The 72,089-nt window shown below is 44.3% G+C and overlaps 3 protein-coding genes across 5 annotated transcripts; 1 reads left to right on the forward strand and 2 right to left on the reverse strand.

Annotated features, from left to right (window-relative positions):
* Nucleotides 1-23,312: 23,312 nt before the first annotated feature.
* On the reverse strand, nt 23,313-32,211 carry LOC120976677 (uncharacterized). Of its 2 annotated transcripts, none has more exons than XM_073496433.1 (4): nt 29,946-32,211; nt 29,696-29,861; nt 24,482-25,396; nt 23,313-23,614 (listed from the first exon to the last, which is right to left on the reverse strand). In XM_073496433.1, exon 1 carries the CDS (start codon nt 32,018-32,020, stop codon nt 30,143-30,145), a length of 1,878 nt encoding a protein of 625 aa, XP_073352534.1. In that variant the 5' UTR covers nt 32,021-32,211; the 3' UTR covers nt 23,313-23,614; nt 24,482-25,396; nt 29,696-29,861; nt 29,946-30,142. The 2 variants fall into 2 exon arrangements, with proteins under 2 accessions (XP_073352534.1, XP_073352533.1); XM_073496432.1 differs by having other exon boundaries at nt 29,696-29,867; nt 29,946-32,205.
* On the forward strand, nt 24,464-29,292 carry LOC109784657 (cellulose synthase-like protein D1). The gene is made up of 4 exons (XM_020343255.4): nt 24,464-25,354; nt 26,269-27,085; nt 27,164-28,216; nt 28,301-29,292. The coding sequence occupies exons 1-4, from the start codon at nt 24,492-24,494 to the stop codon at nt 29,006-29,008; spliced, it is 3,441 nt and encodes a 1,146-aa protein (XP_020198844.1). The 5' UTR covers nt 24,464-24,491; the 3' UTR covers nt 29,009-29,292.
* A 601-nt stretch (nt 32,212-32,812) lies between the features above and the next one.
* On the reverse strand, nt 32,813-36,768 carry LOC109784656 (26S proteasome non-ATPase regulatory subunit 13 homolog B). Of its 2 annotated transcripts, none has more exons than XM_020343253.4 (7): nt 36,594-36,768; nt 36,232-36,405; nt 35,584-36,030; nt 35,367-35,447; nt 34,510-34,706; nt 34,321-34,420; nt 32,813-33,319 (listed from the first exon to the last, which is right to left on the reverse strand). In XM_020343253.4, exons 2-7 carry the CDS (start codon nt 36,376-36,378, stop codon nt 33,134-33,136), a joined length of 1,158 nt encoding a protein of 385 aa, XP_020198842.1. In that variant the 5' UTR covers nt 36,379-36,405; nt 36,594-36,768; the 3' UTR covers nt 32,813-33,133. The 2 variants fall into 2 exon arrangements, with proteins under 2 accessions (XP_020198842.1, XP_073352537.1); XM_073496436.1 differs by having other exon boundaries at nt 36,612-36,692.
* Between the last annotated feature and the right edge of the window lie 35,321 nt (nt 36,769-72,089).

Below are 72,089 nucleotides of genomic sequence, written 5' to 3' on the forward strand. Positions count from 1 at the left end.
TTTTAGCAATTAGCACAAATCAAGTAATCAACCTACACGTGCAATTCTAAGAGTATATCAGTGAAATGTAAAACATTGCATATGAAGTTAAAGGGAAGGGTTTGGAGAAGGCAAACACAATGGAGACATGAAGATTTTTGGCATGGTTCCGATAGGTGGTGCTACCGTACGTCCACGTTGATGGAGACTTCAACCCACGAATGGTAATGGTTGCGCGAATCCACGGAGGGCTCCGCCCACAAAGGGTCCAGGAAGAAGCAACCTTGTCTATCCCACCATGGCCATCGCCCACGAATGACTTGCCTCACTCGGGTAGATCTTCACGAAGTAGGTGATCTCCTTGCCCTTACAAACTTCTTGGTTCAACTCCACATCACGACGGAGGCTCCCAAGCAACACCTAATCAATCTAGGAGACACCACTCTCCAAAAGGTAATAGATGGTGTGTAGATGATGAACTCCTTGCTCTTGTGCTTAAAACGATAGTCTCCCCAACACTCAACTCTCTCTCACAGATTTGGCTATGGTGGAAGAAGGATTTGAGTGTAAAGCAACTTGGGGAAGGCTAGAAATCAAGGTTCAAAAGGTTGGAATGGAATCTCTTGGTCTCAACACATGAGTAGGTGGTTCTATCTCAGAAAATGAATGGTGGAAGTGTAGACACGTTCTGTTGGATCTTCTCAATGAGGAAGAAGGGGTGGAGGGGTATATATAACCTCCACACAAAATCCAACCGTTACACACTTTTGACTCATCTCGGTGGCACCGATTAGGAAACTCGGTGGCACCGATCTGTTCAAAAATATGAACGTTTTGAATCTCGGTGGGACTGACTGGAACAACTCAGTGGGACCAAGGTGCTAGGGCTTAGGGCAAACATCATCTCGGTGGCGCTGATTGCATCAACTCGGTGGGACCGAAGTGAAGCAATAAGCAACAGAGAGTCTGCCAAGCCAACTCAGTGAGACTAATTGCACAAACTCGGTGGGACCGAAGTGAATGCAATAGATCACAGAGCGCTGGCAAGGCCATCTTGGTGGGACCGAGATCCATACCGGTGTGACCGAATCATTAGGGTTTCTGACAGTGGCTATGTCAAATGAACTCGGTGGCTCCGGGTAGAAAGAATCGGTGGGGCCGAGTTTGTAATTAGGGTTTGGACATATTTAGATGGAGAAAGTGGCTGAGGGTTTTGGAGCAATATCACTAAGCACTTTGAGCAAGTAGACCATTAAGCAACACCTCATCCCCTTTTAATAATATTGGCTTTCCTATGGAGTCAATGTGACCTTGGATCACTTAAATAGAAATGAAGAGTCTTGAGCTTTTGCCAATCTTTGTCCTTAGAATTTTGAGGGGTCCACATCTCTATTCCATGCCATGCCAATAAATGAACATCCTGAAATATTTATCTTGAATGGATATTAGTTCAATGAGCTATATGTTGTTATGAATTACCAAAACCACCTGGGGATTAGTTGCACTTTCACCTTGGTCTCAGAACTAAGTTACTCATTGCTCTGCATACTTCGCCTAATGGGTGTCACTCTGGCATGAGAGCTACTTATCAGATAGTTAAAAGCGCCTTCTATTGGCCTAGTTTGAAAAGTGTTGTAGAAACTTTCATTGTTGCATGTCCTATATGCCAAAGGATAAAGCATGAAAATTGTTCACAACCTGTTCTTTGGGAACCAGTTGTAGATATGGCTTGGCAGCATATGTCAGTGAAATTTATTGAGTGCCTACCCAATTCTCATGGAAATGACGTGACATTATAAGTGGTGGATAGGTTTACTAAATATGCTTATTTCATACCACTCTCACACTCTTATACAGTACAACCTATAGCTCATGACTTTGCTGACAACATCATTAAATTACATTGGCCACCTAAGATGATTGTCTCTGGCAGAAACAAAATTTTCACTAGTAAGGTTTGAAGAGAGATATTCTGTACTTTGGATATTGAGCTCGGGTACAGTTCATCTTATCATCCTGAAACTTATGGGCAAACAAAGAGGGTTAACCAATTGGGACCCTTTAGGTGTATGACAACTACTGAGCCTAAGAAGTGGCTATCCTGGTTACCTTTGGTTGAATACTAGTACAATACCATTTTCACACTGCTTTGAAAATGCCTCCTTTTAAATTAATATATGGCTTTCCACCACCATTGATAAATGAGCTAGTTATACCATACCCTAATGATACAGAAACTCGGGAGTTCTTGTCATCTAACCCAACAATGCTTGATCAGTTGAAGGAAATTTTACTTCAAGCACAAAACAATATGAAGAGATATGCACATCTCAAATGAGTGAAAAGAACTTTTCAAGTGGGAGACTTGATGTATCCTAAAATGGCTCCTTTTAGATTGGCAGCCTTTGGATTTCGTAGAGCTCTTAATTGTAGAACAAAATACTATCGTCCTTTCTTGATAATTCAGAAAGTGGGTAACACTGCTTACAAGCTCGAGTTCGCAGAACATGTCAAAATTCATCATGTTTTTCATGTTAGTCAGCTTAAAAGCTCACTCGCAACAAGGCTATTCATAGACGTAATCTACATATGGCGAATGACGATGGTACCCTCAAGACTGAACCAGCGACAGTTTTTCTGGTACGACGCCTTCATACATGAGAAGGTGTGGACTTCATCAAGTATACATTCCCAATTTTCTTTCTTTCGATAATTCAAGCATGGAGGGCAGCAAATACAACACCATGAGGACTCGTTGTATCTCAAGAAGGAGGGCAATGCCAAATCATGAACATGTAGTTGTTTGTTTTCCTCATTTAGGTGTAGCATTTCTGGCAATACGGCATCAATCTGATCCAGCGGCTCACAAGTCTCATCTCCTGGTCTTGTTAAGACATCAAATCCCTTTTACCATTATAAGGTAGTTATGCATGTTTTTACCTTCACCGTTGTAGTGGATAAGAGCATCTAAAGCAGTGAGCAGTTATCCAGACGCTTAAACAGAAAAAAATAAAATACCAAAAATATTAAGCGTCATGTATTCCAACGCTAGGCGTTAACGAGCAACACCAAACATGCTTAGAAATAGATGTTCTAATCTCAGCTGGGGGGGCTGGCGCTCGCTGCCTTGTTTTCTGTCGATGAGGCACTGGACGTCAGGAATCTACGATGCAACCGCCGATTGGCTTGGAAAATTTTTTGAACACCCTCCCCTGGCGCTCAGCATTGGGGATATCTTGATGAGCAACTTATTTAAGCCTGGTTGTGGCTGGTGTGTCGTATGTTTTATTGTCGATTGCCCAATGTATTATTTTTTTTGAAAAGGATGATAAGCCCCGGCCTCTGCATTGAGCGATGCACACAACTATATATTTCCTAATGGATGAAAGTCGATGCCTTATAGCTACAGTAATATAGAATAGCCCTCTTGAAAGGACCAACATGGCGACTAGAGGGGATTAATAGGCGTTTTGAAACTTCTACAGATTTGTCTTTATCCTAATGCGGAACTAAACTAAACAGATACTTTTCAAGCACAAATCCTAAATATGGTAGGCTCAACTAAGTGCACCAACAACCTATGCTAAACAAGATTGGCACTTAAGGAAACTAGCAAGCACAAACTATATCACAAGATAGGGGTTTGGGGTAAGTGGTTTGTGGCTCTAAATGATGGTTAGAATGTGTATCAACAACACCCAAACCGGTGAGGAAGAAGATCTCTTTTATAGCCAACCACCAAAACTAGTCGTTGGGGTTCCAACAGACACTTCCTCGACACCCTGTGCCCACGGGGTCCCATGCCCACAGTACAAGCTTGTGTGCACGGGGGGGCGTGCCCACGGCCTGAAAACCCCGTGCCCAGAAACAACCCAAAGCAGGAAAATGAAATCATGCATAACTTTGGCATACGAAATCTGAATTTGATGATCTTGGGATCGTTTTAAAGCTATGGAAAAGCCCAAGGTCCTTATGTAGAGAACCACCCAAGATCAATAAGAAATAATGAAGCGCAAAGGTTTGAGTGTTGGGGAATGCAGTTATTTCAAAAAAAATCCTACGCACACGCAAGATCCATCTAGGTGATGCATAGCAATGAGAGGGGAGAGTGTTGTCCATGTACCCTCGTAGACCGTAAGCGGAAGCGTTATGACAACGTGGTTGATGTAGTCGTACGTCTTCACGATCTGACCGATCCTAGCACCGAAGGTACGCCACCTCCGCGATCTGCACACGTTCAGCTCGGTGACGCCCCATGAACTCTAGATCCAGCTGAGGTCGAGGGAGAGTTTCATCAGCACGACAGCGTGATGACGGTGACGATGAAACTACTGGCGCAGGGCTTCGCCTAAGCACTGCAACGATATGACCGAGGTGGAAATCTGTGGAGGGGGGCACCGCACATGGCTAAACAATTAACTTGGGTGTCTATGGGGTGCCCCCTCCCCCGTATATAAAGGAGTGGAGGAGGGGGAGGGCCGTCCCTCTCATGGCGCGCCCAAGGGGGGAGTCCTACTCCCGGTGGGAGTAGGATTCCCCCTTCCCTAGTTGGAGGAGAGGAAGGAAGGAGGAGAGAGGGAGAAGGAAAGGGGGGCCGGCCCCCCACCCCAATTCGGATTGGGCTTGGGGGGCACGCCCCCACCTTGGCCGCCTCCTCCTCTCTCCCACTAAGGCCCAATAAGGACCATACACTCCCCAGGGGGTTCAGGTAACCCCCCGGTACTCCGGTAAATGCCCAAACTCACCCGGAACCATTCTGATGTCCAAACATAGCCTTCCAATATATCGATCTTTATGTCTCGACCATTTAGAGACTCCTCATCATGTCCGTGATCACATCCGGGACTCCGAACAACCTTCGGTTCATCAAAACACATAAACTCATAATACCAATCATCATCGAACGTTAAGCGTGCGGACCCTACGGGTTCGAGAACTATGTAGACATGACCGACACTCATCTCCGGTCAATAACCAATAGCGGAACCTGAATGCTCATATTGGTTCCTACATATTCTACGAAGATCTTTATCGGTCAAACCGCATAACAACATACGTTGTTCCCTTTGTCATCGGTATGTTACTTGCCCGAGATTCGATCGTCGGTATCTCAATACCTAGTTCAATGTCGTTACCGGCAAGTCTCTTTACTCGTTCTGTAATGCATCATCCCGTAACTAACTCATTAGTCACATTGCTTGCAAGGCTTATAGTGATGTGCATTACCGAGAGGGCCCAGAGATACCTCTCCGACAATCAGAGTGACAAATCCTAATCTCGATCTATGCCAACTCAACAAACACCATCGGAGACACCTGTAGAGCATCTTTATAATCACCCAGTTATGTTGTGACGTTTGATAGCACACTAAGTGTTCCTCCGGTATTCGGGAGTTGCATAATCTCATAGTCATAGGAACATGTATAAGTTATGAAGAAAGCAATAGCAACAAACTAAACGATCATCGTGCTAAGCTAACGGATGGGTCAAGTCAATCACATCATTCTCTAATGATGTGATCCCGTTAATCAAATGACAACTGATGTCCATGGCTAGGAAACTTAACCATCTTTAATTAACGAGCTAGTCAAGTAGAGGCATACTAGTGACACTCATTTTGTCTATGTATTCACACATGTACTAAGTTTCTGGTTAATACAATTCTAGCATGAATAATAAACATTTATCATGATATAAGGAAATATAAATAACAACTTTATTATTGCCTCTAGGGCGTATCTCCCTCGGTCTCCCACTTGCACTAGAGTCAATAATCTAGATTACATAGTAAATATTCTAACACCCATGGAGTCTTGGTGCTGATCATGTTTTGCTCGTGAGAGAGACTTAGTCAACAGGTCTGCAACATTCAGATCCGTATGTATCTTGCAAATCTCTATGTCTCCCTCCTTGACTTGATCGCGGATGGAATTGAAGCTTCTCCTGATGTGCTTGGTTCTCTTGTGAAATATGGATTCCTTTGGCAAGGGAATTGCACCAGTATTGTCACAAAAGATTTTCATCGGACCCGATGCACTAGGTATGACACCTAGATCGGATATGAACTCCTTCATCCAGACTCCTTCATTTGCTACTTCCGAAGTAGCTATGTACTCTGCTTCACATGTAGATCCCGTCACGACGCTCTGCTTGGAACTGCACCAACTGACAGCTCCACCATTCAATAAAAATACGTATCCAGTTTGTGACTTAGAGTCATCCGGATCAGTGTCAAAGCTTGCATCGACGTAACCGTTTACGACGAGCTCTTTGTCACCTCCATAAACGAGAAACATATCCTTAGTCCTTTTCAGGTATTTCAGGATGTTCTTGACTGTTGTCCAGTGATCCACTCCTGGATTACTTTGGTACCTCCCTGCTAAACTAATAGCAAGGCACACATCAGGTCTGGTACACATCATTGCATACATGATAGAACCTATGGCTGAAGCATAGGGAATGACTTTCATTTTCTCTCTATCTTCTGCAGTGGTCGGGCATTGAGTCTGACTCAACTTCACACCTTGTAACACAGGCAAGAACCCTTCCTTTGCTTGATCCATTTTGAACTTCTTCATAACTTTATCAAGGTATGTGCTTTGTGAAAGTCCAATTAAGCATCTTGATCTATCTCTATAGATCTTGATGCCTAATATATAAGCAGCTTCACCGAGGTCTTTCATTGAAAAATTCTTATTCAAGTATCCTTTTATGCTATTCAGAAATTCAGTATCATTTCCGATCAACAATATGTCATCCACATATAATATCAGAAATGATACAGAGCTCCCACTCACTTTCTTGTAAATACAGGCTTCTCCAAAAGTCTGTATAAAACCACATGCTTTGATCACACTATCAAAGTGTATATTCCAACTCCGAGATGCTTGCACCAGTCCATAAATGGATCGCTGGAGCTTACACACTTTGTTAGCACCTTTTGGATCGACAAAAACTTCTAGTTGCATCATATACAACTCTTCTTCAAGATATCCATTAAGGAATGCAGTTTTGACATCCATTGGCCAAATTTCATAATCATAAAATGCAGCAATTGCTAACATGATTCGGACGGACTTAAGCATCGCTACGGGTGAGAAGGTCTCATCGTAGTCAACTCCTTGAACTTGTCGAAAACCTTTCGCAACAAGTCGATCTTTGTAGACACTAGACAGTAACATTACCGTCAGCGGCAGTCTTCTTCTTGAAGATCCATTTATTGTCTATGGCTTGTCGATCATCGGGCAAGTCAACCAAAGTCCACACTTTGTTCTCATACATGGATCCCATCTCAGATTTCATGGCCTCAAGCCATTTTGCGGAATCTGGGCTCATCATCGCTTCCTCATAGTTCATAGGTTCGTCATTGTCAAGTAACATGACCTCCAGAACAGGATTATCGTACCACTCTTGTGCGGATCTTACTCTGGTTGACCTACGAGGTTCGGTAGTAACTTGATCAGAAGTTTCATGATCATCATCATTAGCTTCCTCACTTACTGGTGTAGGAATCACTAGAACTGATTTCTGTGATGAACTACATTCCAATAAGGGAGCAGGTACAGTTACCTCATCAAGTTCTACTTTCCTCCCACTCACTTCTTTCGAGAGAAACTCCTTCTCTAGAAAGGATCCATTCTTAGCAACAAATATCTTGCCTTCGGATCTGTGATAGAAGGTGTACCCAATAGTCTCCTTTGGGTATCCTATGAAGACACATTTCTCCGATTTGGGTTCGAGCTTATTAGGTTGAAGCTTTTTCACATAAGAATCGCAGCCCCAAACTTTAAGAAACGACAACTTGGGTTTCTTGCCAAACCACAGTTCATAAGGTGTCATCTCAACGGATTTAGATGGTGCCCTATTTAACGTGAATGCAGCCGTCTCTAAAGCATAACCCCAAAACGATAGCGGTAAATCAGTAAGAGACATCATAGATCGCACCATATCTAATAAAGTACGATTACGACGTTCGGACACACCATTACGTTGTGGTGTTCCAGGTGGCGTGAGTTGCGAAACTATTCCTCATTGTTTCAAATGAAGACCAAACTCGTAACTCAAATATTCTCCTCCACGATCAGATCATGGAAACTTTATTTTCTTGTTACTATGATTTTCCACTTCACTCTGAAATTCTTTGAACTTTTAAAATGTTTCAGACTTATGTTTCATTAGGTAGATATACCCATATCTGCTCAAATCATCTGTGAAGGTAAGAAAATAACCATACCCACCGCGAGCATCAATACTCATCGGACCGCATACATCAGTATGTATTATTTCCAACAAGTCTGTTGCTCGCTCCATTGTTCCGGAGAACGGAGTCTTAGTCATCTTGCCCATGAGGCATGGTTCGCAAGAATCAAGTGATTCCAAAAGCCCATCAGCATGGAGTTTCTTCATGCGCTTTACACCAATATGACCTAAACGCAGTGCCACAAATAAGTTGCACTATCATTATTAAACTTATATCTTTTGGCTTCAATACTATGAACATGTGTATCACTACTATCAAGATTTAGTAAAAATAGACCACTCATCAAGGGTGCATGACCATAAAAGATATTACTCATATAAATAAAACAACCATTATTCTCTGATTTAAATGAATAACCGTCTCGCATCAAACAAGATCCAGATATAATGTTCATGCTCAACGCTGGCACCAAATAACAATTATTTAGGTCTAAAACTAATCCCCAAGGTAGATGTAGAGGTGGCGTGCCGACGGCGATCACATCGACTTTGGAACCATTTCCCACGCGCATCGTCACCTCGTCCTTAGCCAATCTGCACTTAATCCGTAGCCCCTGTTTCGAGTTGCAAATATTAGCAACAAAACCAGTATCAAATACCCAGGCGCTACTGCGAGCATTAGTAACGTACACATCAATAACATGTATATAAAATATACCTTTCACTTTGCCATCCTTCTTCTCCGCCAAATACTTGGGGAAGTTCCGCTTCCAGTGACCAGTCCCTTTGCAGTAGAAGCACTCAGTCTCAGGCTTAGGTCCAGACTTGGGCTTCTTCACTTGAGCAGCAACTTGCTTGCTTTTCTTCTTGAAGTTCCCCTTCTTCCCTTTACCCTTTTTCTTAAAACTGGTGGTCTTGTTGACCATCAACACTTGATGCTCTTTCTTGATTTCTACCTCCGCAGCCTTTACCATTGCGAAGAGCTCGGGAATTGTCTTATCCATCCCATGCATATTATAGTTCATCACGAAGCTCTTGTAGCTTGGTGGCAGTGATTGAAGAACTATGTCAATGACACTATCATTAGGAAGATTAACTCCCAGTTGAGTCAAGTGGTTGTGGTACCCAGACATTCTGAGTATATGCTCACTGACAGAACCATTCTCCTCCATTTTGCAGCTGTAGAACTTATTGGAGACTTCATATCTCTCAATCCGGGCATTTGCTTGAAATATTAACTTCAACTCCTGGAACATCTCATATGCTCCATGACATTCAAAACGTCGTTGAAGTCCTGGTTCTAAGCCGTAAAGCATGGCACACTGAACTATCGAGTAGTCATCAGCTTTGATCTGCCAGACATTCATAACATCTAGCGTTGCTCCTGCAGCGGGTTTGGCACCTACCAGTCCTTCCAGGACGTAATTCTTCTGTGCAGCAATGAGGATAATCCTCAAGTTACGGACCCAGTCCGTGTAATTGCTACCATCATCTTTCAACTTAGCTTTCTCTAGGAACGCAGTAAAATTCAATGGAACAACAGCACGGGCCATTTATCTACAACAACATACACATGCAAAATACTATCAGGTACTAAGTCCATGATAAATTAAAGTTCAATTAATCATATTACTTAAGAACTCCCACTTAGATAGACATCCCTCTAATCATCTAAGTGATCACGTGATCCATATCAACTAAGCCATGTCGGATCATCACGTGAGATGTGAAGGAAATATGCCCTAGAGGCAATAATAAAGTTATTATTTATTTCCTTATATCATGATAAATGTTTATTATTCATGCTAGAATTGTATCAACCGGAAACTTGATACATGTGTGAATACATAGACAAACAGAGTGTCACTAGTATGCCTCTACTTGACTAGCTCGTTGATCAAAGATGGTTATGTTTCCTAGCCATAGACATGAGTTGTCATTTGATTAACGGGATCACATCATTAGGAGAATGATGTGATTGACTTGACCCATTCCATTAGCTTAGCACTCGATCGTTTAGTATGTTGCTACTGCTTTCTTCATGACTTATACATGTTCCTATGACTATGAGATTATGCAACTCCCGTTTACCGGAGGAACACTTTGTGTGCTACCAAACGTCACAACGTAACTGGGTGATTATAAAGGTGCTCTACAGGTGTCTCCGAAGGTACTTGTTGGGTTGGCGTATTTCGAGATTAGGATTTGTCACTCCGATTGTCGGAGAGGTATCTCTGGGCCCTCTCGGTAATGCAAATCACTATAAGCCTTGCAAGCATTGTAACTAATGAGTTAGTTGCGGGATGATGTATTACGGAACGAGTAAAGAGACTTGCCGGTAACGAGATTGAACTAGGTATTGAGATACTGACGATCGAATCTCGGGCAAGTAACATATCGATGACAAAGGGAACAACGTATGTTGTTATGCGGTCTGACCGATAAAGATCTTCGTAGAATATGTGGGAGCCAATATGAGCATCCAGGTTCCGCTATTGGTTATTGACCGGAGACGTGTCTCGGTCATGTCTACATAGTTCTCGAACCCGTAGGGTCCGCACGTGTGACGCCCCCGATTTGACCGTACACTAATCAGGCACGCAAATGTGTACGATCAAGATCAGGGACTCACGGGAAGATATCACAACACAACTCTAAAACATAAATAAGTCATACAAGCATCATAATACAAGCCAGGGGCCCCGAGGGCTCGAATGCAAGTGCTCGATCATAGACGAGTCAGCGGAAGCAACAATATCTGAGTACAGACATAAGTTAAACAAGTTTGCCTTAAGAAGGCTAGCACAAAAGTAAAACGATCGAAAAGGCAAGGCCTCCTGCCTGGGACCTCCTAACTACTCCTCGAAGCCGAACTCCATGTAGAATCATCCTCGGGATCTCTAGCTCCTGGACTCCAGCATCTGGTTGCGAAAATCAGGTATAGAAAGGGGAAAAGAGGGAGAAAAGCAACCGTGAGTACTCATCCAAAGTACTCGCAAGCAAGGAGCTACACTACATATGCATGTGTATATGTGTAAAGGGGCCATATCAGTGGACTGAACTGCAGAATGCCAGAATAAGTGGGGGATAGCTAGTCCAGTCGAAGACTACGCTTCTGGCCATCTCCATCTTGCAACATGTAGAAGAGAGTAGATTGAAGTCCTCCAAGTAGCATCGCATAGCATAATCCTACCCGGCGATCCCCTCCTCGTCGCCCTGTTAGAGAGCGATCACCGGGTTGTATCTGGCACTTGGAAGGGTGTATTTTATACAGTATCCGGTTCTAGTTGTCATAAGGTCAAGGTACAACTCCGGGTCGTCCTTTTACCGAGGGACACGGTTATTCAAATAGATAAACTTCCCTGCAGGGGTGCACCACATAACCCAACACGCTCGATCCCATTTGGCCGGACACACTTTTCTGGGTCATGCCCGGCCTCGGAAGATCAACACGTCGCAGCCCTACCTAAGCACAACAGAGCGGTCAGCACGCCGGTCTAATCCTAAGCGCACAGGGGTCTGGGCCCATCGCCCATAGCACACCTGCACGTTGCGAACGCGGCAGCGAGCAGACCTAGCAACCCACACGATCACGGCGGTTACGTCAAAGTGGTCCAACACGGCGCGCGCCACTCAGTCGCTGACGTCACGAAGGCTTCGGCTGATACCACGACGCCGGGATACCCATAACTACTCCCGCGTAGATGGTTAGTGCGTATAGACCAAATGGCCAGACTCAGATCAAATACCAAGATCTCGTTAAGCGTGTTAAGTATCCGCGAACGCCGACCAGGGCCAGGCCACCCCTCTCCTAGGTGGTCTCAACCTGCCCTGTCGCTCCGCCATAAAGTAACAGTCGGGGGCCGTCAGGAACCCAGGCCCACCTCTACCGGGATGGAGCCACCTGTCCTTTCAGCCCCCTCATCAGAATCACTTGCGGGTACTCCTCGAGCCGACCCGACTTTAGTTACCACATGTGTCATGTATAAAATGTATATAGTATATACCCGTGATCACCTCCCGAAGTGATCACGGCCCAGTAGTATAGCATGGCAGACGGACAAGAGTGTAGGGCCACTGATGGAACACTAGCATCCTATTCTAAGCAGTAGGATAGCAGGTAAGGGTAACAACTGTAGCAACAATGATAGGCTATGCATCAGGATAGGATTAACGGGAAGCAGTAACATGCTACACTACTCTAATGCAAGCAGTATAGAGAAGAATAGGCGATATCTGGTGATCAAGGGGGGGCTTGCCTGGTTGCTCTGGCAAGTAGGAGGGGTCGTCAACTCCGTAGTCGAACTGGGCAGCAGCAGCGTCGGTCTCGTAGTCTACCGGAGAGAAGGGGGGAAGAAACAGTAAATACAATGCAAACATAAGCATGACGATGCGTGACATGACAACGAGCGGTGCTAGGTGTGCCCTAACGCGGCAGTAGGTGGTACCGGCGAAGGGGGGACATCCGGGAAAGTATTCCCGGTGTTTCGCATTTTCGGACAGATGAACCGGAGGTGAAATGTTATAGGTTCACTATGCTAGGGACGCGTGGCGGACGAACGGGCTGCGTATCTGGATTCGTCTCGTCGTTCTGAGCAACTTTCATGTACAAAGTATTTTCATCCGAGCTACGGTTTATTTTATATGAATTTTAAAAGATTTAAATTAATATCTGGAATTTATTTAATTATTTAATATATACATTATCCGAAACAGTGTTGTGATGACATCAGCATGACATCATGCTGACGTCAGCAGTCATCTGACACGTGGGTCCCACATGTCATAGACTGATTAGGGTAATTAGGGTTAACTAATTAATTAACTATTAATTAAACTAATTAATTAAATTAGATTAATCTAAACAGGGTTAGTTAACTAATTAATTAACTAATTAATTAATTATTCTTATTTTTATTTTTATTTTCTTTATTTATTTATTTATTAATTTATTAATTTTTATTAATTAATTTATTATTATTATTATTTTTAAATCATTTTTTTTCAATCGTTCTGGGGTGCGGGACCCCTTTGTCATAGGCCCCTGGGGGCCTAGCGGGCGAAACGGGCAGCGGGCACCCGGGCGTTTGCACCCGAAGGGCAAACCCGGGGCGCCGCGGGGTGCCGGAACTGGCCGCCGGCGTGGCGGTGGCCTGCGGGGCCAGAGGCGGAGGCGGGGCACGGGACGACAGCGCCAACACCAGTGACGGCGACGAGCGCGACGTGGTAGGGGCAAGGCAGCGGTGGGCGACGAAGTGCGGGTGTGCGTGCGCACGGCGGTTGCGGTGGCGCAACGACAGCGAGGGCTCGCGCCGGGGCCGGTGGGGAGGCTCGGCGTCCACAGGAGCAGGGGAGGCGGGCCATGCGGGATCGGTCGCGGCTGGAGGCGGAGCAGAGCAGGGGAAAACAGGGGCAGGGATCGCGGCGTGCGGGGTGAGCGAGGGAGACGGGTAGCAGGGGGCGACCGTGGGCGCGTTCAGGGCCGCCGGGGCGCGCGCGGTGGAGCGAGGGAGTGCACGCAGCGGTGGGGGTTACGAGCTCCAGCGAGCTCGGGCGACAGGGGGAGGAGGAGAGGTCGGGCCTCACTTGCGGTGTAGGGGAACGGCAGTGTGCTCGAGGAGGAGGACGAGGTAGACGACGACGGTGATGATGGGCGGCTCCGGCGAGGGAGAGGACGGGGCGGACGACGGCGAGCTCCGCGCGGCGGTGGCGTCAAGGCCGAGCCCGAGTTCCAGATCGGGGGCGGAGGGGATGGGGCGGTGCGGACGGGCGGCGTAGGGGCGGGAGGGCGTCGCGGCGACGGCGGGCTCCGGCGTAGTGGCCGCAGGCTCGGCGGCGGCGTGGCGAAGGGGTCGGGGCCCTCTGCCCCGATCCAGGCGGGGAAAGGGGAGAGAGAGGCGTGCGGGGAGCGAGTGAGGGGAGTGGGGGGTGTCGGTTAGGGTTTGTGGAAGTGGGGGGGAAGTAGCTGGCGTGGTTGGGCCGGCCTGGTGGGGGGTGGCCGACTGGGTTGGGATGGGCCGAGGCCCATGGGAGCTGGGGATATATCCTTTTGATTTTTTTGTTTTTCTTTTATCTTTTAATTTTTTCTGTTTTAATTCATTTTAAGTATTTAGGTCTTTTATAAAAGCATGGATCCCACACCATAAATTCCTAGGCATTTATTTGCACACCCCGAACATTTTTGTTTTAAATTTAGAAAAACTTTTATTGTTTGCCTATATTTTAGATTTTAATTTGAATCGTTTTTGAACTAACTCCAGTTATCAACAGTAACCGAGTTGACGTGGCACTTTTAGCAGAGGTTTACTGTAGCTTGATTATCCGGACGTCACAGCACGCTTAACGTTTCGATGACAGTTATATTATGAATTTATATGTTTTGATGTACCGAAGGTTGTTCGGAGTCCCGGATGTGATCACGGACATGACGAGGAGTCTCGAAATGGTCGAGACATAAAGATTGATATATTGGAAGCCTATGTTTGGATATCGGAAGTGTTCCGGGTGAAATCGGGATTTTACCGGAGTACCGGGAGGTTACCGGAACCCCCCGGCAACATAATGGGCCTTAGTGGGCCTAGGTGGAAGAGAGGAGAGGCGGCTAGGGCTGGGCCGCGCGCCCCTCCCCCTAGTCCGAATAGGACAAGGAGAAGGGGGCGGCGCCCCCCTTCCTTCTTCTCCCTCTTCTCTTTCCCCCCTCCCAAGTCCTAATCCAACTAGGAAAAGGGGGGAGTCCTACTCCCGGTGGGAGTAGGACTCCTCCTGGCGCGCCCCAAGGCTGGCCGCACCTCCCCCCTTTGCTCCTTTATATATGGGGGCAGCGGGGCACCCCATAGACACAACAATTGATCTATTGATCTCTTAGCCGTGTGCGGTGCCCCCCTCCACCATATTACACCTCGATAATATCGTAGCGGTGCTTAGGCGAAGCCCTACGTCGGTAGAACATCATCATCGTCACCACGCCGTCGTGCTGACAAAACTCTCCCTCAACACTGGGCTGGATCGGAGTTCGAGGGACGTCATCGAGCTGAACGTGTGCTGAACTCGGAGGTGTCGTGCGTTCGGTACTTTATCGGTCGGATCGTGAAGACGTACGACTACATCAACCGCGTTGTGTTAACGCTTCCGCTTTCGGTCTACGAGGGTACGTGGACAACACTCTCCCCTCTCGTTGCTATGCATCACCATGATCTTGCGTCTGCGTAGGATTTTTTTTGAAATTACTACGTTCCCCAACAAGATGGAGTAGTTTTCAATGGTGAACATCACTATGTTGATCATATCTACTATGTGATTCATGCTCGACCTTTCGGTCTCAGTGTTCCGAGGCCATATCTGCATATGCTAGGCTCGTCAAGTTTAACCCGAGTATTTTGCATGTGCAAAACTGGCTTGCACCCGTTGTATGTGACCGTAGAGCTTATCACACCCGATCATCACGTGGTGTCTCGGCACGACGAACTGTAGCAATGGTGCATACTCAGGGAGAACACTTATACCTTGAAATTTAGTGAGAGATTATCTTATAATGCTACCGCCGAACTAAGCAAAATAAGATGCATAAAGGGTAAACATCACATGCAATCAATATAAGTGATATGACATGGCCATCATCATCTTGTGCCTTTGATCACCATCTCCAAAGCACCGTCACGATCACCATCATCACCGGCTTGACACCTTGATCTCCATCGAAGCATCGTTGTCGTCTCGCCAACTATTGCTTCTACGACTATCGCTACTGCTTAGTGATAAAGTAAAGCAATCACATGGCGATTGCATTTCATACAATAAAGCGACAACCATATGGCTCCTACCATTTGTCGATAACTCTGTTAAAAAACATGACCATCTCATACAATAAAATTTAGCATCATGTCTTGACCATATCATATCACAACATGCCCTGCAAAAACAAGTTAGACGTCATCTACTTTGTTGTTGCAAGTTTTACGTGGCTGCTATGGGCTGAGCAAGAACCGTTCTTACCTACGCATCAAAACCACAACGATTTTTCGTCAAGTGTGCTGTTTTAACCTTCAATACGGACCGGGCGTAGTCACACTTGATTCAACTAAAGTTGGAGAAACTGACACCCGCCAGCCACCTGTGTGCAAGGCACGTCGGTAGAACCAGTCTCGCGTAAGCGTACGCGTAATGTCGCTCTGAGCCGCTTCATCCAACAATACCGCCGAATCAAAGTATGACATGCTGGTAAGCAGTATGACTATTATCGCCCAAAACTCTTTGTGTTCTACTCGTGCATATAACATCTACGCATAGACCTGGCTCGGATGCCACTTTTGGGGAACGCAGTAATTTCAAAAAAATCCTATGCACACGCAAGATCCATCTAGGTGATGCATAGCAACGAGAGGGGAGAGTGTTGTCCACGTAACCTCGTAGACCGTAAGCGGAAGCGTTATGACAACACGGTTGATGTAGTTGTACGTCTTCACGATCCGACCGATCCTAGCACCAAAGGTACGGCACCTCCGCGATCTGCACAGGTTCGGCTCGGTGACATCCCACGAACTCTAGATCCAGCTGAGGTCGAGGGAGAGTTTCGTCAGTACGATGGCGTGATGATGGTGATGATGAAACTGCCGGCGCAGGGCTTCGCCTTAGTACTGCAACGATATGACCGAGGTGGAAATCTGTGGAGGGGAGCACCGCACACGGCTAAACAATCAACTTGTGTGTCTATGGGGTCCCCCCTCCCCCATATATAAAGGAGTGAAGGAGGGGGAGGGCCGGCCCTCTCATGGCGCGCCCAAGGGGGAGTCCTACTCCCAGTGGGAGTAGGATTCCCCCTTCCCTAGTTGGAGTAGGAGAGGAAGGAAGGAGGAGAGAGGGAGAAGGGAAGGGGGGCCGGCCCCCCACCCCAATTCGGATTGGGCTTGGGGGGCATGCCCCCACCTTGGCCGCCTCCCCCTCTCTCCCACTAAGGCCCAATAAGGCCCATACACTCCCCGGGGGGTTCCGGTAACCCCCCGGTACTCCGGTAAATGCCCGAACTCACCCGGAACCATTTTGATGTCCAAACATAGCCTTCCAATATATATATCTTTATGTCTCGACCATTTTGAGACTCCTCGTCATGTTCGTGATCACATCCGGGACTCCGAACAACCTTCGTTTCATCAAAACACATAAACTCATAATACCAATCATCATCGAACGTTTAGCGTGCGGACCCTACGGGTTCGAGAACTATGTAGACATGACCGAGACTCATCTCCGGTCAATAACCAATAGCGGAACCTAGATGCTCATATTGGTTCCTACATATTCTACGAAGATCTTTATCGGTCAAACCGCATAACAACATACGTTGTTCCCTTTGTCATCGGTATGTTACTTGCCCGAGATTCGGTCGTCGGCATCTCAATACCTAGTTCAATCTCGTTACCGGCAAGTCTCTTTACTCGTTCCGTAATGCATCATCCGGTAACTAACTCATTAGTCACATTGCTTGCAAGGCTTATAGTGATGTGCATTACCGAGAGGGCTCAAAGATACCTCTCCGACAATCGGAGTGACAAATCCTAATCTCGATCTATGCCCAACTCAACAAACACCATCGGAGACACCTGTAGAGCATCTTTACAATCACCCAGTTACGTTGTGGCATTTGATAGCACACTAAGTGTTCCTCCGGTATTCGGGAGTTGCATAATCTCATAGTCATAGGAACATGTATAAGTTATGAAGAAAGCAATAGCAACAAACTAAACGATCATTGTGCTAAGCTAACGGATGGGTCAAGTCAATCACATCATTCTCTAATGATGTGATCCCGTTAATCAAATGACAACTCATGTCCATGGCTAGGAAACTTAACCATCTTTGATTAACGAGCTAGGCAAGTAGAGGCATACTAGTGACACTCATTTTGTCTATGTATTCACACATGTACTAAGTTTCCGGTTAATACAATTCTAGCATGAATAATAAAAATTTATCATGATATAAGGAAATATAAATAACAACTTTATTATTGCCTCTAGGGCATATTTCCTTCATTGAGCTCTCTACATGCGATGTGATCAAGCTACTTGCCCGATAGTCCCTCTTGATAGTACAGTTGCCAAACCTATAATCTGGTGTCCCACCAAGTCCCACCTTGCACATTTCATTTGATCTTGTTGATGACATTAATTCTTGCCTCAAGTTGGAATCTTTTTCTTGACAACAATCGCTTGGTGAAGATATTCGAATTTCTTCCCATATTGCAATGAGGGAATCCTTCTCTTAAGCACATATTCACATGTGCATGACCCCAATGTGGACCGCTGATAACCCACAAGTATAGGGATCAATTGTAGCCTCTTTCGATAAGTAAGAGTGTCGAACGCAACGAGGAGCTAAAGGTAGAACAAATATTCCCTCAAGTTCTATCGACCACCGATACAACTCTACGCACGCTTAACATTCGCTTTACCTACAATAAGTATGAAACTAGAAGTACTTTGTAGGTGTTTTTGGATAGGTTTGCAAGATAATAAAGAGCACGTAAATAAAAAGTAGGGGCTGTTTAGGTAAAGAAGCAATAAAGTTAGTATAGCGAGTGTGGAAAAGTGGTGGTAGGAGTTGCGAAATTGTCCCTAGGCAATTGACTACTTTACTAGACCGATAGCAAGTTTTATGTGGGAGAGGCCACTGCTAGCATGTCATCCCTGACTTGGAATTCTATGCACTTATGATTGGAACTATTAGCAAGCATCTGCAACTACTAACGTTCATTAAGGTAAAACCCAACCATAGCATTAAGATATATTGGTCCCCCTTCAATCCTGTATGCATCAATTTCTATGCTAGGTTGAAGCTTCTGTCACTCTTGCCCTCCAATACATAGTCCTATCAACATACAACTAACCCTATGGTGTGATCCACGCGCGCGCTCATATGATGGACACCAAAGGACAGCAACATAACCACAAGCAAATTAAACCAATCATAGCAATTCACCAATTACCGATAGGACAACGAAAATCTACTCAGACATCATAGGATGGCAACACATCATTGGATAATAATATGAAGCATAAAGCACCATGTTCAAGTAGAGGGTACAGCGGGTTGCGGGAGTGTGGACCGTTGTAGATAGATGGGGAAGGTGATGGATATGTTGGTGAAGATGGCGGAGGTGTTGGTGTAGATTGCGGTGATGATGATGGCCCCGGCGGCGTTCCGGCACCACCGGGAGAGAGGGGGAGATAGCCCCCTTTCTTCTTCTTCTTCCTTGACCTTCTCCCTAGATGGGAGAAGGGTTTCCCCTCTGGTCCATGGCCTCCATGGTGGCGGAGGGGCGAGAGCCCCTCCGAGATTGGATCTGTCTCTCTGTCTCTCTCTGTTTCTGCGTTCTTGATTCTGCCCTTTCACCGTTTCTTTTATAACCGGAGATCCGTAACTCCGATTGGGCTGAATTTTGGACACGATCTCTATCCGGATATTAGCTTTCTTGCGGCGAAAGAAGGGATCCAACCGCCTTACGGGGTGGCCACGAGGGCCCAGGGCGCGCCTGACCCCCTGGGGGCGCCCCCTGCCTCGTGGCCCCCTCGGGCATCGTCTCGCGTTGATTCTTCTTCCCAAAAATCACATATATTCCAAAAAAAATCTCCATCAGTTTTTATCCCGTTTGGACTCCGTTTGATATGGATTTTCTGCGAAACAAAAAACATGCAACAAACAGGAACTGGCACTGGGCACTGGATAAATATGTTAGTCCCAAAAATAGTATAAAAAGTTGCCAAAAGTATATGAAAGTTGTATAATATTGGCATGGAACAATCAAAAATTATAGATACGACGAAGACGTATCAACCGTAAGCTTCAAAGCATATTACCTCTGGCTTCTCATCTTGCACTTGGACTCCCCAAACTTGATGACCATCACCACTTGATGGCATCCTTACATAGGCTACTCAAAATCTTTCTTTTGATGCAAGCCCATGAGAAACACCTAACCCGCATAGACATAGAAAACACATAGCATGGGTTAGTGCACAAAACGCAATTCACAATTACTTACCATACCACTAGATCACTTGATCCCACATGGTACATTGTTTGTGCTTGTGTGTTGACCATCTAGACACTGGCGGAGCTACATGTGACAAAAATGGGCCATCGTCCACCCAGTCCAAAGCAAATATAGAGTAGGACTGAAGTAAATTGGGCCATGAGGCCAAGAAATAATGGTCGTCCTTCGTACCGACCCGCCCAGCTTTGGCTACGTAGCTCCGCCACTGCATCTAGATACAATCTTCAAGCTTCATCTTGGTCAACCAACATCTTTACTTCAAGCTCTATATTGGTTTCTTGAAAGCCATAATGAACTCTTCATTTTACTTCATTGCTTCAAGACTAGATCACCAATTACTCTTTCATGACCATATCAAGTTTCACCAAAATGCCCCATCACAAACTCTTGAGAGGGATAATGAACTCTTCGCTCTGGTTGCTTGCTTCAAGACATGATCAACCAAAATCAAATACATGAGCTCATCATGATCTTCTCTTGATACCATAGCTTGAATTCTTCTCTTTAATTATACTGTCAAGACCTTGATCCTTATAAGCCTAAATGTGTCAACCTTTGAGATCCTCCAATGGATTCCACCTTGAACATATTTGTTTAGACATTGATATCAATCTTGATAGCTTCATTAGATACATCCAAAGGCCAACTAGTATCCTCAGTAGGCATGAGACCCCGAGAGTCAGACCCTAGGCCTCATGGGCACGAGGGTTAGTGACCCCGTGCTCATGGGGTATCCATAGAATTTAACACTCGACCCCATGTGCACGGGGTCAAGAAGCCCGTGCGCACGGGGTGTCCAGAGAGATTTCCCTGGACCCCGTTTGCATGGGGTAAGTAGAGAGGATACCATGAGGACTTCTTCGAGAGGCTTTTGATGGAACTCTTCCCAAATAAATCCAACATGCTTCATGCATCACTATGAAATATTTCTTCATATGGGATACAATGCCATTGATGCTCCATAGGAATTGTCATTCAATACCAAAGCTAAGAGCAAATCTTCATCTTTATGGCAATCATCCTTAAGGCTCCGCCTATGTAGTATCCCTTCAAATATATCTCAGTGAAAGCATTGGTCCATAGAGATAGTTATTAATTACCAAAACCACACTTAGTGGCTACATGCCCTTTCACCTCTGGTTCTGGCCTTAAACCCTACCTCGTTCCCTTGATTACTCGATTTCTTGTCCCAAATTCCCCTTGATCCTACCTAACTCCCGGCGGGGGTCGGGGGTGGGGGGTAGAGGGGAGACATCTCGTATTTCTGTTGGCACACCTAGGGCGTGTTTGGTTGCCCGCATTAGGCCCAGCCTGGCCCGCGCGGGAAGAAAGTGGCCCGTTTGGTTGCCTGCGTTCACTGTGCGGCCTGCATCGCACGAACCTTAAAGCACGTCGAGGCCAGGCCCAGGAGAAATGCCCGAATCGGCAGTAGCTCGCGAGCCTAGCTGAGGCGAGCGCACAAGGTGGGCCACTTGCACGAGGGGAGATGGGAGGGATACGAGCTGGTATGCAGCCTGTGCGTGCTTATCTTCTTCTACCTCCAGTAACCTTCCCTCTAATTCTGTTCTTCCTATCCCCTTCCGATCTACACAACGGTGCTTCGATTCGAGGTAAGCTCTATACGAAAAAGATGCACCTTGATGCTACGGTTCCATTCAGGCGATCGGTTCGTAGTTTCGTCGGTCGTTTCTTAATTTCGTCTTCCCGTTTGAAGCTGTTCTTGACGAATTTTGTCAGATTCATTGCGCATGATCGATCATTTGAATTTTCCTTTGACCAGCAGCCTAATCTCGCAGTTCCTCACAACATTCGTGTTGTAAGTTTTTGGTTTCGACGATCGTAGCTTCATCTCTCCTTGAACAGCAGCTTACTGCACTCACGCCGCCATGTCGAGCTCCTTTGTCCTCGTCCTCATCCTCGCCTTCTTCTACTGCAACGCCACAGCGGTTGCCGCGTCGCTCGTCGTCATCGTCCTCATCCTCGTCCTCGCCATCCGCCATGACAAGAAGGGGAAGGACAGCCGTTGGGTCGTCGTGCCCCTGCGGCTGGTCATGGTGTTGGACCTGCTCAGCCTCATGGGCGCGTACAGCGCCGGCACCTGCCGGGACAAGATCTCAACCATCTACTCTGCGGTGCTGGTGGCCATCATCTTCCTCTACATCCTCGTTCTCAAGACGATGGACTGCTGGGACAAGAACTCCGGCACCTACACCGGCTCCTCCTCTGTCGACTGTCTTTGCGCGAGCACCGCAACTAGTTCGCCGACGGTGTCGCTCGCCCTGCCGCCGACGGGGTCGCTCGTCCACGACTCCATGCTCGTCATGTCGGCCACGGCCACTATCCACCGCAGTCGCCATTGTCCAGCGCACAATGCATTTCTTCTCCCCCTCCCTCTGCTAGCTCTTAACCCTGTGTGCTAAGTGCAAGTGCTAGCTCTTAATCATACCCCATGCGGGCAACCAAACACCATGTTCATGTGCCGCTTGGGCCAATGCAGGCAACCAAACAAGGTGCACTTGTGTATTACCTAATGCAGGGAGCTAGATGCAGGCAACCAAACAACCTGCAGACGTCGCATATGAGGCTGCATTTCAAGAACCTGGCTGGAGATGGGCATGCAACGCGGCTACTGTTTCAAGCGGCAACCAAGCACGCCCCTAGTGCTGGCTCAAGCATATGCATCACAATTTGACCCGAAAAATCAATGAAGAGCTATATCACTTTCCCAGACTCAGAAACCCACCACATTCTGTGGAAGACGAGGGTCTGCCCATATATTACGATTTGGGAAATTAAATTTGCATAGATTTGATCATGTTATAAAACGTGAGACGGAAACAAGATTGGTCGTGTGCGCAACTCGCAGGATGCATGTGAAGTAATGCCATGCATGTTGTTGATACTTGAAAAATTCGACAGAGTTGACCTCTGGAACGTGTTATCTTTTCTCAGAGTATCCGTGCGTTGGTTGCTGAAGTGGCCTCGCGCATGCATATTGTCAAAATTTATGGAACCCAAACCCGTGTGCAGGTGTATGGGCATGGGAGAAGCAAAACAGAGCGTACGTACGACAAATGCTCAAGTCTGGCACAGGAAAAATAATGTAGACACCAGAAAAAAGAATCATGACAGGCATGAAATTGCATGATTTGCATGTAGAGCGTATAAAAATGAATCTATTTATACATATCTTCTTTTCTACGTATTTGTCCATGAGTGGAATTTGGCGGTTGGATTGCAGGGTGTATGATGTCAGTGAGGAGTCGGAGTAGCGAGCACGATGCATTTGGTTGATGCTTTGACCACGAGCCTGGACGTTTGTTGCGCGAAGCTACCCACCGTGTGTTGGGGGGGTTGACTAGGTTTTCACTGCACGACTTGGGCCCTCTGGTGCAAAGCAAAAAAGACAAAAACAAATTACACGGTCAGTGTCTAGGTGAGAAAGACATCATTGACTGATTGACAAGGTAAAACCAAGTTGCAGTAATAAGGATGGTAGTGGCAGATGTATAAAAGAATTAGTAAAAGCAGGTATCAGGTGTGGATGATTAAGTTATACTGTAATTAAGTAAGCAGGCATCCATCGGTATGAACGGGACTGATGATTGCATCGCATGTATGGTATGAATGTATGCATCATGCATGAGCACCGAGTAGTCGTGCGCCCCTCTCCTTGGCGCCTCCCCAGTCTCGACGCACCTCTTCGATTCCACTCCAGTTGGCTGATTGGATGGAACCATTCAAATACAGCCATGGGCGTGGACGCGCTTCCTCATTACTACCTTTCTTCCATTCCATCGCCATTGCCGCACCACAACAGATGAGGGGGGAAAGGTAACCTTCCTTTGCTCTTGCTCTACATTCCCAATTCGCCTTCCTGATTGCATGCACCCTCTATGTAATCTACTGATTCATCGTTTTCCTTTCCTTACAAAGCAAAATACTCTTGCCATTTATTCTCCCCCTTTTCCTGGAGGAAAAAAAAAAAGAGAAACAACCTGCATGCATCCATTTGAATTTCGTTTTTGCGTCACCCAGGCTGCGTTTATTGGTTGTTATGATCTGCCGATTACGATTTGATTTCCTGTATGCTGTGCTTTCCAAATATGTCTTGGCAAAAATAAACCTACAGCGAGACTAATATCAATGTTTTCCTTTGTTTCGTCATATTATTCGTCCTGCAGATCAGCCACAAGATAACAACATAGCAACAACATCACGAGGAAAAAGAGAGTCAAAGTAAAGAGCACGTACGGAGGAGGCCATGGGGTCCAAGGGAATCCTCAAGAACAGCGGCTCCAGCCGCGTGCCGCCGCACGGCCCCAGCAAGCCACCGACAGCGCCAACATCGGCGCCGCAGGTGGTCTTCGGGCGGCGAACAGAGTCTGGGCGCTTCATCAGCTACTCGCGCGACGACCTTGACTCAGAGATCAGCAGCGTCGACTTCCAGGACTACCATGTCCACATCCCCATGACGCCCGACAACCAGCCCATGGAGGAGGACGGCACCAAGGCCGACGAGCAGTACGTCTCCAGCTCGCTCTTCACCGGCGGCTTCAACAGCGTCACCCGTGCCCATGTCATGGACAAGCAGGGCCCTGACTCCGACATGGGTCGATCTGGCCCCAAGGGCTCCATCTGCATGGTCGAGGGATGCAACAGCAAGATCATGCGCAATGGCCGTGGGGAGGACATCCTCCCCTGTGAGTGTGACTTCAAAATCTGCGTCGACTGCTTCACCGACGCCGTCAAGGGTGGCGGAGGTGTCTGCCCCGGGTGCAAAGAGCTTTACAAGCACACCGAGTGGGAAGAAGTCCTCTCCAACTCCAGCAATGAGCTGACACGGGCTCTGTCGCTGCCACATGGGCCAGGGGGCAAGATGGAGAGGCGTCTTTCGTTGGTGAAGCAGGGCACTATGAACAACCAGTCCGGTGAGTTTGACCATAACCGCTGGCTCTTTGAGACCAAGGGGACATATGGCTATGGTAATGCCATTTGGCCAGACGACAATGTGGACGATGATGGCAGAAATGGAGTACCAGGGCACCCCAAGGAGCTCATGTCTAAACCATGGCGGCCGCTCACCCGCAAGCTCCAGATTCCAGCTGCTGTCATCAGTCCTTACAGGTGCCATCTTTTTTCCTTAAAAACATGTGCCATTACTGTTACCTGCCAATCAAAAGTTATATGTACGGGTTAATGCCTAAACAAGAAGTATGCTGGCTTACCCACTAACACAAGAATAACGAATCGATTGATTTTACATTAAACTAAAGGAACTGCAGTTTTGCATTACCCTCTCATTAGGCCAACCCCTAATAAAATTGATGGTGTTAAAAAGTGATTAAAGCCAGATGCTGTTAACCTTCACACTGTAGTCTAGCAAAGAGAAATGCTACAAGGAAGCCAAGTAAATAGCCCTACTATACCAATTGGTTTCAATACCAATCAAATGCATATATAGAGTGACTGAGTTGTCAATTTCAGCCAAAGATCATAGTATGTGTACAGACTAGTTAAAAAGTGTGCCTATACAGTAAGCTTGCAATTTTCTTCCAAATACCATAGCATGTGCACACAGACTAGTTAAATGTGTTCTCTGTCACAAAACTTTACAAAAATCCACATATAACAGTTGAAAAGAAAATGCAAAGATCCCACACTTGCATAGTATTCTACTACTTGTTGGTTCAAATTTCAGTTACACAGAAAATATACCGATATTTATTAATACTCCCTCCATTCCAGAATATAAGGTGCACGCATTTTTCGAGATTTAGCTTTGACCATCAATTAAACCAACAATACATAAATCATGTTACTAAAAAATTATACCATTGAAAATTTCTTTTGAATATGAATTTAATGGTATATTTTTATGACACATAACTCACATTGCATTGGTTAAATTTATGGTCAAACTTAAATCTCAAAAAGCGTGCGGACCTTATATTCTGGAATGGAGGGAGTACATGACAACATCTAGGTGCATTGCTATTTTGTGATACCATCCTCTTGTCTGAACTGTCTCTTGCATGCAGGCTCCTTGTCCTCATCCGCTTGGTTGCACTGGCCTTCTTCCTCATGTGGCGTATCAAGCATCAAAATGATGACGCCATCTGGCTCTGGGGAATGTCAATTGTTTGTGAGCTCTGGTTCGCATTGTCATGGGTGTTGGACCAGCTTCCAAAGCTTTGCCCTATCAACCGTGCTACTGATCTCTCTGTGCTTAAAGAAAAGTTTGAGACACCAACGCCGAGCAATCCAACAGGCAAATCTGATCTCCCTGGAATTGATATCTTTGTGTCAACTGCTGATCCAGAAAAGGAGCCGGTCCTGGTCACAGCAAACACAATTCTCTCAATCCTTGCAGTTGACTACCCTGTCGATAAGCTTGCATGTTATGTGTCAGATGATGGAGGGGCACTGCTGACCTTCGAGGCGATGGCTGAGGCAGCAAGCTTTGCTAATTTCTGGGTGCCATTCTGCAGGAAGCATGACATTGAACCCAGGAACCCAGACAGCTACTTCAACCTGAAGAGAGATCCTTTCAAGAATAAGGTGAAGGCCGACTTTGTAAAGGACAGGAGAAGGATCAAGCGTGAGTATGACGAGTTCAAGGTCCGCGTTAACGGCTTGCCAGATTCCATCAGGCGCCGCTCTGATGCATACCATGCCCGTGAGGAAATCCAGGCAATGAATCTTCAAAGGGAAAAGATCAAGGCTGGAGGCGATGAGCAATTTGAGCCAGTGAAGATTCCCAAGGCAACATGGATGGCTGATAGCACTCACTGGCCTGGTACATGGATTCATTCGTCACAAGATCATGCACGTGGTGATCATGCAGGAATCATACAGGTACTGATTCGATGATGATCGCGTAAACACAATTTCTGGTCTAGACCTAGTTATTTACATGTTTCTTCTATATCACAGGTTATGCTGAAACCACCAAGTGACATGCCAATGTATGGGAACATTGAAAAGTCACCTCTTGACTTTTCAGAAGTGGATACAAGACTTCCAATGCTGGTGTACATGTCACGTGAGAAACGTCCGGGATATGATCACAACAAGAAAGCAGGTGCCATGAATGCATTGGTCCGTGCATCAGCCATCATGTCCAATGGCCCCTTCATTCTTAATCTGGACTGTGATCACTACGTTTACAACTCAAAGGCCTTCAGGGAGGGCATGTGCTTCATGATGGACCGTGGTGGTGACCGACTCTGCTATGTGCAGTTTCCTCAGAGGTTTGAAGGCATTGATCCTTCTGACCGGTATGCTAACCACAATACTGTTTTCTTTGATATAAACATGCGTGCTCTTGATGGTCTGCAAGGACCAGTGTATGTCGGCACTGGGTGCCTCTTCCGGCGAATCGCCCTATATGGCTTTGACCCACCTCGTTCCAAGGATCACAGCCCAGGCTTTTGTGGTTGCTGCCTCCCACGAGGACGCAAGGCATCTGCTTCCAATGCTAATCCCGAGGAGACAATGGCTCTCCGTATGGGTGATTTTGACGGGGACAGCATGAACCTCGCCACATTCCCGAAGAAGTTTGGAAATTCCAGCTTTCTGATTGACTCCATCCCAGTAGCAGAGTTCCAGGGAAGGCCCTTGGCTGACCATCCATCTGTCAAGAATGGGCGTCCACCTGGTGCTCTAACAATTCCACGTGAAATACTGGATGCATCCATTGTGGCAGAAGCAATCAGTGTAGTTTCATGTTGGTATGAGGAGAAGACAGAGTGGGGCACTCGTGTGGGGTGGATCTATGGATCTGTCACTGAGGATGTCGTGACAGGGTACCGCATGCATAATCGTGGATGGAAGTCAGTGTACTGTGTCACACAGCGTGATGCCTTCCGCGGCACTGCCCCTATCAATCTCACAGATCGTCTTCACCAGGTGCTTCGGTGGGCTACTGGTTCTGTCGAGATCTTTTTCTCTCGGAACAATGCATTGTTTGCCAGCTCCAAAATGAAGGTATATGCCCCTCTAGACTTTCTATTTCTATCCCTTACTAAAGTAGACTCACCAAAAATATGACAAACCATTTTTTCTTCACAGGTACTACAAAGGATTGCATACCTCAATGTTGGCATATATCCCTTCACATCCATCTTCCTCATTGTCTACTGCTTCCTTCCAGCACTCTCCCTTTTCTCAGGGCAGTTCATTGTGCAAACACTCAATGTCACCTTCCTGACATACCTACTTATCATCACCGTCACGCTTTGTCTCCTGGCCATGCTGGAGATCAAGTGGTCTGGAATTGCACTGGAAGAGTGGTGGCGAAATGAACAATTCTGGCTTATTGGTGGAACTAGTGCTCACCTAGCTGCTGTGATGCAAGGTCTACTGAAAGTTGTTGCAGGGATTGAGATCTCATTCACACTCACATCAAAGCAGGTGGGTGACGATATCGATGATGAATTTGCAGAACTCTACGAAGTAAAGTGGACTTCATTGATGATACCACCTCTCACCATCATCATGGTGAACCTTGTTGCCATTGCTGTTGGCTTCAGCCGCACAATTTACAGCACAATCCCGCAATGGAGCAAGCTTCTTGGTGGAGTGTTTTTCAGCTTCTGGGTGCTTGCCCATTTATATCCATTTGCAAAGGGGCTCATGGGCAGGAGAGGCAGGACACCCACCATTGTGTATGTCTGGGCTGGATTAGTTTCCATCACTATTTCATTGCTCTGGATTGCAATCAATCCTCCATCATCAGCTGCCAATCAACAGTTAGGCGGGTCATTCTCTTTCCCTTGACCCAATTCATGCTGAAGCTTCATAGCTCTTGTTGGATTCACATACTGATTGCTGAAGACAACAGTACAATATTGGGTTCCCTAGCAGGCCAAAAGGGCACTCTATGAACCACATTCTCATAACATGATGGGTTAATCTGCAGCTGAATCCAGATCAAGTTACAACAATTGGCATAGGATATCTCTAGTATATTATCATTATTTTTGGTTGTAATGTTTTGTCAGTATGTCAATAATTTACATTACACAATCTCTCGCATTTGAGCTTAATGTCATTCTTTGGTCACAACTCTTACTATCTTTCTTGACAAAATATGATTGTCATAGCTTACAAGTACCTGACCTTTCGGGATACAACTTCCTACAATTCAGAGTTGGAGCTCACCACTCCTATTCAGACCAATAGCGATATCATAGAAATGTTTGTGCACATTCCATATAATATATAGACATGATAGTGCTAAAACGGATACAGAAATACCATTTTCTTTGTAAAAATAATACATCAACGCAAATTACTAAAAAATGGACTGGGAAATTCCTAAACTGCAAATAGTCAAAAAAAAAAGAAATTGTGCATTGCATAGTTCAAACTTATGTAACGATGATACACTTTTAAACTATATTCTGAAGAGAATGCATAAGGGTACAATTTGAAAACTGCTGTGAAGAAACAACTAAAGTATACCTGCAATTTCTTTCAAATCTAGCCCATGGGCGGCATTGCAAAATCATTTAGGTGTAAGCCTCTTCAAATATAGTACATCAGCATTGTGTCATGGAAAGATCCAATATTGACAAAAACAGACTGCCTCATTCTCGGTGTCAAATCAAACTGCACATGTCTCACCAACCTGCATCTGAGTAGAACCCAAAGTTATGGATACATTTTAAAATTTATCAACATAATGGTGGGATGATATTCAAAAGGTATGTACCTACGAGGTAAACATCTCTTCAATAATTATGGTAATTTTTGTTGGGCGCTTCAAGGGAAAATTGTTATAGCAAGGATCTCTGTGTGGTAGAAATTCATTTAGAATTTCTCCAGCCTTCAGTATTTTATATTTTGTATCAATTACATCACAAAAGTGCAGATACCATAAACAGCAAGCTTGTTCCATCGAAAAGTAGACTATGAAGCTGAGCATACAAGCAGATCGCATGTTGAGTCAGATACATCACTTTCAGCACTGATAGAATCCTCCAAAACGAATCTATGACCAATTGATTGAGAAAGTAACCAGCAAGTTTTGGTGTTAAGTTTCATGCCTAGATTGAGCATTTCTCTTATCAAAGCTGTTGCCGAACTGATGCGCTGCAATTTCACTAAGAGCACAACTACCACGTTGAATGAGGTACTATCCATATGAACATTGGCGCCTTCCATTTCTGTTAGTAACTGCGTGACTGCAAACATATCCCTGGCTCTACACAGTCCACGAAGCATTACATTGTATGTACAAGTGTTGGAAGCAACTCCTGAATCCTTCATCTTGTCAAACAAATCGCGAGCCTCTTGAACAAAATGACCTCGGAATAGACCATGCAGAACAATGGTGTAGCACACGTTATCAAGTGCATAATTTTGACGCACAGCCTCCCTGAGAATCCTAAATGCCATTATGTTCTGGCCCCTTCTAACAAGGCCACGGAGGATGGCTGCATGGACGTAGGCGTCTGAATCAAGATTGCTTGTGACAACACTGCGGTAAAGGTTGACTGCATGATCTATCCTTCCCAAGTGACACAAACTATCCAACAATCCAACATAACTGTAGCTGTCTGGCCTGATGCCCAAACCAATCATATCAATGTAGAACTGAAGGGCTTCAGATGGAAACCCTGACTTGCACAGAGCACTCAGCATAGAATTGCAAGCCACAAGATCATAAGAGATATCCGAGCCCAGGATTAACCTAGGGAGAAGATCTATGTTCCGTGACAACTGCAATACCTGAACCAAAGTAGACAAAGTGTATGCATCCGGCTTTATCTGGCTCCCATGAAGATGTAGGTAGATGTCTATGGCCTCATCGTACCTCCTCTCCCTCATCATGCAGTCCATCAGAACATTATACATAACAAGGTCAGGGATGCAACCGTTGGATGCCATGGATCCCAAGAGCTCACTGGCAATGTCATGCCTCCCAGCTCGGAAGAGACCTCTGACAAGCGGTGTGTAAGTCACCACCGTGGGAGAAGAGCCAGAACGCACCATATTTCCCAGGGTTTGACAGGCCTCGCTTAGCCTTCCCTCACTGCACATACGAGCGATGAGACACGTCCACATGGCTGAAGTGAGCTGCTGGCCCGAGACAAGCGCATACGACAGCAGCTGCATTAGCTCGGCCATGGTCCCGGCCTTACTGCAACAGGCAAACACCGAGGCGAGAGAAGTGGCGCTGGGGAGAAAACCTTGGCTCAGCATAGCTGTGAAACAGACGCGCATCCCTGACCAATCCCCGGCTCTGGAGAGATGAGTCAGGACAATGGCATAGGTGAGGTAGTTGGGCGACGGGTTACCCTGCACGAAGCGCAGCGCGTCGTCGGCGCAGCCGGTCCTGAGCAGGACGTCGAGGACGACATTGCGCGCGAAGGCGTTGTGGTGGAAGCCCCAGTGGGGCATTTCGTCGAACAGGTGGAGCACGAGCGGGTACAGGCCCCCGCGCCAGTAGAGCCTGAGCAGGAGCAGGAAGGTGTGGGGCCTGATGGGGCAGCCCAGGCTCTGGAGCTCGCGGAGGAGCGCGGGGGCGGTGCCGAGGCGGGACGCGAGGCGCGTGGCGGCGGGGAGGACGCGGTCGAAGGACGAGGGCGGGTGGAAGTAGGCGGGGCGGCGAGCGCACCAGAGGAAGAAGGAGAGCGCGAGGGCGTCGGAGGGGCAGCGGGAGACGGCGGCCTCGACGATCTGCGGCGAGAGGGCGGGCGGCTGGGGCTGGGGCTTGGCGGCGAAGAAGGCGGCGGCGAGCCTGGCAGGGAGCGGCGGTGTCCGCCTCCGTGCGGCGTGGAGCATAGAAGCAGCGAGTGGGCGGGGATGGCGAGGCTGGCATTGCAGGCGCGAACACGGGCGGGGAGGAGCTCAGTGATATATGCCTAATTGCATGGAGAGGAGAGCAAGCAAGCGCCGCCGGCACGGGCACGGCGGCGGCGCTGCGTTACGTGGGGAGGAAGGAGGCTGAAACGGCAGGCAAACCTCCCAAATACGAGTACTGGACACAGTAACAATTTCTTTTGACTGTCTGGACATAGTAACATTGATGGATCATTTCACATGGTATTTGATGTATGTTAAATCTGTAAAGAAGCTTATCCAACATCGTTGAGATGCTTTCGGCATATTCAATGTGCATAGCGGACGGTTAAAGCGTGCAGATAATATCAAAAAAGTTCGGGATAGACCAAATTTAACATGAAAGAGTCCGTAAAAAAGATATAAAGGACTGAAATATCACCAAAAAGACTAGGCATATACAGGGGTGCGTGAAGATCTTATGGGCACCTCTAACCAAGTTGAAACTAAAGGCTTTGTTGTTGTTGTTACTATATGTCGAAGTTGCATGGTTTCGTCTCGAGGTTTTACAAGTAGATAGAGTATGATACTGCATTTTGGGTTTATTTATCATGCGATCGAAATTGATGCATGCTTAGCAATGATGCATTACAAGCAATAGCCAAGGGTGCAGCTTTCAGAGTGAGAAACAACAATCTGAAGCTCTTTGATGCAATTAAAAATGAGGCCCACGCGTTGCATCGTTAGAAACCGTACGCAGCCAGAATTCAAAAGGCTCATTGTCTGGCACAAACATAAGAAAATGAGCAAGATTTTCCTGCGTGTCCATGTCCATAGCACAATGGAAGAAGAAAAAATGCCAAACCGCTGGATTACAGATTATAAAGTTCAACAGGAAAAAGCTAGTGACGCCCTCTGCCGGTATGATTTCTCTGTTTCGATCCGTGATGATAGAAGCAAGTTACAAGTCCAGACCAATAGGACACCCAAGGCAACAAGTTTTCGTTATCAAGAAAAGAGCAGCTAGCACGCGCAGCACAGCCAGATGGTCTCTCGTTTTACACCGCCGCCTTGCTGACAACCAAAGCCTATTCAGAATCATTTTCGGCCAAGAAGCTAAGCCGCCACGAGATCGGGGGTCTCTGCCTCGATGGACAACAGCGTGGTATGCACTTTGCCTACCCACGAGTCCAGGCGCTCACGCAACGCCTTCACCTGTGGGATGCCAAGTACTCTAGGCTGGACCCACGAAACATGAACCGTGCTGTCAACTTCATCGATGATTCCTTCTATGAGATGAACCTGCAATGGACAGGAAATATGTGAGTGTTTCAAATAGATATGCAATTCAGGGAACTCCACTGCTGCTTCAACTAGAGAGGAAGCACGATTTTGGCTCCCAAGAACATTCGGGGACGGCATTACTACTACTGGAACTGATGCACAAAATCTGGAAAGAAACTGAAACAGATCTTAAGTACTACCTCCGTCCGGGCTTATAAGTACCCTCTTTTGGGCTAAAGTTTGACCATAAATTTATAACTATAAAATGTAAACGACATGTCGTAAAAATTATATTATGGGAAATCTCTCTCAAATACAAATCCAACAATATATATTTTTTGTTTCATATAATTTATATTTTGTCAGGTTTACAGATGGCCAAAGTTTGACCCAAAATATGAGGGGGGCCCAATAAACCAGACAGAGGGAGTAGCACCCAGCATTCTGAAACAGATGGGAAGTAATGCCACGATGGACAGACAATACAAACAGTAGACGTAAAAAAAAAACAAGGTACGGGCATTTGTATATACCTCACACAACAACAGTTGGATTTGCAATCAAAACCCAACAGTTTTTAATAGCCCCTAAACAGTACGTCACAAGTGAACAGAAAGGAACTGAATATCAATACAGTAACACATCACGAATTATTAAAAATTGTTGTTCCATAACAACCCACTGTCTAAATATGTGTTGGGTTTTGATTCCCAAGCCATAACATAAAATACTGCAAGCATAAAACAAGAGGCATACAACAAAATACCATAGTTAAAAAAGGCGCGCCTAAGCGAGCGCTTAAGCGCGCCTACGCTCTAGGCGTTGGCAAAACGGATTGCGCATAACTATGCTTAATCTGTGCATAACTGCGCATAAGCATGCGCTTTGGTCAGTAAAGCGCAAGGCGGTGGCAAAACGCACAATTAACGCCTAAAGCTTTTTTGAACTATGCAAAATACACAAGCTTCTATGAACATAACGGAAATCTTATGGCGGAAGAATGTAGGAAATGGAGTTACCGAGAGGCTCTTCATAAGAAGACATTCCACTTTGCTGGTTGAAAGCTTAGTCTGCTTGGCAATAACACTTAATGGGATAGTTCTATCTTCTGATGGCCGGCTAAAGAATGCAACACAACAAAAAATATTAGGAAAAAACACGACAGGAAATGGAGGTGATATTGGAAAGTAATAGCCCAAAAATGGTACCTGAAGATTATCTCCATCAGACACAGAATATTGATCTTCTCAAGCAGTTTCTGTTCATTCTGCACCAATGCAGGCTGTGCACTAAGAGCAGCATTGTGAACCCCACAAAGCTCTTGGTAGAGAGCTAGGTTGCCGGTGTTGAACGCTTGTAACATGTGATAGACCCACTCCACCTTGGTCCCAATAAGACTATTGATCTATAAGGTACAAACAAGAGTAATTTCACTACTTCAGGAATGAGAAGTTTCAAATAGGTTTAACTCAAATCCAGAAGGAACGACGTTCATGTGCTACTAGTCAGCTTGTCTTAAACAGATATTAGTAGTAATATTAGTAGTAGTACACCCAAATTACTTGTCCAAATAAAAGGTAGTTTGCTATATTTATGTTAACCAACAGAATCATCTGTGCTGACAACCATGGTCAATGAGTAAATATAGTGCATGCCTTTGTATACAAAAGGCTTCATAACTGTTCTGTCAAACTTTTGCATAGCTCAAATTTGATCACTCGCCTATAACTGCATACACCAACTAACATAGTTGCCAATGATAATTCAACAATTAATACTGCTATATTTGTGTTTGATACTGTGAAAGGCACCCAGTTTCAGTGGGTACTTCAAAATCCATCCTTTGATACTTGCAGTGTAGAATTCAAGAGAAATTGTCATTTAGTAATCAGGACGATCAAGTATGTGGAAAGATACATGTAACAGCATCCAGAAGCAAGTGGAATAGATGACATACGCACTATGCAAAAAACAAACTACAAATGCGTCAATTCAGGGCTGGGAACAATAAAGTCGTGCACGAACAAGCAACACTTAATTCAACAAAAGGACAAGCAATACTTACAATAGGGTGAGCTAACAATTCCCCGAAGTTGTAGATGTTGTCCCCCAGCAAGGCTGCAAGGGAAAGGTCAAATGCCAAGTCCTGTTTCAAGACAATAGGTATCAAATATACATAGAAATAACATCCATGGCACATTTCAGGCTATATAAAAGAAAGGACTGAATAAAACACATTCTTCTGCTGTACAATCAATGATATTGTTAACTGCAAAACTTACCAGCTTGAATGACTCTGAGAGGGACCCTACGGTTGTGTAGGCCAGATAGAGAAGTGCGTTCTTATAGAACTCAGCAAACTCTTGGAGCGACTTATGGTACTGAGACGATATCCAGTAGAAGCTAGCGTGGACTGTTGGATCCACATCAGTCATGCCATCCAGGGTGGTCTTCCCTTCCTCCAGCAGGTTCTTGCACTCCTTGTGGTTCCCTTTGTCGAGGTGAATTGCCGCGATCTGCATCTTGACGTGAAGGATAGGCTCATTGATCCGCAGCTCCCTGGTCTCACGAAGCTTTGTGATTATCCCCTCGAGGAAGGTGATGGCGGCATCCTTGTCGGGATATTGGCGCGACGCTATGACCGCGAACTGGGCGAGTTTGAGCAAATTGATTTTTGTTTCGAAATCGGAGATGAAATTGTTGTAGAGCTGTATGAGCGTGTCGCCAGTCTGCAGAATAAACAGCAATTGCCGTAGAGACCAAATCAGACCATAATAGCGCTCGAAATCGAATTAGAGCATGTGAGGCGCATGAGTTGTCGCATGCCAGTTAAGGGCGCATCTGGAGCCTGCATCTACATCTAGGTTCTAGGTTCTAGAGAGAAGGGGGGAAGTGGAGGACAGGAGGAGATAGTGGAAGGGGGTAGGTACCTGTGCGGCCGGGATCTGGAGGAATTGGTCGAGCTTGAGGGTGAGCTGGTGCCAGAGCTTGCGCTGGTAGAGGTCGGCGAGGTCGGCGTACCAGTCGGCGAGGTCCGGCCGCGCCTGCCGCAGCGCCTCCACGTACTGCAGCGCCATGGACGACGTCGATGGGTGGGCCTGAATCTGAAGAAGCCTTTTCCGTTAGGGTTTGGAGAGGGGGAGGGCGACAACCACCGCCAACTAGAATAGAACAAAGAGCAATGCGGCGAGGCGAGGCGAGGAAGATGAAAGTAAAACCCTAGTTTTTTTGGACGATACAAACGAGAAGGGAAATTGGACTAGGCGAGGCGGCAGCAGCAGCAGTAGCTCACCGTGCGACGGATACTTGCCGTGGAACGGAAGGGACCCGGATGGAAATCAATCTACGGGTACGGGTGGAAGAAGCCGAGCCGGACGGAGGCGACGCCAACAAGAGAAGGAGGGGTGGAGACGTGTCAGCGCAGCCTATATTGCTCAGCCAGCAGCCATGCGGCAATGCCACAAGCAGCCCAGCCCAACAAGGGCACAAGCAGCCCGGCCCGATGTGCTCACAGCTATTAATAACTAACCCTAAACATTTAAGTGTCCGTTTGTTTGGTCGAGATGACTAGTTAGAGCAAGTACAATGAAATGACATAGGCGGATTGTAAGCTTTTAAATATTATATTTTGAATGAGTTGGAGGAGAGAGAAGGGAAGCAGACTATTGATTAACAGTCGGCTGCAACACGCGCTCCTAGGCATGTTGTGAGAGAATGAGGTGGGTCATGTCTCAAAAAAGTACTAGTACATGTTTATATGCAACTATTGTACTTGCCGGCTATAAATTTGGCTATAGATGATGTGGCAAAACCATATAACCAACAGCTGGCTGTACTATTAACCATGCTCTTAAGGGTCACCCTTTGCAAAAGTCATTCTCATATTCCCGGCACTGACAAATGGCGCATTGCATGTGCACCACTTAGCGCAACATGAGTGTTTTCTTTTTTTTTGTAGATTCATTTATTTAAAACGTTTCATCTCTTGAACCATGTGTCCAAATCCTGAACTGTTTTCACCGGTGGATTTCTCGTGTCGAGATCTTTGAAACTATAACTCATGTTAATAGGTTTCGACGAACTCTTTTCATGAAAAACTCAAAGAAGGAAGCACGGTCTTTATTCCACTTTTTTTTCCTTTCCGAAAGCACAACTTCTTGGAGAAGCAAATAGGCACATATTTGCAAGCACTGATTTGTTTCTCGTGGAGGCACATATTAACTTCCACGAAAAAAATGTGGAAATAAAGAACTGTGCTTTCGGCTCTGGATTTTTTGGTTCTTTCCGTGAAAAAGTGGAGGCACATATTTGTTTCCACGAAAAAAATGTGGAAATAAAGAACCGTGCTTCCGACTTCGGATTTTTTCTAGTTTTTCCCGTGAAAAGAGTTTGTCCAAACCTACTACCATGGGGGCCTAGTTTTGAAGATATCAGTGTGCTTCTCGCGGAAGCAAATATGTGCTTTCTGGTAGAAGCACAAATATATATATTTCACGAAAAAGAAAAAATTGCGGAACTTTTTTCCCTCCAAAACCTAGGAAAAATCAGGCAAAGCCAAAAAAGCCAGAAAAGGGAATAAAACACATCTAAAACCCGAAAGACACGTACAAAAAATAAAAACAACAAAAATATCCAGAGAGAGCGCCCAGCATGAGACTTGTGGCGGCGGCTGAACGCACCACTTGGCGTGCTCTAAGAGCATCAAAAGTGACCCCTGAGGTCCCCCGCAAGGGGTAATCTCCAGTAAGTTGCTCTCTTGTTTGGTTGCCATGTTAAGCTTGTCACACTTTACCATGCAGGTTTGGCTAAGGCAGCCCTGTTTGGTTTACAGTCACATTTATGACAAGATTTCATTCATGCAAATTAGATCTCATATGTCATTGACTCAAAAAGTGTGTAAAATTATCTCAAGTGTGGCAAAGCGACTTACCTTAGGCATGTGTGGTAGAAAATATGACAAATGATGGCAACCTTGGTATATGAACCAAACAGGATGAGTTTCGAAAGCTACTCATGCTGGGTTAGATAAGCATAGCAGCAGTTTTTACTGGAACACTACTGGCAATAAATAGAAGTATAGACTTTTCAAATGAAAAGTCATGTGTCGGCCTAAAAACTTTGGGGGTTAGGCATTATCAACACCTTCATCATGAATTAATGTCTTATCATCACATGATGGTGGAAATTCTTTCGGCAGAGCTGAGGCTTATGTGGTTTAACATTCTCAAAGCTAAATATTTCCCCGCGGGTAGCCCCTTGTTTTGCTTCTGCCACTTGCGTTTCTCAGTTCTAGCGTTAACTAGGGAAGATGAGTTTCGTTCTCAAGTCAAGTTTAGGGTCGATGATGGTACTTCTGTGTGGTTTTGGTTGGATTGGTACATGTGGATGGGCCACTTTATGTTTCATTTCCTTCGTTGTTTTTCTGCCGTGTTGTTCCTAATACTACAAAATTTGTTCTATTAGATGACAAAAAACCTGATGATGAATCAGGAACCGCCGCCTTAAATCATTTTCTGTGATGGCCACCGTCACTAGTTGATTTTGCCCCGGCATGGCTCTCTGCAGCAACTTTGGTGACGTTGAGAACCAATTTTAGGCGATGTTTTTGCCGTCACTGGGCAAGTGTATTTTCTGGGACAATTTTTAGTGTCACAGAAATTTTTCACTGTCACCAATAATCTTGAACAGATTATTGCAGGAAACATAAATAGAAAAAATGAGTCTCTGAGACTTGAACGCATGAACTTTCGCTTCCATAGACATTATACTAAGAGGTTTACGGCTGGTGTGGTCAAAAAAAGAGGTTTACCGCTGGACTAGTGTTTGATTGGTGATAATACTTTGTAGCTCAATTCTTATATATATGTTTTTAGAGGACTTCTACAGCATGTTCAATAGCAGTACATGTACATTTTGTTGAAATAATAAAATAAAATAATGTTTACGTTGAAACTATTGTATTTAAAAAGCCGACGCCACATGTCATGTTTTAGTTTTAGACAAAGGAAAGAAAAATAGGTGCTTTCCATGGGATTTGAACACTTGTCATGGGCCTCATGTGGAGTTCGGATTACCACTAGGCTAGTATTTGATTAGCGATAATACTTTCTATAGTCAAGAACCCTTTCTAAGCTGGTATAGGGACGGTTATTAGTGTCACCGAAATTATTGGAGCGGCGCCTTCATGAGTTATTTCAGGAGATTATCAGGAAATGGACATGCATCGATGTCTGTGCAGGCTACGTTCATGGGCGGTCCGGTTGCGTGTTTGCAGACGTCGTGGAGGCGTGTTTGCAGACATCGTGGAGGTGTGTTTGTAGGCGGCGTGGAGGCGCGTATGCGGCCGGCGTTTAGGAGAGTGAGCAGACCGCGTCAGAGATTCTCACCGGAATATGTGCCTTTGACCGAGCGCCCCTCCGGCCATCGTGGTAGTCTGTGCGTACTGAAGAAGTAAGATCAGACCATGGCAGCCTTTGACCACCCTTCTGCCCGCCTGTCCAACCACCTCTCCTTGATGGCGGGCTACAAGATAGCGGCCGTCCCTTCACTCGCACCATTAACATCTCTAATCCAGCACAATCCAACACAAACACCTCGTCCATGGCGCACCTCCTAGTCTTCTATTTTGGCATTGTTGAGGAGGAGCAGGAAGAGGACCCTCTGGCCCCCTTGTGGGCAGAGATGGACAAGGCGCTGGAGGAAGTTGCTCAGATGGAGGCGAAGGCAGCGTAGATGGACGCGTTCGCACTCGTTCCCGTGCGAGCGAATACGCCTGCGCCCGCGCCCATGCCCATGCCAGTGCCCGTGCCCATGCCTAACGCGATGGAGGAGGAGGACATGGAGTATGATGCGGAAGACTTTGCGTAGTGGATCGAGGCCACCAACGCTGCATTCTGTGACTTTTTCTTAGGCGGAGGTGGCGGTGCCGCCGGTCGTGGTGTTGGACATGGATGGATCGATGTCACTGTCAACGGCGGGCGCCATGGTCGTGGCGGTGGCGGCCGTGGCCATGGTGGTGGCATCCGTGGCCGTGGCTGTGGCGTGACCGTGGTCATGGGCCCATGGCCACAACTACGTGGTGACCATGGTTGTGGACAGAATTATACGGTGACCGTGGCCGTGGCCACAACTACGTCATGGCCATATGGCTATATTAGTTTTGTTATAATAGTTTGTACTATTAGGTGTTGTATCGGATGGTGTCGCGGGGCGACAATTTTGGGATGATTTCAACTATGTTCGGCTTAATCTTTGCAATGCTTTTAAAATTATGTGATTGAAAGGTTCAAGTTTGTGTGTACTGCAATGCCTAAAATTCAAGCTAATTTCAGTGAAAGTGAAATCAATGATGTGTAGCACTGAAACTTTTCACTTATAGAGGCATATGTGTTGTCAGCATTTGCAATTCATGTATCATTGGTTGTTTTAATTTGCAAGAGTGCTGCAATATGATAGTGTTCAAAATACATGACATGTGTATCGTACCAGATAGATAAAACCAATTTTAGTACAAAAGCTAATAATTAACGCAATACTTAACATGTAGTACTTCACAACCTTATCATCCACGTATAATAATGAAGGAAATATGCCCCGGAGACAATAATAAAGTTGTTATTTTATATTTCCTTATATCATGATAAATGTGAAGGAAATATGCCCTAGAGGCAATAATAAAGTTATTATTTATTTCCTTATATCATGATAAATGTTTATTATTCATGCTAGAATTGTATTAACCGGACATAATACTTGTGTGAATACATAGACAAACAAAGTGTCACTAGTATGCCTCTACTTGACTAGCTCGTTGATCAAAGATGGTTATGTTTCCTAGCCATTGACATGAGTTGTCATTTGATTAACGGGATCACATCATTAGGAGAATGATGTGATTGACTTGACCCATTCCGTTAGCTTAGCACACGATCGTTTAGTATTCTGCTATTGCTTTCTTCATGACTTATACATGTTCCTATGACTATGAGATTATGCAACTCCCGTTTACTGGAGGAACACTTTGTGTGCTACCAAACGGCACAACGTAACTGGGTGATTATAAGGGTGCTCTACAGGTGTCCCCAAAGGTACTTGTTGGGTTGGCATATTTCGAGATTAGGATTTGCCACTCCGATTGTCGGAGAGGTATCTCTGGGCCCACTCGGTAATGCACATCACTACAAGCCTTGCAAGCATTGCAACTAATGAGTTAGTTGCGGGATGATGTATTACGGAACGAGTAAAGAGACTTGCCGGTAATGAGATTGAACTAGGTATTAAGATACCGACGATCGAATCTCGGGCAAGTAACATACCGATGACAAAGGGAACAACGTATGTTGTTATGCGGTTTACCGATAAAGATCTTCGTAGAATATGTGGGAGCCAATATGAGCATCCATGTTCCGCTATTGGTTATTGACCGGAGACGTGTCTCGGTCATGTCTACATAGTTCTCGAACCCGTAGGGTCCGCACGCTTAAAGTTTCAATGGCGGTTATATTATGAGTTTATGAGTTTTGATGTACCGAAGGTTGTTCGGAGTCCTGGATGCGATCACGGACATGACGAGGAGTCTCGAAATGGTCGAGACATAAAGATTGATATATTGGAAGCCTATATTTGGATATCGGAAGTGTTCCGGGTAAAATCGGGATTTTACCTGAGTACCGGGGGTTACCGGAACCCCCCCGGGGGCTTAATGGGCCTACATGGGCCTTAGTGGAAATAAAGGGCAGAAAGGGGAGTGTGGGGCACGCCCCCCAAGGCCCAAATCGAATTGGTTTAGGGCAAGGGGGGCCGGCCCCCTCTTTCCTTCTCCCCCTCTCCCTTTCCTTCCCCCTCTCCTACTCCTACCCCTTGGCGCGCCTCTCCCTGGCTGGCCACCTCCTCCCCTTGCTCCTTTATATACGGGGGCAGGGGGCACCCCATAGACACAACAATTGATCATTGATCTTTTAGCCGTGTGCGGTGCCCCCCTCCACCATAGTCCACCTCGATAATATCGTAGCGGTGCTTAGGCGAAGCCCTGCGTCGGTAGAACATCATCATCGTCACCACGCCGTCGTGCTGACGAAACTCTCCCTCAACACTCGGCTGGATCGGAGTTCGAGGGACGTCATCGGGCTGAACGTGTGCTGAACTCGGAGGTGCCGTGCGTTCGGTACTTGATCGGTCGGATCATGAAGACGTACAACTACATCAACCGCGTTGTGCTAACGCTTCCGCTTTCGGTCTACGAGGGTACGTGGACAACACTCTCCCCTCTCGTTGCTATGCATCACCATGATCCTGTGTGTGCGTAGGAATTTTTTTGAAATTACTACGTTCCCCAACAGTGGTATCCGAGCCTGGTTTTATGCGTAGATGTCATATGCACGAGTAGAACACAAGTGAGTTGTGGGTGATATAAGTCATACTGCTTACCAGCATGTCATACTTTGGTTCGGCGGTATTGTTGGATGAAGCGGCCCGGAACGACATTACGCGTACGCTTACGCGAGACTGGTTCTACCGACGTGCTTTGCACACAGGTGGCTGGCGGGTGTCAGTTCCTCCAACTTTAGTTGAACCGAGTGTGGCTACGCCCGGTCCTTGAGAAGGTTAAAACAACACTAACTTGACGAACTATCGTTGTGGTTTTGATGCGTAGGTAAGAACGGTTCTTGCTCAGCCCATAGCAACCACGTAAAACTTGCAACAACAAAGTAGAGGACGTCTAACTTGTTTTTGCAGGGGCATGTTGTGATGTGATATGGTCAAGGCATGATGCTAAGTTTTATTGTATGAGATGATCATGTTTTGTAACCGAGTTATCGGCAACTGGCAGGAGCCATATGGTTGTCGCTTTATTGTATGCAATGCAATCGCCGTGTAATGCTTTACTTTATCACTAAGCGGTAGCGATAGTCGTAGAAGCATAAGATTGGCGAGACGACAATGATGCTACGATGGAGATCAAGGTGTCGCGCCGGTGACGATGGTGATCATGACGATGCTTCGGAGATGGAGATCACAAGCACAAGATGATGATGGCCATATCATATCACTTATATTGATTGCATGTGATGTTTATCTTTTATGCATCTTATCTTGCTTTGATTGACGGTAGCATTATAAGATGATCTCTCACTAAATTATCAAGGTATAAGTGTTCTCCCTGAGTATGCACCGTTGTGAAAGTTCTTCGTGCTGAGGCACCACGTGATGATCGGGTGTGATAGGCTCTACGTTCAAATACAACGGGTGCAAAACAGCTGCACACGCGGAATACTCAGGTTAAACTTGACGAGCCTAGCATATAACAGATATGGCCTCGGAACACTGAGACCAAAAGGTCGAGCGTGAATCATATAGTAGATATGATCAACATAGTGATGTTCACCATTGAAACTACTCCATCTCACGTGATGATCGGACATGGTTTAGTTGATTTGGATCACGTGATCACTTAGAAGATTAGAGGGATGTCTATCTAAGTGGGAGTTCTTAAGTAATATGATTAATTGAACTTTAATTTATCATGAACTTAGTCCTGGTAGTATTAGCATATCTATGTTGTAGATCGATAGCTCGCGTTGTTGCTTCCCTATGTTTTATATATGTGGACTGGGTCCGTGATCTGAGGTTTATCCTCATTGCTGCACAGAAGAATTATGTCCTTGATGCACCGCTAGGTGACAGACCTATTGCAGGAGCAGATGCAGACGTTATGAACGTTTGGCTAGCTCAATATGATGACTACTTGATAGTTTAGTGCACCATGCTTAACGGCTTAGAATCGGGACTTCAAAGACGTTTTGAACGTCATGGACTATATGAGATGTTCCAGGAGTTGAAGTTAATATTTCAAGCAAATACCCGAGTTGAGAGATATGAAGTCTCCAACAAAGTTCTATAGCTAAAAAGATGGAGGAGAATAGCTCAAGCAGTGAGCATGTGCTCAGATTGTCTGGGTACTACAATCGCTTGAATCAAGTGGGAGTTAATCTTCCAGATAAGATAGTGATTGACAGAATTCTCTAGTCGCCATCACCAAGTTAGTAGAACTTCTTGATGAACTATAATATGCAAGGGATAACATAAACAATTCCCAAGCTCTTCGTGATGCTGAAATCGACGAAGGTAGAAATCAAGAAAAACATCAAGTGTTGATGGTTGACGAGACCACTAATTTCAAGAAAAGGGCAAAGGGAAGAAGGGGAACTTCAAGAAGAACGGCAAGCAAGTTGCTGCTCAAGTGAAGAAGCCCAAGTCTGGTCCTAAGCCTGAGACTAAGTGCTTATACTGCAAAGGGACTGGTCACTGGAAGCGGAACTGCCCCAAGTATTTGGCGGATAAGAAGGATGGCAAAGTGAACAAAGCTATATTGGATATACATGTTATTGATGTGTAATTTACTAGTGTTTATAGCAACCCCTCGGCATTTGATACTGGTTTAGTTGCTAAGAGTAGTAACTCGAAACGAGAGTTGCAGAATAAACAGAAACTAGTAAAGGGCGAGGTGACGTTGTGTATTGGAAGTAGTTCCAAGATTGATATGATCATCATCACACACTCCCTATACTTTCGGGATTAGTGTTGAAACTAAATAAGTGTTATTTGGTGTTTGCGTTCAGCATGAATATGATTTGATCATGTTTGTTGCAATACGGTTATTCATTTAAATTAGAGAATAATTGTTGTTCGGTTTACATGAATAAAACCTTCTATGGTCATACACCCAATAAAATGGTTTGTTAGATCTCGATCGCGGTGATACACATATTCATAATATTGAAGCCAAAAGATGCAAAGTTAATAATGATAGTGCAACTTATTTGTGGCACTGCCGTTTAGGTCATATTGATGTAAAGCGCATGAAGAAACTCCATGCTGATGGGATTTTGGAATCACTTGATTATGAATCACTTGATGCTTGCGAACCATGCCTCTTGGGCTAGATGACTAAAACGCCGTTCTCCGGAACAATGGAGCAAGCAACAGATTTGTTGGAAATCATACATACTAATGTATGTGGTTCGATGAATATTGAGGCTTGCAGCGGGTATCATTATTTTCTAACCTTCACAGATGATTTGAGCAGATATGGGTATATCTACTTAATGAAACAGAAGTCTGAAACATTTGAAAAGTTCATATAATTTCAGAGTGAAGTGGAAAATCATCGTAACAAGAAAATAAAGTATCTACGATCTGATCATGGAGAAGAGTATTTGAGTTACAAGTTTGGTCTTTATTTGAAACAATGCGGAATAGTTTCGCAACTCGCGCCACCCGGAATACCACAGCGTAATGGTGTGTTCGAACGTCGTATTCGTACTTTACTAGATATGGTGCGATCTATGATGTCTCTTACTGATTTACCGCTATCGTTTTGGGGTTATGCTTTAGAGACAGCTGCATTCACATTAAATAGGGCACCATCTAAATCCGTTGAGACGACACCTTATGAACTGTGGTTTGGCAAGAAACCCAAGTTGTCGTTTCTTAAAGTTTGGAGCTGCGATGCTTATGTGAAAAAGCTTCAACCTGATAAGCTCGAACCCAAATCGGAGAAATGTGTCTTCACAGGATACCCAAAGGAGACTGTTTGGTACACCTTCTATCACAGATCTGAAGGCAAGACATTCATTGCTAAGAAAGGATCCTTTCTAGAGAAGGAGTTTCTCTCGAAAGAAGTGAGTGGGAGGAAGTAGAACTTGATGAGGTAACTATACCTGCTCCCTTATTGGAAAGTAGTTCATCACAGAAACCGGTTCCTGTGACACCTACACCAATTAATGAGGAAGCTAATGATGATGATCATGAAACTTCAGATCAAGTTACTACCGAACCTCGTAGGTCAACCAGAGTAAGATCCGCACCAGAGTGGTACGGTAATCCTGTTCTGGAGGTCATGTTACTTGACCATGACGAACCTACGAACTATGAGGAAGCGATGATGAGCCCAGATTCTGCAAAATGGCTTGAGGCCATGAAATCTGAGATGGGATCCATGTATGAGAACAAAGTGTGGACTTTGGTTGACTTGCCCGATGATCGGCAAGCCATAGAAAATAGATGGATCTTCAAGAGGAAGACGGACGTTGATAGTAGTGTTACTATCTACAAAGCTAGAATTGTCGCAAAAGGTTTTCGACAAGTTCAAGGTGTTGACTACGATGAGAGTTTCTCACTCGTATCTATGCTTAAGTCTGTCCGAATCATGTTAGCAATTGCCGCATTTTAAGAAATCTGGCAAATGGATAACAAAACTGCAATCCTTAATGGATTTTTTAAAGAAGAGTTGTATATGATGCAACCAGAAGGTTTTGTCAATCCTAAAGGTGCTAACAAAATATGCAAGCTCCAGCGATCCATCTATGGACTGGTGCAAGCATCTTGGAGTTGGAATATACGCTTTGATAAGTTGATCAAAGCATATAGTTTTATACAGACTTGCGGTGAAGCCTGTATTTACAAGAAAGTGAGTGGGAGCACTACAACATTTCTGATAAGTATATGTGAATGACATATTGTTGATCAGAAATAATGTAGAATTATTCTGCAAAGCATAAAGGAGTGTTTGAAAGGAGTTTTTCAAAGAAAGACCTCGGTGAAGCTGCTTACATATTGAGCATCAAGATTTATAGAGATAAATCAAGACGCTTGATAAGTTTTTTCAATGAGTACATACCTTGACAAGATTTTGAAGTAGTTCAAAATGGAGCAGTCAAAGAAAGAGTTCTTGCCTGTATTGCAAAGTATAAAGTTGAGTAAAGACTCAAAACCCGACCACAGCAGAAAATAGAAAAGAGAATGAAAGTCATTTCCTATGCCTCAGTCATAGGTTTTATAAAGTATGCTATGCTGTGTACCAGACCTATTGTGTACCTCACCATGATTTTGGCAAGAGGGTACAATAGTGATCTAGGAGTAGATCACTGGACATCGGTCAAAATTTATCCTTAGTGGAATAAGGAAATATTTCTCGGTTATGGAGGTGACAAAAGGTTTGTCGTAAAGAGTTACGTCGATGCAAGTTTTGACACAAATCTGGATGACTCTAAGTCTCGATCTAGATACATATTAAAAGTGGGAGCAATTAGCTAGAGTAGCTCCATGCAGAGCATTGTTGACATAGAAATTTGGAAAATACATACGGATCTGAATGTGGCAGACCCGTTGACTAAATTTCTCTCACAAGCAAAACATGATCACACCTTAGTACTCTTTGGGTGTTAATCACATAACGGTGTGAACTAGATATTGACTCTAGTAAACCCTTTGGGTGTTAATCACATGGTGATGTGAACTATTGGTGTTAAATCACATGGCGATGTGAACTAGATTATTGACTCTAGTGCAAGTGGGAGACTGAAGGAAATATGCCCTAGAGGCAATAATAAAGTTATTATTTATTTCCTTATATCATGATAAATGTTTATTATTCATGCTAGAATTGTATTAACCGGAAACATAATACTTGTGTGAATACATAGACAAACAAAGTGTCACTAGTATGCCTCTACTTGACTAGCTCGTTGATCAAAGATGGTTATGTTTCCTAGCCATTGACATCAGTTGTCATTTGATTAACGGGATCACATCACATCACCGGAAGGGGTTCCGGGCACCCCTGGCAAAAGATATGAGCCTTATGGGTCAAGAGGTGAAACACACCAGCCACAAAGGGGCTGGTGCGCCCCCCTATGGGCTGGCCAAATTGGAGAAGGAAAGGGGAAGGAGGAAAGGGGAAAGGGAATAGGATTCCCCCTCCCCCCTCTTCCCTTCCTACTCCGAATAGGAATAGGAAAGGGGGGAGGCCGAATTGGGAGGCGCCTGGTACGTCTCCATCGTATCTACTTTTCCAAACACTTTTGCCCTTGTTTTGGACTCTAACTTGCATGATTTGAATGGAACTAACCCGGACTGACGTTGTTTTCAGCAGAATTGCCATGGTGTTATTTTTGTGCAGAAATAAAAGTTCTCGGAATGACGTGAAACTTCACGGAGAATATTTTTGAAATTAATAAAAAATGCTGTCGAAAGAATCAAGGCCAAGGGGCCCACACCCTGTCCACGAGGGTGGGGGCGCGCCTACCCCCTGGGCGCGCCCCCTGCCTCATGGGCACCCTGGTGCTCCACCGACCTCAACTCCAACTCTATATATTCACGTTCGGGGAGAGAAAAAAAATCAAAGATAAGGATTCATCACGTTTTACGATACGAAGCCGCCTCCAAGCCCTAATCTCTCTCGGGAGGGCTGATCTGGAGTCCGTTCGGGGCTCCGGAGAGGGGAATCCGTCGCCGTCGTCATCATCAACCTTCCTCCATCACCAATTTCATGATGCTCACCGCCGTGCGTGAGTAATTCCATCGTAGGCTTGCTGGACGATGATGGGTTGGATGAGATTTACCATGTAATCGAGTTAGTTTTGTTAGGGTTTGATCCCTAGTATCCACTATGTTCTGAGATTGATGTTGCTATGACTTTGCTATGCTTAATACTTGTCACTAGGGCCCGAGTGCCATGATTTCAGATCTGAACCTATTATGTTTCCATGAATATATGTGAGTTCTTGATCCTATCTTGCAAGTCTATAGTCACCTATTATGTGTTATGATCCGTTAACCCTGAAGTGACAATAATCGGGATACTTACCGGTGATGACCGTAGTTTGAGGAGTTCATGTATTCACTAAGTGTTAATGCTTTGGTCCGGTACTCTATTAAAAGGAGGCCCTAATATCCCTTAGTTTCCAATAGGACCCAGCTGCCACGGGAGGGTAGGACAAAAGATGTCATGCAAGTTCTTTTTCATAAGCACGTATGACTATACTCGGAATACATGCCTACATTACATTGATGAACTGGAGCTAGTTCTGTGTCACCCTGTGTTATAACTATTGCATGAGGAATCGCATCCGGCATAATTATCCATCACCGATCCAATGCCTACGAGCTTTTCACATATTGCTCTTTGCTTAGTTACTTTTCCATTGCCACTGTTACAATTACTACAAAACTACTACTGTTACTTTTGCTGCCGTTACCGTTACTTCCATACTACTTTGCTACTAAATACTTTGCTGCAGATACTAAGTTATCCAGGTGTGGTTGAATTGACAACTCAACTACTAATACTTGAGAATATTCTTTGGCTCCCCTTGTGTCGAATCAATAAATTTGGGTTGAATACTCTACCATCGAAAACTGTTGCGATCCCCTATACTTGTGGGTTATCAAGACTATTTTCTAGCGTCGTTGCTGGGGAGCATAACTCTATTCTTTGAATCGCTTGGGATTTATATCTGCTGCTCACTATGAGGAACTTGAAAGACGAAAGAACCAAAATCTTTCCCTCAACTACAAGGGGAGGTAAGGAACTGCCATCTAGCTCTGCACTTGATTCACCTTCTGTTTTGAGTAAGCTTGCGACACCTAAACCTGCTTCTGCTATTAATTCTGATATGTCGCATGTTATTGATGATGCCACTTCTGCTATGCATGATGCTTATGATGAAACTACTTCTATGCTTGATACTACTGTGCCATTGGGTGAATTTCTTGATGAACAACTTGCTAGGGCTAGAGAGAATGAAATTATTGAAACTGATAATATTGATGAAAGTGATGATGAAGATTCTCCCCCTAGATATGAATTGCCTGTTGTGCCTGAGGGTTATGTTATGGATGAAGAAACTGCTAGAGACTTTCTTGCTTGCAATGATAGAAATGATCTTAAGAAATTGTTAGCTAACCTGAAAGAAAAATCTTTGAATGCTAGAATGAAATATGACCCTGCTTTTGCTACTTCACCTATCTGTATTACAAATAAGGATTATGATTTCTCTGTCGACCCTGAGATAATTACTTTGGTTGAATCTGATCCTTTTTATGGCTATGAATCTGAAACTATTGTGGCACATCTTACTAAATTAAATGATATAGCCACCCTATTCACTAATGATGAGAAAACTCGCTACCACTATATCCTTAAATTATTTCTGTTCTCATTAAAGGGTGATGCTAAAACATGGCTTAATTCTCTTGATCCTGGTTGTGTGCGTAGTCCCCAGGATATGATTTATTACTTCTCTGCTAAATATTTCCCCGCTCATAAGAAACAAGCTGCTTTAAGGGAAATATATAATTTTGTGCAAATTAAAGAAGAGAGTCTCCCACAAGCTTGGGGGAGGCTTCTCCAATTACTTAATGCTTTGCCTGATCATCCTCTCAAGAAAAATGAAATACTTGATATCTTTTATAATGGACTAACCGATGCTTCCAGAGACCAGCTGGATAGTTGTGCTGGTTGTGTTTTCAGGGAAAGAACTGTTGATCAAGCTAAATTGCTATTGAATAATATGTCGACTAATGAAAATAATTGGACACTTCCTGAACCAACTCCTAAGCCAACCCCGAAGAAAAGGGGTATTCTGTTTCTCAGTCCTGAAGATATGCAAGAGGCAAAGAAATCTATGAAAGAAAAGGGTATTAAAGCTGAAGGTGTTAAGAATTTACCACCTATTGAAGAAATACATGGTCTTGATAACCCAACACAGGTAGTAAAGGTAAATTCTCTCTATAGATTTGATGAAGGTGATATTCCTCGTTATAAGTCTGCTAGCCAATGCTTAGTTGAGTTTGATAATTTTATTGTTAAACAAGAAAACTTCAATGCTTATGTTGGTAGACAATTGAAACGAAATGCTTATATGATTGAATACTTGAGTGATTATATGTCTAGCGTTAAAGGTGAACTTAAACTCATTAGTAAACATGCTTCTATGGTTACCACTCAAGTAGAACAAGTGCTTAAAGCTCAAAATGATTTGCTCAATGAATTAAATAATGAGAAAAATGATAATGCTGTTAGAGTTATGACTAGAGGGGGTAAAATGACTTAGGAACCTTTGTATCCTGAGGGCCACCCTAAGAGAATTGAGCAGGATTCTCAGAGAACTAATGTTGATGCACCTAGTCCTTCTAAGAGGAAGAAAAAGAAAAATGATAGGACTTTGCATGCTTCTAGTGAACCTGTTGTAAACACACCTGAGAATCCCAATGATATTTCTTTCTCTGATGCTGAAACACAATCTAGTGATGAACATGAACCTAGTGATAATGTTAATGATGATGTTCATGATAATGCTCAGCCTAGCAATAACAATGATGTAGAGATTGAACCTGCTGTTGATCTTGATAACCCACAATCAAAGCATCAACGTTATGATAAGAGAGACTTTGTTGCTAGGAAGTACGGTAAAGAAAGAGAACCATGGGTTCAGAAACCCATGCCTTTTCCTCCTAAACCATCCAAGAAAAAGGATGATGAGGATTTTGAGCGCTTTGCTGAAATGATTAGACCTATCTTTTGCGTATGCGTTTGACTGATATGCTTAAAATGAATCCTTATGCTAAGTATATGAAAGATATTGTTACAAATAAAAGAAAGATACTGGAAGCTGAAATTTCCACCATGCTTGCTAATTATACTTTTAAAGGTGGAATACCTAAGAAACTTGGAGATCCAGGAGTACCAACTATACCATGCTCCATTAAAAGAAACTATGTTAAAACTGCTTTATGTGATCTTGGAGACGGTGTTAGTGTTATGCCTCTCTCTTTATATCGTAGACTTGATTTGAATAAGTTGACACCTACTGAAATATCTTTGCAAATGGTCGATAAATCAACTTCTATACCTATCGGTATTTGTGAGGATGTGCCTGTTGTGGTTGCAAACGTTACTATTTTAACGGACTTTGTTATTCTTGATATTCCCGAGGACGATAGTATGTCGATTATCCTTGGTAGACCCTTTTTGAATACTGCAGGGGCTGTTATTGATTGCAACAAAGGCAATGTCACTTTTCATGTTAATGGTAATGAGCATACGGTACACTTTCCGAGGAAACAACCTCAAGTCCACAATATCAATTCTATTGGAAAAATTTCATCGATTATTATTGGAGGTTTTGAGTTTACTATTCCTACTGTCAAGAAGAAATATGATATTCTTATTGTTGGGGATGTGCATATCCCCGTTGAGGTAACCTAGTGTTATTCGAAATTTCTCCGGTTCCATGTTATCCGAAATGAGTTTGTTAACAAGACTTGATCAACCTTGTTAGTGGATTCCTTTTTGATGAGCAGATATGGATGAAGTTAGAAAGCACAACCTACTGTACCCTCCTTTTACTTTCTGTTATTTAGACTAAATAAAGCAAAAATAGTATTTTCTGTCTGTTTTCTGAATTATCCTTGCAATAAAAAATACCCCCGAAAATAAAAGTTCTCCAAATGCCCTGAAAATGAAATATGATTTTTTCTAGAATATTTGAGAATATTTGGCACTAAGAACACATCAGGGGAAGCAAGCACCTGGCCACGAGGGTCCAGGGCGCGCCCACCCCGCTGGGGCGCGCCCCCTGCCTCGTGGGCCCTTGGTGACCCCCTCCACTTATTCCTGCACCCACACACTTCTTCTTCCTCCCAAAAAATCACCAACCAGCTCAAGCACGAGTTCTAGCTCATCTCGCTGTCATTTTCGATCTCCTTGCTCAAAGCTCCACTCACAAAACTGCTTTGGGGGATTGTTCTTCGGTATGTGACTCCTCCAATGGTCCAATTTGTTTTTGTTCTAGTGCTTTATTTATTGTGAATTTTTGCTGCTGAGGTGACCCTGTTCTTGAGCTTGCATGTCAAATTTATATGGTCCCAAGTAGTTCTAATGCATGATATAGTCTCTAGGCACTTGTGGGAGTAGTTGCTATCAATTTTGTTGAGTTAGGTTCACTTTTATTTTAAGTTACTAAAATTTTCAGAAATTTTTAGAAAATCATGAAGAGATTATTGAGGGGCTCTTCGAGCCGAAGCTCGAAGGACAAGCAAAGTGAAGAGGATAAGAAGCCCAAATATAATCTCCCTCGCACCACGGAGGTTCGGCCGTGTGAATGGCCTTGTGATGATTTCTTGAGGGCAGCCGAGATTCATGATGATTTTTATTATTTGGCTGAGAATGCGGGCCTCATCGACTTCCTCCGCGACCAGTATCTCCTACTCACTAAGATTTTTGTGCAAAATTTTCATTTCCATGCTAGGAGATCACCACCTTCGGTGGATTTTTATTTATATGATGAGTATAAGGAGATGTCCCTTTATGATTTTTGTGAGGTTTGCAAGTTATCCTTTGCGGGCAGCATAGAGGAACCACATTGTAATTATGTGGAAGGGTTTATTGATATGATTGCCGTAGGGGAAACGAGGAAAGTTTTCGATGCAAGAATCGCTAGCATACACTTTCCTGTTCTACGTTACTTTGCAATATTTGCTAGTAGATGTTTAATTGGTCGCGGGAACTGTGGAAACCTTAGTGTCCCTGATATTGTTATTTTGTGCCATGCCTTGTTTCATGATAACACTTTTAGTCTAGGCGCTATTGTTGCCAAGCGGTTAAATCTGAACCATACGAAGGGTCCCATCTTGGGAGGTATCTTCGCCTCGCGCCTTGCTGCACACTTTAACATACCTATTAGGCATTATGAGAAAGAAGAAAAGTTGCTGCCTCCTGTTTTTCTAGACTATAAGAGTATGGTAGCACATGATTTTATTGTTAAGAATAAGAAAAAGATGCTTAACTATAGACTGATATTTGATAAAAATTACTTTGAGACTATTACTTTGCCTGCTCCTTCTTTGTTCAACTTATCTTCAGGCATGTACCTTGTTCTGCCAGAGGCCATTCATGCCTACCGGAACCTAGCACCAGCTCCATAGCCCGAGCCGGAGCCACCACTTGATCCTCACCGTCAGTCTGTTTACCAGTGGGATCCGGAGGAGATCGCCAACCAGTGGCACCCCGAGGATCCTCCTCAGTACACCGGAGAGAGTAGCTTTGATCCATGGGCATAGACCAACTTAGGCCAAAGGCCTAAGCTTGGGGGAGTACGTATTTCTCACCGACATTACATTCATGTTCACACACTCATTCTAGTTGTCGGTGCTCATACTTTTTCATTGTACTATCCGTGTTAGTTTATTTTCCTTTTTCTCGCTTTCTTGCGTGTTTGAAAAACCTTAAGAAAAACCAAAAAAAATTAGTTGTAGCTTTTAGCTAGTTTTCTTTCCATGCCTGTAGTAGTAATAATTAAAAGAAAACCCAAAAAGATTTCTTGTTCTTCTTTTACTTGTTGGGAGCTTTCCCGTGTAAATAGTTTTATTTCTTTTCTTTTCTTTGGGGGTCGAGAGGAGAAGACCATGATTAAAATGTTGAGTGGCTCTTATATGCATTATTTTTTATTTATGTTCATGGTGGATTATATCCTACTCATGCTTGCGCTCAATGTTTATTAATTTTAATGCATGTTCATGACTGTTGTCGCTCTCTAGTTGGTCGCTTCCCAGTATTTTTCTAGCCTTCACTTGTACTAAGCGGGAATTGATACGTCTCCAACATATCTATAATTTATGAAGTATTCATGCTATTATATTATCCATCTTAGATGTTTTATATGCATTTATATGCTATTTTATATGATTTTTGGGACTAACCTATTAACCTAGAGCCCAGTGCCAGTTTCTGTTTTCTCCTTGTTTTTGAGTTTTGCACAAAAGGAATACCAAACGGAGTCCAATTGACGTGCCAATTTTTGATGATTTTTTATGGACCAAAAGAAGACCACGGAGCATCGGAGTTGGGCCAGAAGAGTCCCGACTGCCCACGAGGGTGGGGGGCGCGCCCACCCCCTGGGCACGTGGGCCTGCCTCGTGGATAGCTCGGGCACCTCCTTGACGTGAGACCGACGCCAAAAATTCCTATAAATATAGAAACCTCGGAAAATTAACCTAGATCAGAAGTTCCGCCGCCGCAAGCCTCTGCAGCCACGAGAAATCAATCTAGGCCCTCTCCGGCACCCTGCCGGAGGGGGCCATCATCACCGGTGGCCACGGAGGAGTATCCCGGAGGGGCCATCATCATCGTGAAGGCCAAGGACCAGAGGGTGGAGGCCATGGAGGAGGAAGAACAAGGGGGAGAACCTCTCCTCCTCTCTCTTGGTGGCACCGGAGTGCCATCGGGAGGGGAATCATCGCCGCGGTGATCGTCTTCATCAACATCACCATCATCATCACCATCCTCATCTCTTTTACGCGGTCCACTCTCCCGCACCCCGCTGTAATCCCTACTTGAACATGGTGCTTTATGCCACATATTATGATCCAATGATGTGTTGCCATCCTATGATGTTTTGAGTAGATATCGTTTGTCTTTGGGTTGATTGATGATCTAGATTGGTATGAGTTGTATGTTTTATTTTGGTGCTGTCCTATGGTGCCCTCCGTGTCGCGCAAGCGTGAGGGACTCCCGCTGTAGGGTGTTGCAATACGTTCATGATTCGCTTATAGTGGGTTGGTGAGTGACTGAAACACAAACCCGAGTAAGAGGGATTGTTGCGTATGGGAATAAAGAGGACTTGATGCTTTAATGCTATGGTTGGGTTTTACCTTAATGATCTTTAGTAGTTGCGGATTCTTGCTAGAGTTTTAATCATAAGTGCATATGATCCAAGTAGAGAAAGTATGTTATCTTATGCCTCTCCCTCATATGAAACTGCAATAGTGATCACCGGTCTTGTTAGCAATTGCCTAGGACAATTCCGCACACCGATCCACCATTATTCCACACTCGCTATTTATAATATTTAGTAATATATTCTAACTTTATGATAACAACATCTACTTTTATATTTTAGCTCTCCGATACCATGCAAAGTTATCCTCTTCATACCCACAACGTAGTTTTATTTCTCATTTCTAGTTGGAAGCAAACGTTTGGTGCACGTAGAGTCGTATCAGTGGCAGATAGGGCTTGAGAGAATATTGATCTTACCTTTAGCTCCTTGTGGGTTCGACACTCCATACTTATCACTTCCACCTTTGGAAATTGCTACGATGATTCCCTGCACTTGGGGATTATCAAGCTCTTTTCTGGCGCCGTTGTCGGGGAGCGATAGCGTGGGGTTGATATTCTCGTGTGTGCTTGTTTGCTTTCTTCACTAAGTAGATTTTGTTTTTCCTTTTTGTTTCTGTTTAGTTGTGGGAAACATACAATTTTTTTTAAAGAATGAAAATACAAAAAAAAAATTTACTTGCCTCTCATGCCTAAAAAGTTTTTCAAAAAGAGAAGTGATTGGAAAGTTATGCATTGAAGAAGTGAGGGTCGACCTTGAGCACTTGTGTTCATGCTCACGGTAACAATGTAGAATTTTTCATGGAAGTTTCTCTGTAAATAATCATCCCCTTGTATATATCCATTGTATTATAAAAATAATGTGCCAAGCTTTGGTTTTAGGATGATTAGATTGCTTGTTTACTATGTGCAGAACAAAAACAGAAACTTTGGCTGTAGTGCATGAATTTACATTTTTTACTGAAGAGTCAAATGGGTATGAAACTTTTTGCACATTACTTCTGTACAAATTTTTGAAATTTTCAAATTTATTTCATAATTTTAGGAGTTATAGAAGTTTACCAAACTTCCAGATTACTACAGACTGTTCTGTTTTTAACAGATTCTGTTTTGCGTGTGTTGTTTGCTTATTTTGATGAATCTATGGCTAGTATCAGAGGGTATGAACCATAGAGAACTTGGAATACAGTAGGTTTAACACCAATATAAATAAATAATGAGTTCATTGCAGTACCTAAAGGTAGTGATTTGCTTTATTACACAACGGATCTCACAAGTTTTTGTTAAAGTTTTGTGTGGATAAAGTGTCCGAAGGTCGAGGAGCCATCAATATGAGAAGAATAAAGAGAGGCAAGAGTTCAAGCTTGGGGATGCCCAAGGCACCCCAAGTAAATATTTCAAAGGATACTCAAGCATCTAAGCTTGGGGATGCCCCGGTTGGCATCCCATCTTTCTTCTTCAACAAATATCGGTATACCTCGGTTTTTGTTTTGTTCACATGATTTGTGTCCTTTGTGTTTTTTTATTTTTCTTCAAGAACCATGCTAGTATGAGATGTCCCTTCATAAATTTATAGAATACTTCTTGTGCTTCACTTAAATCTTTTGAGTATGGTTTTATAGAATGCTTCATGTGCTTCACTTATACATTTTGAGCTTGGATATTGGTTAGTCTATACTAATTGTAGAATGCTCCATGAACTTCACTTATATCTTTTGGAGTATGAATAATAATATAATTTAAAGTGGGTTTGGAAGAGTGTCAACTTTAGGAATTAGTGATCCCACTATTTTGGAGGGTGTTGAATCTTAGTGTGATATTTATGAAAGTGGATTTGGAAGAGTGTCAACTTTAGCTAGTAATGATTCCACTATTTCGGAAGAGGTTCCAATTGAGTATGAGAAAAAAGTTGCTATCCATGATACTACTGAAAATTATTATGAGGGAGTAATACATGCTTGTAGGAGTTGCAATAATATCAAGTTTCCTCTCTATGTGCTTAAAGTTTTGAAGTTATACTTGTTTTGCCTTCCTATGCTAGTTGATTCTTGTTCCCATAAGTTGTGTGCTCACAAAATCCCTAGGCATAGGAAGTGGGTTAGATTTAAATGTGCTAGTAATATTCTTCAAGATGCTCTCTTTCTGTTTTGATTCTTGTCTATTATGTGAGCATCATTGAAATCATCATGCCTAGCTAAAAGGCATTAAAGAAAAGCGCTTGTTGGGAGACAACCCAATATTTATCCTTAGTGTTTTTGTGTGTTCACATGATTAAGATACTGCATTAATCATGTTTATAGCTTTTGTTTCAATAAAGTGCCAAGTAAGACCTTTGGGAAGACTTGGGAGAAAGTTAATGTGATCTTGCTGTAAAAAACAGAAACTTTGCACTCACGAGATTAGCTGTAATTTTTTACAGAAGAATGATTTTGAGTTGATTCTTTTTCAGAAGATTAATATACAAATTCCTCACGTCCACCAATTTATTTCATAATTTTTGGAGTAGCAGAAGTATGGTTTATATTCAGATCATTACAGACTGTTCTGTTTCTGACAGATTCTGTTTTCATTGCATAGTTTGCTTGTTTTCTAGTTTCTATGACTTATATTTCTCAATATAAATTGTAGAAATGATATGGTACAGTAGGAATTGTGTAAGAACAATTATGAAACTTGTCCTTGACAGTACCAAAGTGAATGGTTTACTCTTTATCATACTAACCTATCTCACGAAGTTTTGTTAAGTTTTGTGTGATTGAAGTTTTCAAGCTTTGGGTGAAATATCGATACGAGGAGAATAAGGAGTGGAAATAACCTAAGCTTGGGGATGCCCAAGGCACCCCAAGGTAATATTCAAGGAAGACTCAAGTGCCTAAGCTTGGGGATGCCCCGGAAGGCATCCCCTCTTTCGTCTTCAAAACTATCGGTATACCTTACTCGGAGCTATATTTTTATTCGTCACATGATATGTGTTTTGCTTGGAGCGTATTTTCAATTTTACTTGCTGTTTGAATAAAAGCATTGGATCTGAATTATTGAATGAAAAAAATCCTCCCATGGCTAGCTAATTATTTGACTACTCAGTGTTCTTCACTCATATCTTCTGTAGTAGTTTGTCATTTACTCATGTGCTTCACGTATATCGTATGAGTAAATGGTTGAATAAATTGAATGTCATAAATCTGAATTTATATATGTTTCATATGCTTATAACATGGGGAGTAATGACTTCACACATAATAAGTATAGGTAGTAAACTTATTGAAAGTTAGCAAACGTAGAATTGGTCACTTGAACAATTCATGAAAGAATATTGAAGGAAGAGGGATTTCACATATAAATATACTATCTTGGACATCTTTTGTAATTGTGAGCACTCATTAAAATATGACATGCTAAAAGGTTGATGTTGGACAAGGAAGACAACGTAATGGGTTATGTTTTCTTATATCTGAAATAAAGTATATTGTCATGGATCGCCCAACACGTTGAGCTTGCCTTTCCCCCTCATGCTAGCCAAATTCTTTGCACTAAGTAGAGATACTACTTGTGCTTCCAAATACCCTTAAACCCGGTTTTGCCATAAGAGTCCACCATACCTACCTATGGATTGAGTAAGATCCTTCAAATAAGTTGTCATCGGTGCAAGCAATAAAAATTGCTCTCTAAATATGTATGATTGATTAGTGTGGAGGAAATAAGCTTCATACGATCTTGTGATGTGGAAGAAATAAAAGTGACGGACTGCATAATAAAGGTCCATATCACAAGTGGCAATATAAAGTGACGTTCTTTCGCATTAAGATTTTGTGCATCCAACCCTGAAAGCGCATGGCAACCTCTGCTTCCCTCTGCGAAGGGCCTATCTTTTACTTTTATCTCTTACCCTTATGCAAGAGTCATGGTGATTTTCACCTTTCCTTTTTTACATTTTATCCTTTGGCAAGCACATTGTGTTGGAAAGATTCTGATATATATATCCAATTGGATGTAAGGCATCATGAACTATTATTGTTGACATTACCCTTGAAGTAAAAGGTTGGTAGGCGAATCTATAAGCCCCTATCTTTCTCTGTGTCTGATTAAAACTTTGAACCTATAAATATCGCGTGAGTGTTAGCAATTGTGAAAGACTAAATGATAGTTGAGTATGTGGAGTTTGCTAAATCAGAGCTCTGACATAGACTCTTCCTGAAAATAAGATGAATTGTAATTGTTTGATGACTGATAACACGGTTTGTTAGTTTTCAAGAAAGTTTATGATCTATACTTTAACATGTGAATAGCTTGTTACTTTATGAGATGAGCTACTGTTATGACATATAATGATGCTAGAAAAGGTGACTGAAATTATCACTGATCAAACTTGTGCACCTGCTAGCATTCACACTTCATAAATTATTTCTTTTACCATTTACCTACTCGAGGACGAGCAGGAATTAAGCTTGGGGATGTTGATACGTCTCCAACGTATCTATAATTTATGAAGTAATCATGCTATTATATTATCCATCTTAGATGTTTTATATGCATTTATATGCTATTTTATATGATTTTTGGGACTAACCTATTAACCTAGAGCCCAGTGCCAGTTTCTGTTTTCTCCTTGTTTTTGAGTTTTGCACAAAAGGAATACCAAACGGAGTCCAATTGACGTGCCAATGTTTGATGATTTTTTATGGACCAAAAGAAGAGCACGGAGCATCGGAGTTGGGCCAGAAGAGTCCCGAGCTGCCCACGAGGGTGGGGGCGCGCCCACCCCCTGGCGCGTGGGCCTGCCTCGTGGATAGCTCGGGCACCTCCTTGACGTGAGACCGACGCCAAAAATTCCTATAATTATATAAACCTCGAAAAATTAATCTAGATCGGAAGTTCCACCGTCGCAAGCCTCTGTAGCCACGAGAAATCAATCTAGGCCCTCTCCGGCACCCTGCCGGAGGGGGCCATCATCACCGATGGCCATGGAGGAGTATCCCGGAGGGGCCATCATCATCGTGAAGGCCAAGGACCAAAGGGTGGAGGCCATGGAGGAGGAAGCACAAGGGGGAGAACCTCTCCTCCTCTCTCTTGGTGGCACCGGAGTGCCATCGGGAGGGGAATCATCGCCGCGGTGATCGTCTTCATCAACATCACCATCATCATCACCATCCTCATCTCTTTTACGCGGTCCACTCTCCCGCACCCCGCTGTAATCCCTACTTGAACATGGTGCTTTATGCCACATATTATGATCCAATGATGTGTTGCCATCCTATGATGTTTTGACTAGATATCCCTTGTCTTTGGGTTGATTGATGATCTAGATTGGTACAAGTTGTATGTTTTATTTTGGTGCTGTCCTATGGTGCCCTCCATGTCGCGCAAGCGTGAGGGACTCCCGCTGTAGGGTGTTGCAATACGTTCATGATTCGCTTATAGTGGGTTGGTGAGTGACTGAAACACAAACTCGAGTAAGAGGGATTGTTGCGTATGGGAATAAAGAGGACTTGATGCTTTAATGCTATGGTTGGGTTTTACCTTAATGATCTTTAGTAGTTGCGGATGCTTGCTAGAGTCCCAATCATAAGTGCATATGATCCAAGTAGAGAAAGTATGTTAGCTTATGCCTCTCCCTCATATGAAACTGCAATAGTGATCACCGGTCTTGTTAGCAATTGCCTAGGACAATTCTGCACACCGATCCACCATTATTCCACACTCGCTATTTATAATATTTAGTAATATATTCTAACTTTATGATAACAACACCTACTTTTATATTTTAGCTCTCCGATACCATGCAAAGTTATCATCTTCATACCCACAACGTAGTTTTATTTCTCGTTTCTAGTTGGAAGCAAACGTTCAGTGCACGTAGAGTCGTATCAGTGGCAGATAGGGCTTGAGAGAATATTGATCTTACCTTTAGCTCCTTGTGGGTTCGACACTCCATACTTATCACTTCCACCTTTGGAAATTGCTACGATGATTCCCTGCACTTGGGGATTATCACGAATACTGCTTGTGCATCCACTTCCATAAACCCCAAAGTTATTCCATATGAGTCCACCATACCTTCCTATATGCGGTATATACCTGCCATTCCAAGTAAATTTGTATGTGCCAAACTCTAAACCTTCAAATGAAATTCTGTTTTGTATGCTCGAATAGCTCATGTATCAACTAGGGCTGTCTGTATCTTCCATGCTAGGCGGGTTATTCTCAAGAGGAGTGGACTCCGCTCCTCACTCACGAGAAAATGGCTGGTCACCGGGATGCCCAGTCCCATGCTCAAACCAAATCAAAATAATTGCAAACAAAACTCCCCCAGGGCTGTTGATAGTTGGAGGCACTCGTTGTTTCAAGCAAGCCATGGATTGATGCTTGTTGGTGGTGGGGGAGTATAAACTTTACCATTCTGTTTGGGAACCGCCTATAATGTGTGTAGCATGGAAGATATCGAGATCTCTCGGTTGTTATGTTGACAATGAAAGTATGCCGCTCAAAATATTATTTATCTCTATTTCAAAATCGAGCTCTAGCACCTCTACAAATCCCTGCTTCCCTCAGCGAAGGGCCTATCTATTTACTTTTATGTTGAGTCATCCTCCTCTTATAAAAAAGCACCACTTGGAGAGCACCACTGTCATTTGCATCCATTACTATTAATTTATATTGAGCATGACTATGACTGGATCTCTTTTACCATGAATTACAATGTTTAGTCAGTCCTTGATCTCCAGAGGTGCTCTGCATTTATGTTTTGCGGTCTCAGAAAGGGCTAGCGAGATACCATCTTGTTATATCATATTATGATTGTTTTGAGAAAGTGTTGTCATCCGAGATTTATTATTATTGCTCGCTAGTTGATTATGTCATTGATATGAGTAAACATGAGACCTAAGTGTTATTGTGAATATGGTTAGTTCATAATCTTTGCTGAAAACTTGAATGCTGGCTTTACATATTTACAACAACAAGAGCAAACAGGAGTTTGTAATTTTTTTCTTTATCACTTTCAGTTTGTCAATTGAATTGCTTGAGGACAAGCAAATGTTTAAGCTTGGGGGAGTTGATACGTCTCCATCGTATCTACTTTTCCAAACACTTTTGCCCTTGTTTTGGACTCTAACTTGCATGGTTTGAATGGAACTAACCCGGACTGATGCTGTTTTTAGTAGAATTGCCATGGTGTTATTTTTGTGCAAAAATAAAAGTCTCGGAATGACCTCAAACTTCACGGAGAATACTTTTGGAATTAATAAAAAATACTGGCGAAAGAATCAAGGCCAGGGGACCCACACCCTGTCCACGAGGGTGGGGGCACGCCTACCCCCCTGGGCGCGCCCCCGGCCTCGTGGGCCCCCTGGTGCTCCACCGGCCTCAACTCCAACTCTATATATTCACGTTTGGGGAGAAAAAAACAGAGAGAAGGATTCATCGCGTTTTACGATACGAAGCCGCCGCCAAGCCCTAATCTCTCTCGGGAGGGCTGATCCGGAGTCGGGGCTCCGGAGAGGGGAATCCGTCGCCGTCGTCATCATCAACCTTCCTCCATCACCAATTTCATGATGCTCACCACCATGCGTGAGTAATTCCATCGTAGGCTTGCTGGACGGTGATGGGTTGGATGAGATTTACCATGTAATCGAGTTAGTTTTGTTAGGGTTTGATCCCTAGTATCCATTATGTTCTGAGATTGATGTTGCTATGACTTTTGCTATGCTTAATGCTTGTCACTAGGGCCCGAGTGCCATGATTTCAGATCTGAACCTATTATGTTTTCATGAATATATGTGAGTTCTTGATCCTATCTCGCAAGTCTATAGTCTCCTATTATGTGTTATGATCCGTTAACCCCGAAGTGACAATAATTGGGATACTTACCGGTGATGACCGTAGTTTGAGGACTTCATATATTCACTAAGTGTTAATGCTTTGGTCCGGTACTCTATTAAAAGGAGACCTTAATATCCCTTAGTTTCCAATAGGACCCCGCTGCCACGGGAGGGTAGGACAAAAGATGTCATGCAAGTTCTTTTCCATAAGCACATATGACTATATTCAGAATACATGCCTACATTACATTGATGAACTGGAGCTAGTTATGTGTCACCCTATGTTATAAATATTGCATGAGCAATCGCATCCGGCATAATTCTCCATCAGCGATCCAATGCCTACAAGCTTTTCACATATTGCTCTTTGCTTAGTTACTTTTCCGTTGCCACTGTTACAATTACTACAAAACTACTACTGTTACCTTTGCTGCCCTTACCGTTACTTCCATACTACTTTGCTACTAAATACTTTGCTGCAGATATTAAGTTATCCAGGTGTGGTTGAATTGACAACTCAACTGCTAATACTTGAGAATATTCTTTGGCTCCCCTTGTGTCGAATCAATAAATTTGGGTTGAATACTCTACCCTAAAAAACTGTTGCGATCCCCTATACTTGTGGGTTATCAGCGCCCAAGTAGGATTCCTCCTACTTGGGGCGCCCCCTTGGCTGCCTCTCCTCTCCTCCAACCTATATATATGAGGGAGGGCATGATACGTCTCCAACGTATCTATAATTTTTTATTGTTCCATGCTGTTATATCATTGTTCAGGAATTCGTTGACCGGTAACGGCTCGCTCGGCCACTGAGTAGAGATTAATCGGAGAATCGGCCGATTAATTGGATTAATCGGTCGACCATTAATCGGTTGAGAAAATAGGAAATAATAATATTTTTCCAACATATATAAAGTTTTTCCTGTATTATTTCGTACTCCCATGCTCCCAGATACTAAAATATGCTACTGTAGGCATACAAAAGGCATAGACCCCTGTAAATATGATGCACAACAGGCAAATCAACAGAGATTAACAAATTGTCAGAGATTGGGAATTAGCAGCAAATCAGCAATCAGGCAAAACAACAGCAAGAACTACCACTACTTCACTAGCAGCCTAGCAATGAAGAGATCAAGGCGGGTCGGAGGACTGCTGCAGATTGAGGCGCAGGTCGGGGCTGGAGGGCGACGGGGAGCAACTGAATGGGAGGGAATGGGGAGGGAGAAGGAAGGACGGCGGTGGCTGGAGCTGCCGAAGATGGCCGGCGGTGGCTGGAGTAGTCGGAGATGCCACACGCCTGGGGCAATGCAAGGGGCGGCAGGAGAGCCCCTAACCCTACCGATTTGGGAGTGTCAAGCCGGAGGTGCCTGGGCAGGGTCACGTGCTAGATATTGGCCTCGCCCATACCCCTACAGTTAACTGGCTTTGTGTAACGCCCCAAGACCGACGCTTCAGAAGACTTCCGTATTTTTTTGTGATCTCCGTGTGTTTCTTTTGTGCTTGCTCTTTTATTTTTCATTGCATCATGTCATCATGCCATCATGTCATTAATTTTTTAAAAACTCAACTAAGTAAATTGCATGGATCTTCGATCCATTTAAATCGAGGGAAATGCACATGGTGATTTCTCTTTATAACATATATCATCCCAATATTATTAGGGAGCTATATTAAAATATTCCATTAGTTGGAGTTCACCATAACACACTTGCAAATATCCCAATGCCTTTGTTATCTTAATTCTTGGTCTCCAACCTTGCCATTTATTTTTCCATCTTATTCCGGAGCTCCACCAAAAATCCGAACATTTTTGGACCTTCCCAACCCTCACTTTCTATTCAAATCATTTGAATTTAAATCAAATGAATTTGAATTTAAATCTTTCAATCATGCCACTTCTATTTTTCCTGGATCAAGCACATTTTTGTGAGTCCGGGAAAATTAACCGCATGCGCAAATTCTTTCCCTAACCCTATCTTTCCTTTTCTTCTCTCTAATATTTTTCTGCTAAAAAGAAATAAGGGAGAGAGAAGAGAGAAGAAGCCCAGCAGCCGCATGCCACTAGGCCAGGCCTCTGTTCAACTTTTCCCTCTCCACTGGGCCGGCCTCTAAGGCCCAGCCCGCGCCCCTGTGTTAACCTAGCCCGATCCCCATCTCTCTCGCTCTTCTCTCGGTCTCCACCATCTCCCCTTCGTCCTCCTGCGCCGCCACACGCAGAGGAGCAGGGCCCTCGCGCCGCGCGCCTCGCCCGCCCCTGCTCCCGGTCACCCTCGCCGCCGACCTCCTCCTCGCTCCCATGGCGTCGCCACCCTCACCCACCGCCGGCGCCCTGCAGCCGCCGCCGTTTTGCAGCGTGCTGCGCCCCACCTCCATGGCCGCCGCGCCTCCCTCTGCAGCACCAGGCCGCGACCGCACCTCCTCCTCGTCAAGTCCCCGTCGCCCGAGCGCTCGAGGAGAGGAGCTCCTCGAGCACCTTCGCCCGCATCCGCTCGTCCCCTCCGTTTTGGTCGGAGTTCGCCGGAGCCCGAGCACCGGCCGCCTTGCACCCGCGAGCACCACCACCTCCAGCGTGCCTCAAGCCTCCTCCTGTGCGCCTCCACCCTGGTTCCAGACTCGACGACCCATCCCTGACCTTTTCCCCGCGTGCCATCTCCGCCTTCGCCTCCTGCTACCGGCGCGCCGCCGTACCTCCGCCGCTCGGCGACCTTCTGCATCCACCTCCAGCAGCTCTCCCTGCGACCTCCTCTTCAGCACCGCCTCATGCCGTCCCTACCGACTCCGACCAGGGAGCCCCGCCTCTCGCCTGAGCGTGGCATCCGCCTCCTGTTCGTGCTGCATCATCTCGTTCGCGGGCACTTCCTTGCCATAAGTGCTCCTGACTGAGACCCTCAAGTCATCTACCCGGAGCCCAAGTCCGAAGACTACCGTGGACGTGTGCCTCGTGTCACCTGGATCGTCAAGTACCGTCTCCGGGATTCACCAAGTACCACGACGTCGGTGTCCCTCCAAGTGTGATGTTGGAACATGCACAGCTGCCGTCGCCGAAGACCCGGGTAGCGTAAACGCCAAGTTCCTCTCCGCCGTGAACCACTACTTCCACAACATGTCGTGTACGACTACCGTCGCTCGGATTCGACGAGACAACGTGTACCACGACACTGGCGACATGAACATCTACGAAATGTGTACGACTACACGATGTGATGCCAAGTACCACGACGACCGTGCACCACTACTGTCGCCCCGTAGATGTTGGGTTCATCAAGTCCCTCTCCGAACGTGTACGACTACTTCCACTACGGCCCGTGTACCTTTACTTCCTTCAACGAACTGGATTCGTTTCGAAATTACACGCTTCAAAGGTATAACCGCCGAGATGACCTTTCGAGAACGAATGTTTGCGATGCATGAGATGCCCGCGTTTGCACCGTGTTCGAAATTGTCGCTTGCGCGTTCCTTGTTTCCATGCCACCGACATGTGGGACACCCGGTAATCAGGATCACCCCACCATCTTTTGCATGTTTCGCACATCCGCACACTTGCTCTTTTGCACCGGTATCTCAATGAGTTATCGGATCATCGGAAAGTTGCCGTGGCACCATTTTCGTTATCGTTGCCGTGGCACCCTTTTCGTTCCACCACGGTAACGAATGCTTCATAACATGCTCATGTCCACATTTTCATAATATTGCTTAAAACTTGCATATGTCATTCGCATCATGATAACAACATTTAAATGTTTACAATTGATGTTTGCATTAAAATTGCAGATTGACATGAGGATTTTACGGAATTATTGTTTGTTGTTCCGGCCTCATTTAAACTTGCCTAAATAGTCACTTTACTTATGCTTCACCTCCTGCCATGTTAATCAACATTTAATATTGTTGGGTACATAACCGAGAGAGAACTAAATAATTGAGGTGGTGTTTCGTCAATATGCAACTCGTTGCATATTGAGCTCCACTTAACTTGTAGTTTCGTTTGTGCACTTTGCCATGCCATGCCTCTTTAAACCGGACACGCATCATACTTGATTGTGCATCATGCCATGTTTATGATTGTGTGTTTACTATGTTGTTTGTTTCTTTCCGGGTTGCTTCTCTCGTTAGCTTCGGTTTCTTTCCGAAGTTGTGAGGATTCGTTCGACTCCGTCTGTGTGTCTTCTTCATCGACTCGTTCTTCTTCCTAGCGGGATTTCAGGCAAGATGACCATACCCTCGAAATCACTTCTATCTTTGCTTGCTATTTGTTCGCTCTATTGCTATGTCGCGCTACCTACCACTTGCTTATCAAGCCTCCCAAATTGCCATGAACCTCTAACCTTTGTCACCCTTCCTAGCAAACTGTTGTTTGGCTATGTTACCGCTTTTGCTCAGCCCCTCTTATAGCGTTGCTAGTTGCAGGTGAAGATGAAGTTTGTTCCTTGTTGGAACATGGATATGTTGGGATATCACAATATCTCTTATTTAATTAATGCATCTATATACTTGGTAAAGGGTGGAAGGCTCGGCCTTATGCCTGGTGTTTTGTTCCACTCTTGCCGCCCTAGTTTCCGTCATACCGGTGTTATGTTCCTTGATTTTGCGTCCCTTACACGGTTGGGTGATTTATGGGACCCCCTTGACAGTTCGCTTTGAATAAAACTCTTCCAGCAAGGCCCAACCTTGGTTTTACATTTGCCTCACCTAGCCTTTTTCCCTTGGGAGTCGCGCATCCCGAGGGTCATCTTTATTTTACCCCCGGGCCAGTGCTTGTCTAAGTGTTGGTCCAAACTAGAGCACCGTGCGGGACCATCCCTTGGCAACTTGGGTTACGTCGGTACCTGTACGCTTCGCTTATCCGGTGTGTCCTGAGAACGAGATACGTGCGACTCCTATCGGGATTGTCGACACATCGGGCGGCTTTGCTGGTTTTGTTTTACCATTGTCGAAATGTCTTGTAACCGGGATTCCGAGACTGATCGGGTCTTCTCGGGAGAAGGTTTATCCTTCGTTAACCGTGAGAGCTTATAATGGGCTAAGTTGGGACACCCCTGCAGGGTATTATCTTTCGAAAGCCGTGCCCGCGGTTATGTGGCAGATGGGAATTTGTTAATATCCGGTTGTAGGGAACTTGACACTTGACTTATTTAAAATACATCAACCGCGTGTGTAGCCGTTATGGTCTCTTCTCGGCGGAGTCCGGGAAGTGAACACGGTTTTTGGGTTATGTTTGACATAAGTAGGAGTTCAGGATCACTTCTTGATCATTACTAGTTGACGACCGTTCCGTTGCTCCTCTTCTCGCTCTTATTTGCGTATGTTAGCCATCATATATGCTAGTGCTTGCTGCAGCTCCACCTCATTACCCCATCCTTTCCTATAAGCTTAAATAGTCTTGATCTCGGGGGTGTGAGATTGCTGAGTCCTCGTGACTCACAGATACTTCCAAAACAGTTGCAGGTGCCGAGGATACCAGTGCAGGTGACACAACTGAGCTCAAGTGGGAGCTCGATGAAGATCTTATTCGTTGTGTTGTTTCTTTTTCCTGTCGACCAGTAGTGGAGCCCAGTTGGGACGATCGGGGATCTAGCAGTTGGGTTGTCTTCTTTTCTTTTGGCTTTGACCGTAGTCGGTCTATGTGTGTACTCTGTTTGATGTATGATTTATTTATGTATTGTCTGAAGTGGCGATTGTAAGCCAACTCTTTATCCCTTTCTTGTTCATTACATGGGATTGTGTGAAGATGACCCTTCTTGCGACAAAACCACAATGCGGTTATGCCTCTAAGTCGTGCCTCGACACGTGGGAGATATAGCCGCATCGTGGGCGTTACAAGTTGGTAATCAGAGCCATCCCCGACTTAGGAGCCCCCTGCTTGATCGAATCGCTGACGTTGTTGAGTCTAGAAAAAAAATGTTTTGAGTCTTAGGATTATATATATCGAAGAGTAGGATTCTTTTTACTCCTCAGTCCCTTCGTCGCTCCGGTGAGGCCTCGTGACGTAGAAGTTTTGACTTTTCTCTCCTAAAATTTCACTAATTTTTTTTTAGGATCACGCGGGTATCTCGGAATCGTTCCGATGGTTTTGTGACGAGAACATTGTTCTTGGTGCCTCCTAACATTTAGGGATTGTGGCAGTGTCCCGGGGAGTTGAGCTCCGAGGTGTTGTCGTCACAATTTTATCGTTGTAGTTCTGGAATACCTGAGTTTTGCCGACATCGAAAATCTATTTTATACAGTTGTTGGTGAGATCACCTCGACGCCACCCAGTACTGGGGCGGGAGTTCGGGAGTATTGCCATAACTCATATAACGGATGCTTTTCGAAGGTTGAGGTACACGATTTCCGAAGGTTTCTTGGTTATGTGTTGAAGGATGGATACAGCTGGATCTAGGTATTGTTAGTTTGGGTGATATATTTTGTGTCCCCTGTATCCCCAACACCTGATTGCATAACCAGAAAGTTTCGGGAGTTTATAAGTGGGAATTCAAGTAGCTCTTAGGATATCTTTCCGACAGATGCATGATATGAGATTGGGGTTCGACGTCTAGTGATCCGCCTTTCCACGGTTGGTTTTATAGTGGTCTCGTAGTGTCTTAAAGAGTCCTTGGCTATGCCGACTCGGGGACGCTTCGTATGTCATGTGCACTGCCTTGTACATGATGGTGCTGTACGGTCGAGCCCGTGTGGGCCCCACCACGAAAATTTCGGACGAAATCTCTATCATATGTTTGTTCCGGCTTATTCTGCAAGCCAAATCCTTTGTTGTTGTTTTGTTTTGTGGTATTCGAGTTGCTTCAATGACAAGTGTTGAATCCATACCTTCCCTAAGAGGTGTTCTCATATTTCTATGTGGATGATAATCCTTCTTGATTATCGAGATCGTCATGTTAATTCTTTTCCAACCGGCGTGCTTCTCTTCAAGTGGATCCGATCATTTCAACATTCGCGAGATCAATTCTCAGTTCTTTGCAACGGTGTTTGCTTCATCCGTCCCAAGTTGTCTTTGTTTTCCCGCCCTCCCACCCTTTTTCTTCAAGGACTCAGATTTCTTAATCAAGTATCCATTTTATTCATGTGAAGTCCCTTCATTCTTTTCAATCAATGTTCTTACCCGGTGGTTCTCATGAAGATGTTCTTCAAGTTTATCAGTTCATCTTTCTCTTTTCTTCTCCGGTGGACTCAATCCAAGCTTTCAGTGTCGATCATATTCCTTTCCCTCGCTTCAAATGTTTTCTCATGCCGGTGCACCTCTTAATCATCCACCTCTTGCTATTCATGTTTATCTGGAGTGCTGAAGGTATTCCAGAAGATTCATGTTTCTATTCTTAATCCTTTCTAGCTATTTCGAGGTCTTACCTTATTTCAAGCCATTTAATTCAACCGGTGCAATCTCCTTTTCAAGTAATCATTTCAACGGTGTTTCTTTTGAGTAGGCCCTAACCCACAGGTTATTTTCCCAGGATCTTACCTGACTCTTCTAATTTTTCTGGAGTTATTCTCAAATTCATTTCAAAGTTTGACGTAAGAATGAGTTATCATCAGTCATATTTCTTCTCCAAGATCACTTTCAAATTCTTTTCATCGTTGGTTCAACCTTTCTAATTTTTCATCCCGGAGTGCCTCAATAATTCTTGGTGGTGTTTCGCATCATCATTCTCAACATTTGAAGACCGAACAAGTATTTCTCCTAAATCTTGGTCCGTTCTCTTGAAGATTCATAGTTCTAGCTTATGCCATCCTCTCATAATTGTTTTCGATTGTGAGAATTATTTTCACCCACCCGGAGCATTTCACAAGTCTTTTCAGTTTGATTCTTCGGAGCCCATCATCTCAGAATTATTCATTCAGGCTTTCAGCTCTCGTTCTCCAAATCATACCGGTGCATCACTCAAATATCCTCTAATCAGTTCATGATCTCTTCGTTCTCGTGTATCTAAATTCTGTCAAGTATCTTCATTCATTTTCTAATTCTTTTCGTTGAATTGTGCCTTTGCTACTTTCATTTTCAATTCTCGCGGTGGTTCGTTCAAGATTTTCTCTTCCTTCGTTATCATATCAATTTATTCGTTGTTTCAATCCTACCGGTGTTTCGATGAAGACCTTCACAAGTTTGTGTTATATCTCTCTTAATCCTTTCTACGAGAGTAAGTAGTATGACAAATCCATTGCTTGTCATCAATTAATTGGTGAAGGATGAGCATAATGTAATTCTTATTCTTGTTTCATTGAGTAAATTCAATTCCTTATTCCGGAGGTTCATCAAAATTCTTGATTTTATTTGTTTATCTTTCTTTCCGGAGTTCCAAGTTTTCTCGGCTATATCATTTCAAAGCTTCATCTTATCACTGCAAGGTGTCACCTTGTGTTTTCAACTCCTCTTTCTTTTATCATCCTTTTATTACCGGAGTTCTTCATGGAGGATCTACATGGTGCTTCGTCAAGGATTCTTTTCATTCTTCAATTGTTCGTCAAGAATTCTCTCGGAGTTAAGATCCGCCAAGCTATACTCTAAAATAAACATGGT

The sequence above is a fragment of the Aegilops tauschii genome, chromosome 1 (assembly GCF_002575655.3).
Source record: "Aegilops tauschii subsp. strangulata cultivar AL8/78 chromosome 1, Aet v6.0, whole genome shotgun sequence".
NCBI classification, from domain to species: Eukaryota; Viridiplantae; Streptophyta; class Magnoliopsida; order Poales; family Poaceae; genus Aegilops; species Aegilops tauschii.

Coding starts and splice junctions, on each gene's coding strand:
- LOC120976677 (XM_073496433.1), bottom strand. CDS start 32,020: ATGCTCCACGCCGCACGGAGGCGGACACCGCCGCTCCCTGCCAGGCTC.
- LOC109784657 (XM_020343255.4), top strand. CDS start 24,492: ATGGGGTCCAAGGGAATCCTCAAGAACAGCGGCTCCAGCCGCGTGCCG. Junction 27,086..27,163: donor ATCATGCAGGAATCATACAG/GTACTGATTCGA, acceptor TCTATATCACAG/GTTATGCTGAAACCACCAAG. Junction 28,217..28,300: donor TTGCCAGCTCCAAAATGAAG/GTATATGCCCCT, acceptor TTTTCTTCACAG/GTACTACAAAGGATTGCATA.
- LOC109784656 (XM_020343253.4), bottom strand. CDS start 36,378: ATGGCGCTGCAGTACGTGGAGGCGCTGCGGCAGGCGCGGCCGGACCTC. Junction 34,421..34,509: donor CTGATGGAGATAATCTTCAG/GTACCATTTTTG, acceptor TGCATTCTTTAG/CCGGCCATCAGAAGATAGAA. Junction 33,320..34,320: donor TTCTTATGAAGAGCCTCTCG/GTAACTCCATTT, acceptor TGTCCATTGCAG/GTTCATCTCATAGAAGGAAT.